This window comes from Amia ocellicauda, chromosome 6, assembly GCF_036373705.1.
Source record: "Amia ocellicauda isolate fAmiCal2 chromosome 6, fAmiCal2.hap1, whole genome shotgun sequence".
Classification (NCBI taxonomy): domain Eukaryota; kingdom Metazoa; phylum Chordata; class Actinopteri; order Amiiformes; family Amiidae; genus Amia; species Amia ocellicauda.
The window spans coordinates 1,273,374-1,335,436 of NC_089855.1; the positions used below are offsets into that span (position 1 = coordinate 1,273,374).

Here is a 62,063-nt window from a genome sequence, read left to right on the forward strand (position 1 = left end):
ATAGTGATGTTATGACCATTCGGCGTGAGACATTAGTTTCACGTAATAAGCTTGGTAAATCCAATCTACCTCACAACTACATATAACAGGTTCATTGACTAAATGTTTAGTTGTATTTTGTAATTCCTGTTTTAATTTGTTTTGTTTTTATTTGTTTTGTTCTGCATTCTTTTTATATTATTGTATTATGTACTGAAAGGTCAAACATCTGTTGAATGTTTTTCCCTCCCAAGGTGGGGACTGTAAGATATTGTTTGTTAGAATATATTTTTCTATGGGAAATTCTATACCATCTGGTTTGGTAGAGGAAACAGACCTCCTCCCTTTTATCTAAGTTCCCTGGTAGCCCTGGTAACCCTATCTTTATGACCAGAGACCAAAAGGGACCTGTCCTCTGATTGGCTCCTAACCAAATTCGAAATGACCCCCACTTCTAAATTACTTTAGCATAAGGCACCCAAGTTATGGTGGTGGCAAAATGCTATTGGTTGGAAGGAAACCTTATAAAAGGGAAAACAAAGAGAATTTGAGTTCTCTTAACTTCTTCATCCTGCAACGAGACACAAGACAGAGCTGGAGAGGAGAGACAGAGAGAGACACACCGCTTCCTGCCTGACCAGACTGGCCTATAAGCTGTACTGTGAGGAGAAAGAAGAAAATGGGTATTATCTGTTTCTTATTGTAATCCAGCAGAAGCTTAATATTACTTATTTTCAGTAATATAATTGAATGATATTAGTTTCCTATTTTTGTCAAAATAAATGATTATTGCACATCTGTGTCTTGACCGCATCTTCCCTCTAAAAAGAATCTTAAAAGAGAAACCAATTGACCTATGAGTTTTCAGTTCAACTATTTATTTAGATTGACTGAAAAACCAAGCATTCAAAATTCTCTTACAGTGAAGAAGTGTCTCCTGTTTTCTGTCTTGAATGCCTTGAAGCCCAATTTCCATTTGTGTCCCCGGGTGCGTGTATCCCTACTGATCTGGAAAAGCTCCTCTGGTTTGATGTGGTCGATGCCTTTCATGATTTGAAGACTTGAATCAAGTCCCCATGTAGTCTCCTCTGTTCCAGGGTGAAAAGGTTCAGGTCCCTCAGTCTCTCAGTAGGACATTCTCTTCAGACCTGGAATAAATCTGGTTGCTCTCCTCTGAACTGCCTCTAGAGCAGCGTTATCTTTCTTGAAGTTAGGAGCCCAGAACTGTACACAGTATTCCAGATGAGCTCTAACTAGTCTTAACATTACTTCCCTGCATTAGGTCATTGTGACAGGCCGCTGTCTGTCACGGCATGGCTGCTGCTGACGCTTGCAGATTAGGTGCTCATGTGCTGTGTTGTCCGCTCCCTCTCAAACAGGCTGCGGGCAATGAGCACTGAGGCAATTGTGTCGTCAGCAGCAGCTGTGCTTTGGTTACTTAATCTAGAGCCCTGCATTTCAGCCCGAGCCCGATGGGCCCCGACTTATTTACACCCCTCGGGCCGGGCTTCGGGCCAATTTTCACGTCATAGTTCACACGCGGGCCGGGCACCGAGCCTGTTTTATGCTCCTCCTCCTTTTTATATTTTAGACATTAATTAATAAATAAATTAATAAAGAAACTATGAGAAGTTGATGATGGTAAAACAAACACAGAAAGATGTTACATAATCTATCACACTGACACGCATGTCTGCTCACGCACACACATGCACACAGGTTTCCCACGGACAACACGAGAGCTACTGCGCCTGCGCAGACTGGCTTGCACGGTGTTAGTGTCCCCGCCAGCGGCAGCAGCAGTAGCGTGTCTTCAGCGCAGCTGGAAGAGGACAGAAGAAAGCAGGACTGGACTGAAACCTCCACTGTGGATGCTGGGCTTTTTCTCCACGATGCTCTGTAAGAGACTGTTCTTCTGGCTGTAGCCATGTTAAGACTAGGAGGCTGTCTTGTTTTTCGTTTGATTGGACTTTATTTTCATTAGTCTAACTGTTGGAAACTATTGGAAATAAGAATGGCCATGTTCTGTGGTGACGCCTTGATTTTTGAGGTCAGAGAACCTGTGTGTTTTTATTTTTATTTTATTTATTTAGATTGTATAGCCCGTTCATTCGTTTTTTTCCTCACGCCATTGCGAGCAGCAGAGCAGCCAGGTCAGCTTGTCAAAAATGCCTTTTTACTGTGGTGGTGATAATAACCATTTAAACTAACATTGTGTGATATGCTTGAAGTGTTTATGGATTTTATTGTAGGCAAGTCAAGTGTTGATTTGAGAGGCTAAATTGATCAAACGTGATCAACTCACTGTCGGCCGCTGGCATCTTGGTCATCACTTTAAAAAACAAAAACTTTAATTTAACAAACAAAAAATGCTCCAAACATTTTTCTAAATTAACTTAATAAAGAAACGAAAAGAAATATAACTAACTGAGCCCAGGCTTTGCCATTAAAAACAAAACGGGACTATTTTAATGGCTGCAACAGCAGTATAGGCTGTGTAATGGGAGAAAAAAAAAAAAAAAAAAAAACACAGGCTCCAGTCGGACTCGGGCCGAGATTGTGATCAGCTTTTGGACAAGGGCCGGGCTGGGGCCTAGATTTGAGGCCCATGCAGGGCTTTAACTCTCTCTCCTTCCCGGGGTAGTAGCTGTCCAAAGTGGAAGATGTCTGACCCATGTGTCTTCTGATTGCCCAGACCATGCTTGTTTCTTCTTTCCTTTTGGTTTTTGTGTTGTTGGACTGAAGGTGAACACAAGAACTCAACAAACTGCAGCTGTTCACATGAGTTCATACCATATAGGCATATGAAATGGTATAAAGCTACAGGTTGTCAGGAGACAGAGGTTAAGGTGAAAGATCGCTCTTAGCAGAGAAACTGAATGTCCCCAACCATATTTTACATTAACCTTAATCAGCATTCAATCAATCATTTTTAATTTATATAGTGACCTTCGCAGGGTAGCCACAGAGCATTTCACAGAGAGGTAAACATACTACAACAAACATACAGAAAAATAAAATAAAAAATAAACAAAAATAAATAAAAATAGAACTTTAACAGTTTAAATTAACTAAAATAAAGTAAAAAAAAAACATTAAATGAACCATTAGGCACAGAGGAGAGATAAACAAAAACTCCTATGGATGGCATGTAGGAGAAAATAAATATCTGGGGGTCCACAGCTTAAGGTCCAGGGCTAATGGTTGCCTCCCCTCCAGGCAGTATAATTTTTACAGCAGCAAGGAGATCCGAAAGCTCTTAATCGGTGCAGCTGGCTGTGGTCCTCTGGTGGCGGCCTCTCGCCGGCCCTCAGGGGTGGGTGAGTTGGAACATCAACAGCCCTTGGGTGGCGATGGCTCGTCAGACCTTGGGGTGGGGGTGCAGCGTTAGCCCTCTGTAATGCAGTGCCTCTAGGATGGGTTGTGCCTCAACAGCCCCTCAGGCTATTGCTGTAATACAACAAGATATTTAAGCTCAGGTACTGGTCATGCAATGCAGCACATGTCATTTGGGGGAAAGTAAAAAAACAACAATTAAAGTTAATTAATGTTCCCTGACAAAAATGTATAGGAAATAAAATCTGTGGTTCATTTTCTACTGCGGGAAATTGGCCTTCCATCACCAGACATTAGGAACCCCATGGCTAGACAAACAGAGACTAAATAGATGAATCTTCAGCCATGATTTAAAGGCTCAGACAGAGGGGGCATCTCTTACAGAGGCTGGAAGATTTTTCCACAGTTTTGGGGCCCTATAACTGAATGCTCTTCCACCTGCAGTTTTCTTGTGTATTTTAGGGAGCACTAAGTAACCGGCTTCCTGGGATCTCTAATGGCCGACCTGAAGTGTATTCGACAAGGAGATTTTTTAAGTAGGGAGGTGCCAGTCCCTTAAGTGCTTTAAATGTTAATAAGAGCACTTTAAAGTCTGTCCTGTAGTGCACGGGCAGCCAGTGAAGAGAAGACAATACTGAAGTGATGTGTTCATGTTTTCTTGTTTTTGTTAGGATTCTTGCTGCAGCATTTTGGACTGAAGTGCAGAAATAGCTCTGTTTGTGCTGCCTGACAGAATGGCATTACAGTAATCCAATCTAGATGTAACAAATGCGTGAATCAATTTCTCAGTGTCCTGTAATGAGAGGAATTGTCTTAGTCTAGCAATGTTTCTAAGCTGAAGGAAGGAAGATCTCAACACATTCTGAATGTGTGATTCAAAGGATAGATTATGATCACAGATGACACCCAGGTTTCGTGCCAATTAAAGTTATCAGTACTCAGATTTGTCAGTGCATGATGAACAGTTAGATTTTTGTCCCCTAAAATTAGGACTTCTGTTTGATCAGAATTAAGTATAAGAAAATCATCTATGTTTTAATCTCGGACAGACAGCAGATTAGTGTTTCTATGTCTATGGTATTGTTAGGATTTACTGACAAATATAATTGTGTGTCGTTAATATTATGTCATCGAATTATATTACCTAAAGGGAGCATGTACAGTGAAAAAAGTATAGGTCAGAGGACTGAGCCCTGTGGGACTTCATACTTAACCTCAGTTACATTTGAGTGGTTCTCATTAATCTGTACATATTGGAGTCTGTTTGACAGATATGATTTAAACCATGACAGCACATTGTGAGATAGGCCAATACGGTTTTCTAAGCGGTGTATCAAGATTTTGTGGTCGATTGTGTCAAAAGCTGCACTTAAGTCTAATAAAATAATGACAGTGGCGTGCCCTAAATCGGAGGACTGAAACACATTGTTTAACACTTTTAACAGGGCCGTTTCTGTACTGTGGCTGGAGAAGAAGACTGAAAATTTTAATAAATATAATTATTAGTTAAAAAAGCTTGCAATTGGTTTGCAACTACTTTCTCTAAAACCTTAGAAAGCAAGGGAAGGTTTGAAATAGGTTGGTAGTGTTTAAATGAGTTAGGGTCAGCCCTGAATTTCTTAAGAAGTGGTTTAATTACAGCTATTTTAAATGATTCAGGAACAGATCCTGAGGATAAAGAGGCATTGAGAGCACTGTTTTTATAAACATGTATTTCCAATAACGAATTGCTCCTCTTCCATGAGAAGGCAGTGGTGTTGGTGTGAGCCATGTCCCTGTGGTGGTGGGGCTGGGGGCGCTGAATGCTGCGCTCGTGGTCGTGATTGCTGTGCTGCTGTGCTGTGCTGGTGAGTCTCTCCTGAATCCTTCATTAACACAGACAGGGGAGCTCAGTCAAGCTCAGAAAACATCCTTACATTGAGTCGAGGCAAACCTGATCAGAAGCTTCCCAACCGAGCAAATTCAAATGGGAAAACAGGAATAAAAATACAGACATTACTGCTGAAGACTTTGATCGATTTTATATATACAAGTAATGTTTCAACGAAATATACTTTATGTGGTTACTTTGATTTTTCAGTTATTGGCCATAGGGTATTAAAAGGCATAACATGAAGGTTGTTTTATTAATATATATATATATATATATATATATATATATATATATATATATTCATTTTATATTGTTGTTACAAATGTATATTGTATTTTTACAAAGTGCAATGTTTGTAATAATAAATAAACACATGATTTAGTGGTCTGCTCACAGGAAAAAAACAACTTGTGGAATTCAGAAAATAACTTCAAAGGGCCAAAGATGTCAAAGAGGACCAATGACATTTCTGCAAACTTCATACACAATAGGATGCATATAATTGTATCAAACGAGTATATCACCTCCAGCCCACACACAACGTCCATTAGAAACAATGCCAGTATTACCCCTAATTCTCTGCTGTATCTTCTCTCTTTCAGATACTGACTCGAGGTTTGTTCAGCCTCCTCTGTTTCAGTCTATCCTGTCAGGACTCAACTCTGACCTGCAGTGTATGATAGACAGTAGAAATCTCAGTGCAGACCACCGTGTCCACTGGTTTATTAAACTCTCAGGACAGCCGTCCTCAGAAACACCTTTCACAGCCGGCAGCATGATTCAGAGCAGCTCTGAGGACGGCCTTCCTGCACAGGGCTGTGCCTATAACCTTTCCAAGAGGAACCTCGGCTGCTCTGATGCTGAGTCTGTCTACTGCGCTGTGGCCACATGTGGGGAGATCCTGTTTGGCAACAGGACAGAGCAGGAGTTAACAGGTACATGTCTGTGTTTCCCTATCCATATATTATCTATTAATTTACAATAACTTATGTCATCAAGTACAAAAAACAATTATCTTAAGTAATTAAGTAACACATGTAACACATTCATCTCATATGTAATATATTTGTTTCAGTTGTAATCACAGACAAAGCCATACTGCCATAACTACTGCAGTGTTAGATGGTGGTTTTATCAGAATATATTTTTGTAAATTCATGTGATTTAAAATCAGTTAAAGCCAAAGCAATCTATGTTCTCATTTTCAAATTGGGACCCATGATCAGTATTGCTTTTATTTAAAAATCATGACTGGTCTCTTAACGATTGCAGCAAATAAAAGGAAGGGATATTTTCCAATGCAGTATTAAGCATCACTCACTATTGTAATGATCGTTTCAGGCCGTGGTGTTGGTGTGAGCCATGTCCCTGTGGTGGTGGGGCTGGGGACGCTGAACGCTGCGCTCGTGGTCGTGATTGCTGTGCCAACGCCAGCGGTCAGTGCAGTGTCAGTGCTGTGCTGGTGAGTCTCTCCTGAATCCTTCATTAACACAGACAGGGGAGCTCAGTCAAGCACAGAAAACATCCTTACATTGAGTCGAGGAAATTCAATAAGGTTAACATTATATAAAAGTACAAAACTTACTAAAATGATATGACTATAAAACCTGCTTTTTAACATACAATTCATGTAATAAACCATATATGGTTACTTTTTTGTTTTTTCAGTTATTGTCCTCAGTTTTGTCATAGTGAACACCCAGTGCAATAAGCATCGCTTCAGTCTTCAGCTAACCTGCTGTCTCCCTCTGTGCTGCTCTGTGTTCACAGCCAGGGAGTCCGGTCCGGTCAGCCGGTCCCCTCCGCAGCGCAGCACCAGCCTGCAGGTGGGTTTCAGGACACATGGCACATTCACCTGAACTGAGTCATGATTTACTCAATGATAATAATCGCCCTCATAATCATAATTTAAACAAATTGCATGGTTACACTATAGATCAAGGTGATGTTTATTAATGTGATATTCATGATTTATAAAATATTATTAATGCTTTATGCAGTATCTATTACTCATAAATGAACTATGAAACATTTATAAATCAATAATAGCATATTGATATGCAGCACCTTATTATAAAGTGTTACCAATAAAATTAAAAATAATCCAAAGCACTGCTACATTAGTTTATAAATGTATATTAACCACTATATTAACAGTGGGTTGTCTATTTATACAATTCATAATTTGTGAATGCTAGCTACAACCATGTTTCTGAAAATGGTCTATTAAGACATTCCAGGCTAATAAATGTATTAATGCAATCTGTAGGCCCTAATCAGTAGCGTATCTATATATTGATTTCTTAAAACACTAAAGTGGCTGAGATTTGAAATACATTATTCAATTTTTGTTTTCTTTTTATTGTTATTTTCCAGAATGAGACAATACCCACAGTGACTTATGCTGCCCTGGATTTTCATCACATCAAAAGTAAAAAAGAGCGAAGCACTGTTTACAGTGACATAATGCACCAGTGATGGGAATAAAACTCAAATTATAATTAAATAAATACACAGGATGTTATGAGCTGAAACACAAATTGTACAATAAGGAGCTAATGGATACATATTTTACAATGCTTTGTCTATCATGTGTATTTATTAACTTGAATCATGTCTAATGATAAGTTTCATTCTACATGAAAAAATCATGATAATTGTGTCTTCAGGTATTTCACACCAAAGCAGCAATGCATATATAAACAAAAATAATCGAGAAACAGAACGTAAGAAGCAAACAATATAAAAAATAATAATAATCAAGATACTAGTCATGTTGATTTTAATTCCCTGGAGGTGATATGGGACAGTACATCATCTAGATGCCAAATATATTCTATTAGTATTACTGTTGCACATTGTTTAAATTATGTTTATTTCAGCTTTGTGTATTGCATGGGACAGGCCAGGTTCAGTCCAGTGTCTGTGTAGCTGATTTTAGAAAAACTATTTAATCTACAAAACAGAATGTTCTTTAGAAACACTTAAGACAAGTCTCCCCGATCTTTGATATTATTCTAATTAATCTGGCCCAGAGTGTTCCTTTTCCGCCACTCTGTTGAGTGAATTCTTCCCTATCAAAGTTAACATTACATTTATTTGATCTGAATGAAATAAAACAGGAATACATTTCACACCTGGCAACATAACTGAGAGGAGCTCTGAGACTGAGACCTGTCTATGAGCTCCCCAAGGGGAACCTCCGCGTGGGACACGGCTGGACATTGCAGGTACGTACCCCTGACAACAACAACTTCCCCTAATAATAATTGGATAATAATAATAATAATAATAATAATAATAATAATAATAATAATAATAATAATTGGATTGATGATGTATTGTGAATGCTTGTGAGGAAATAATAATAGGGAGGGTGAGCTCAATATATATATATATATATATATATTGATCTTGTGAGATCTGTCCCCAGTAGCTGTTTGTTGGACCCCCTGCCCAGCACAGCAGCTCAGTGGCACAATGTTCATTGCAATAAAGATCACTTCAGAGGCAGGGTTTAGAAAGCACATTAATCTCACACACTGACCCACATACACACACACAGACACACGCACACACACACACGAACACACACACACATTAACATGAACAGTTTCTAATCTAAACAGCATGTGAGCTGTGGTTTAATATAAAGAAAAACATATGTGCATAGTGGACACTTTTTTCTTGTGTTTCTTTGAGCGGTTGTGAAGAGTGGGTGGGCAGAGACTCGTTAGCTTCCTATACGCAGTGTTAATTCACGAAAACAGGTCCTCCCAATCAATGACATCGTGTCCTACGCCTGTCCTGCTGCTGAGTATAAAAGGTTGTCCCACCCCATCTCTTCACACCGAACAGAGCAGACGCGCTACTGCAATGATCCGGCTCTGTCTCCCGCTGTGTCTCCTCAGGACCAGTAAGTACAGACCGCTTTCTCTCCTTCAGCTACAAAGCCAGACTCTCTAAACATCAGACTCACTACAGGGCCCACACTGAAGTAAGGGTTTCATATTCCAGGTACAATTCCTGTTTGTTTTAATATATAATCATTTTGAAATATGCAAGCAGATTTGAGCATTTTATTGCTATTAATAATTATGTATGTTGGTCTTAGTATATATAGTGATGTTATATATTCAGGGCACAGATCTCTCTCTCTCTCTCTCTCTCTCTCTCTCTCTCTATATATATATATATATATATATATAGATAGATAGATATCTATATATATATTATAAAATATTGGATAGCAAAGAGGTACATTTTTGTACTGCAAAATATTTTAAACATTTTAAAAACAACAATTTGCAATTTTTTTATTACAAAGAAAATAGCATACCTTTACACACTAGTACATTTAAACCCATTTCAATTGTATATCAATAAAACTTGGGCTTCAAGGCATTCAAAACAGAAAACAGGAGACACTTCTTTACACAGAGTTGTCACAATCTAGAACAAACTCCCCATGATGTGGTAGATGTTGAAAATTTGGGAACATTTAAAAATAGGCTGGAAAGGGTCCTTGGATCACTTAGATATTAATGGACAACAAACGAGCACGATGGGTCGAATGGCCTCCTCTCGTTTGTAAACTTTCTTATGTTCTTATGTTCGAAAACAAGTCACATTAGCACACTTAAGTAAATAACCAGTAGTTCTGAGGGGTAGCAAGCTGTCTGTTTATAGTTCTTGTGATCATTTTCCAGGTGTGATTCTGGCAGATGCCATTACTCAGCCCGGTTTCTTGCTCAGAGCTCGACTCGGAGACTCAGTCTCTCTGCAGTGCTTCATACATCAGCAAAGCCTCAAACAACTGTTCTGGTACAAGCAGGTCGTTGGAGAGGCTCCCAAGTGCATGTTTTCATCTTATGGTCAGTCTGGACAGCTGACAAGACACGGGGAATTTAACCATTCACGATTCTCAGTGCAGAGAACAGGCAGAGCTTTCCATCTCCGTATCTCCAATACTGAGCCCACAGATATCGGCACATATTACTGTGCAACACTTGACTACAGCCAGGTTGTCTTTGGAGGGGGAAGCACGCTCCTCCTCAGAGGTAAGAAACATCTTTCCTGTTATTATTGGGACAAATTAAAATGTTAGTTGAATGTTTATTTTTTCCTGTAAACAAATATTTATTGAATACTTCAAGTTCAAATAAAACTGATGTTGTGCTACAGTGAGGGGAAAACTCAGCACCCAGGTATTTCAGGAGACCAACTTCAAAATTAAAGTATTATTTTCTTGAACTGAATAGTACATTAAAAATGACCTGTGAAGTTCAATTAAAACACATGTGGTTTAGAGTGACTTCTAAACTCACACCCCTAGCCCACACACAAAACATTAATAATAACCAATTTGACCTTGATATATAGAATAGCACTCCGCTCTGTCTCTCCTCTCTTCCAGATACTGACTCGAGGTTTGTTCAGCCTCCTCTGTTTCAGTCTATCCTGTCAGGACTCAACTCTGACCTGCAGTGTATGATAGACAGTAGAAATCTCAGTGCAGACCACCGTGTCCACTGGTTTATTAAACTCTCAGGACAGCCCTCCTCAAAAACACCTTTCACAGCCGGCAGCATGATTCAGAGCAGCTCTGAGGACGACCTTCCTGCACAGGGCTGTGTCTATAACCTTTCCAAGAGGAACCTCGGCTGCTCTGATGCTGAGTCTGTCTACTGCGCTGTGGCCACATGTGGGGAGATCCTGTTTGGCAAAGGGACAGAGCAGGAGGTAACAGGTATGTTCAAATGATACATGAATAAATAAATAAATAATGAACAAACAAAATGCAAATTTCTTAAAATGAAGTGTAACATTTGAAAAATCACGAAAATAATACAGATTTATAGACATTAAAGGGAAGTTGAGTTACATTTTCTACACTTTAGGCATTATGGGTCAATTGCAATGAACTGAAAGCTGCACTAACTGGAGATTATCCTGTGGTTGGTGCGCAGCTCTGTACTACACTCACCTAAAGGATTATTAGGAACACCATACTAATACTGTGTTTGACCCCCTTTCGCCTTCAGAACTGCCTTAATTCTACGTGGCATTGATTCAACAAGGTGCTGAAAGCATTCTTTAGAAATGTTGGCCCATATTGATAGGATAGCATCTTGCAGTTGATGGAGATTTGTGGGATGCACATCCAGGACACGAAGCTCCCGTTCCACCACATCCCAAAGATGCTCTATTGGGTTGAGATCTGGTGACTGTGGGGGCCAGTTTAGTACAGTGAACTCATTGTCATGTTCAAGAAACCAATTTGAAATGATTCGACCTTTGTGACATGGTGCATTATCCTGCTGGAAGTAGCCATCAGAGGATGGGTACATGGTGGTCATAAAGGGATGGACATGGTCAGAAACAATGCTCAGGTAGGCCGTGGCATTTAAACGATGCCCAATTGGCACTAAGGGGCCTAAAGTGTGCCAAGAAAACATCCCCCACACCATTACACCACCACCACCAGCCTGCACAGTGGTAACAAGGCATGATGGATCCATGTTCTCATTCTGTTTACGCCAAATTCTGACTCTACCATCTGAATGTCTCAACAGAAATCGAGACTCATCAGACCAGGCAACATTTTTCCAGTCTTCAACTGTCCAATTTTGGTGAGCTTGTGCAAATTGTAGCCTCTTTTTCCTATTTGTAGTGGAGATGAGTGGTACCTGGTGGGGTCTTCTGCTGTTGTAGCCCATCCGCCTCAAGGTTGTACGTGTTGTGGCTTCACAAATGCTTTGCTGCATACCTCGGTTGTAACGAGTGGTTATTTCAGTCAAAGTTGCTCTTCTATCAGCTTGAATCAGTCGGCCCATTCTCCTCTGACCTCTAGCATCAACAAGGCATTTTCGCCCACAGGACTGCCGCATACTGGATGTTTTTCACTTTTCACACCATTCTTTGTAAACCCTAGAAATGGTTGTGTGTGAAAATCCCAGTAACTGAGCAGATTGTGAAATACTCAGACCGGCCCGTCTGGCACCAACAACCATGCCACGCTCAAAATTGCTTAAATCACATTAATTATTACCCAGCTGGAATTGCAATGCAATATGAATAATATGGGGTAATAATACAATTGCACTGTATGTAGCATATAGCCAACTTCGTATATTATTGTATGCCAATATAGTATATTAGTACACCGTGCCAGGCAGGTCCACTCGGGACAGCAGCTCTGTACAGGGGGGCGGTGTGGGAGGTGCCGGCTCTGATCCTCCACCTGTGCATCAAACCTGTTATTTTCTTTAAAATAACTCAGGCCAAAGTAATAAATGTTTAGTATAGATAATGTTTGTGGGTGTTGTTTGGGAAAATACAGTGCAATGGGAAATGCAATTTAGCCTTAAATATATATGTTTTTGCCATAAATACGTCCTGAGTTTAAGTTATGAATTATATATATATAATATCACAAAAAAAAATATCTGCAGAAATTGTATTATCGATTATGCTGCTAAAATGAATGTTTCTATATACAGTGGGGGAAAAAAGTATTTGATCCCCTGCTGATTTTGTAAGTTTGCCCACTGACAAAGAAATGATCAGTCTATAATTTTAATGGTAGGTGTATTTTAACAGTGAGAGACCGAATAACAACAAAAAAAATCCAGAAAAATGCATTTCAAAAAAGTTATACATTGATTTGCATGTTAATGAGGGAAATAAGTATTTGACCCCTTTGACTTAGTACTTGGTGGCAAGACCCTTGTTGGCAATCACAGAGGTCAGACGTTTCTTGTAGTTGGCCACCAGGTTTGCACACGTCTCAGGAGGGATTTTGTCCCACTCCTCTTTGCAGATCCTCTTCAAGTCATTAAGGTTTCGAGGCTGACGTTTGGCAACTCGAACCTTCAGCTCCCTCCACAGATTTTCTATGGGATTAAGGTCTGGAGACTGGCTAGGCCACTCCAGGACCTTAATGTGCTTCTTCTGGAGCTACTCCTTTGTTGCCTTGGCTGTGTGTTTTGGGTCATTGTCATGCTGGAATACCCATCCACGACCCATTTTCAATGCCCTTGGCTGAGGGAAGGAGGTTCTCACCCAAGATTTGACGGTACATGGCCCCGTCCATCGTCCCTTTGATGCGGTGCAGTTGTCCTGTCCCCTTAGCAGAAAAACACCCCCAAAGCATAATGTTTCCACCTCCATGTTTGACGGTGGGGATGGTGTTCTTGGGGTCATTCCTCCTCCTCCAAACACGGCGAGTTGAGTTGATACCAAAGAGCTCGATTTTGGTCTCATCTGACCACAACACTTTCACCCAGTTCTCCTCTGAATCATTCAGATGTTCATTGGCAAACTTCAGACTGGCCTGTACATGTGCTTTCTTGAACAGTGGGGCCTTGCGGGCGCTGCAGGATTTCAGTCCTTCACGGCGTAGTGTGTTAACAATTATTTTCTTGGTGACTATGGTCCCAGCTGCCTTGAGATCATTAACAAGATCCTCCCATGTAGTTCTGGGCTGATTCCTCACCGTTCTCATGATCATTGAAACTCCACGAGGTGAGATCTTGCATGGAAACCCAGACCGAGGGAGACTGACAGTTATTTTGTGTTTCTTCCATTTGTGAATAATCGCACCAACTGTTGTCACCTTCTCACCAAGCTGCTTGGCGATGGTCTTGTAGCCCATTCCAGCCTTGTGTAGGTCTACAATCTTGTCCCTGACATCCTTGGACAGCTCTTTGGTCTTGGCCATGGTGGAGAGTTTGGAATCTGATTGTTTGATTGCTTCTGTGGACAGGTGTCTTTTATACAGGTAACGAGCTGAGATTAGGAGCACTCCCTTTAAGAGAGTGCTCCTAATCTCAGCTCGTTACCTGTATAAAAGACACCTGGGAGCCAGAAATCTTGCTGATTGATAGGGGATCAAATACTTTTTTCCCTCATTAACATGCAAATCAATGTATAACTTTTTAGAAATGCGTTTTTCTGGATTTTTTTGCTGTTATTCTGTCTCTCACTGTTAAAATACACCTACCATTAAAATTATAGACTGATCATTTCTTTGTCAGTGGGCAAACGTACAAAATCAGCAGGGGATCAAATACTTTTTTCCCTCACTGTATCGTGCTATATGGCATTCACATTTTAACTCGATTAGCATTGCCAAAGCGCAGCAGCAGCGCATGTCAGCACCGGCGCTCTGCTCAGGTTTGTTAGTTGAGCCGAGGCCCGGCCTCTTCATTGACTTCACTTCCTGTTTGGTAACATAACAACACACTTAATCCTTAGTCCGGTACTAAAACTGGGGATCAGCTAGTCTGCAGCTTTGCTCTGCCTCTTTTTTTATTGCAATGGGTACTAACTTTAGTCCACAGCTGGGGATGATCCCGAGATAATACCATACTAGCTGGTATGCAACTTAGTACAGAGCTCCGTACTAACTCTGCGAGTTCGTTGCAATTAACCCAATATGATATAAGGGAAGTATATGAAAAAATGTGTAAAGCCTTGTTCATGTAGGTTGGGAATGTCCTGGTTCTGGCAGAAATACAGTATAAACAACGGTTGTTCACTTGAGCTGGGTGACCCCCTTTTGACCAGGGCTTTTAGGTTAATTATCAGGGTTCCACCTGATGTTGCTCAAATGTTCCTAACAGATATAACTGAAGGTTAAGATAACCAACTTTTCTGTAGAACATGAAACTTTAATTAAAATATATTTAATGTAATGAAGAATGGTAAATCAACCTCCACGTTAGTCCATATCATCACAGCTCATTTGTGTCAAAGGTATATGTGTTTTTATTTGGGTTAGTGATACTGTTGATGTTTTGTTTTCCTCAGAAAGATGTGAAAACTTGCAAAGCCTCTTCTGTAAAATGTCTCCTGAGAAAGAGTGACGAATCCATCTCATTGGTCCGTCACTCTGTTTGCAGGCTCTCCACATCCACAGGGATGCCAGCAGCAGATCGAGCTCCTAGTAGCCCTGTCCTTGGCTAGGGTCATAGCCCTACTCTTAATGTGCCTCATAGCAGTCATACTACACCTGAGGAAGCAACCGAAGCGTAAGTGTCTGCGTCTAAATTGATCATTTTACAACTAAATTGCCATGTTCTGTATTACAACAGACAGCAGTTTTTTGGTTTATAATAGTTTGCTTAAAAAAAAAAGTTGATTTGTTTTTGCCTATTCATCTGCTACTTCAATTTGTCTTGTATTTGAAAATGTGTATATATGTCTATATATATATATATAGTGGCACCGTGGTGGGTTGGATCCAGTGCCGGGGATCTCAGGCGGGGGTTTAGGAAATACGGTTTTATGGTGCAAAGTGAGGTTTATTTTACAATGTGTGCACAAAACAAAATAGACAGAAAACAGAAACAAAGACAATGATGGCTGCTCAAAGTTTTATACAATGTCTATGTCTCAAAATGAACATGCAACCAAATTTGAATGACAATGCTAACATATTTGTAATGACAAATCAATATGAAAATCAAAAATGAAAGACTTAAAACATTTGTTGTGCTGTAATGGTTTTAATATTTCTCTGATACATGTATTGTGCAGCACATTACATTTGTACAGGCTGGTGTAACTTTTAGGTAATTTTCATTAGACTGAGACTGATAAGGCTTTACTCATATATAGTTAGCATCAACTTTGACACGTAACAGACTGATAATGAGTTAGCTAAGTTAGGCTAGGACAACATTTTTCCCTGTCTATAATTCAAAAAGTGTCTTATTCTATGCAATTGTGCACGAGGAAGACAATTCTGAGGAAAAAGACAAATTCTGCGTCAAATTCCGCGATTTCTGGACGGACTTCTGTAATCACACACAAGACTCCTCTCCAACTCTCTGGATCTCCACCTCAAGAAACTGATCTCATCCAGTAATCGAGCAGCAACACGTCAGCTGCTGCTCTCCATAGATTGGCCCCACCTGGATCCGCGGAGATATACACACAAACATTACTTAATTTTTGCTCTTGATGATGCTTTCTCCTCATAATTACAAGACTTCATCCATCATCTCCCTATATGTTTTTCTATTTCAAATGATCTATTTTTTAATCAGGAATGCAGTCTTGAGCCACCGGCACAGAAGACAGTGACGTTCCCGACAGAGAGACACAATCTTGATGCCGTTTACAGCTGAGCCCCACTGCTGCATGAGCACAGCTAGTTCACTGCTTGATTCACTGCAAATTCTGCAGTAGATTTCACTCTCACTGTTATTGTTTCTCTTTCCTTCCCATACAATGGTTTATACATATATTCGTGCTTTTTAAAATATCATAGCAAACCAATGTTTAATCTCTGATACCTAAGCAAAATAAATTATTCTGCACTGCTTCTATTTAATAAAAATATATACAAAAGAAACAAAAGACAATTTGCATTACTACAATATTTAAAGGACAATCAGCATTTTATCCTACAACCTCACTTAAAATGCCATGTCTGCAGGGGCGTCATGCAGCTAAATGTTTTTTGGGGGGGCACAGTCTGAAAACAAATTATGATTGTTACAAATGGTTGGTATTTAATGCTTTTAACTACACCTATAGGTATCCTACATTTTTTTTTTTTGTATGTGTACTTTAATATACTGCCCTACAGATCTTCAATGGTATTGCTCCGCTGTTCTGTTGTATTACAGCACGGGTGTCAAACTCAAGGCACGCGGGCCGAATACGGCCCCCCAATGGTTTTAATCCGGCCCCCGTAAAGGTGGTGTATCTCTGAGTAATTAGGCCCGTGACAGCTTATGAATGAGGAAATTGTGTGTGAAAACTACAATTCCCATCGGCCATTGCGAGTGTCAGTGGCGCGAGGCAGGATTTTAACAGCCAATCACAGGCTGAGTTACTGTCCTGTGCTTTCAGTAACCTACAATAAACTCAACTCAAGATGTCCAAGAAAAGAAAAATCAACAAGGATGGTAGAGTGTTTTAGGAAAGCTGGGAGTGGGAATATCTGTTTGTGGAGCGGAGTTTAAAACCTGCATGCCTCTTTTGTAAGGAGAGTTTAGCCGGGATGAAATAATTCAATATACGGCGGCACTACAGACTGAACACAAAGTAAGAGAAGTACTATTGATTGTATGGGTGTCTGGAGAGAAAGGCTGCATAAAGTGGCTGAATTAAAAACATGAACTACAGCAAACCATGTGCAGCAGGTGGCTACCGTTTAAGACTAATAGGGTTTCTCAGTTTGATGCATTGTTACCTAATTTCAACCGCTGTCCTAATGGACTAATTGTCAAGTTATTGTCATTTAAACTTGCTGTTATAAAATAAAATAACAGCGAGAGACGCTGTACATGGGGCCAGCAGCGCTGGTTTGTGCTGTTGCTGGTAAGCTTGGCTGCATCGACTAAGTATTGTATTATATTCTGTTAAATCACATCTATACTAGTATCTAACGTCATTTATAGGGCAAGATTGTGTGTTGCATTTCGCATCCTGGCTGTGGCTGCCTGAGGTCAATGTTTTAGTCTCTTTGTGATGTTAAGCAGCACCATTTGCGATCTGAATGTATATCATTGTTAATTGCGTGTTTCTTTCTAGCGAGCATCAGTCGCAGTTTTCACTATTGGGTTGTTTCTATTGGTTTTGCTTTTTAGTTTGCACTATTCGGTTCGTTGTTCTTTTGTATTTGTAGGGTGTTTTGTTTCACGGATGGTTATATTTTACGGTCTTTTACTGTGATTAGTTTGTTCTGTTTAAACTCCTATTTTCGATTATTCTTTTGTTTTTAATAAGATTGCTGCTCGCTGCGCAATTGCAAAAGGAGAACTTGCTTTACTCTTAACAAGACCTTTGGAGATCGCAGTGTGCAGGTCGTCCCAAGTTCGGCTGCAGTTTCAGCCCTTATTACAGCGCCGGTACACAGAGCGCCTGCGCGCCGCGGGTCCTCTCGGTGTGAACAGCTGTGTCACTGATGAGCTCAACACCAGACATGACGACGACATGCGCGCTGCATACTGAACACATACACCGGACATCGACCAGCTAGTGCCACGAAAGCGCTGTCAGGTCTCTTCAGTGTTTTGAATAATCGTAAATGTTGAAGATTAAGTATCATTCTAATTAAATTAAATTAAATGTAGTGTTGCGAATTGTGTTGTAACGACCGTGAATTATAAATAGGCACGAGCAAATATGTATGCGGCCCTCGAGTGAACCTAGACATGAACATATGGTCCGTGGTAAAATTGAGATCACACTGTGCTAACTGTAAATGTACAGTGCCCCCCGGATTTATTTATATTTGATGCATGCAACAAAAAAGTTGGTTTTATCAACAAAAAATAAGTGAACAATGATGGTAGAGTCTTTGGATAAATACATGCAAATATCAAACACAGAGACAATCAGAGTTAAATCTCGCAGAAACATTTCAGTCCAAAGTTTATTGAAATTGAATGTTTAGGGTAGAAAAATGTTGAACCTCATTTTTGAACAAAGATGAAAATATGTTGGATAAGATTTTTTACACGTACAATACCTAGTGTCTTAAAATAGTACTGTGGTCATTCATTGATGCAACAAATACTGAATGTACACTTGCATTTATGGCGATAAAACCCACTGTAGTCTATGGAGGCAACTGTACCTGTAGTATAGCCTACTATAGATATAATCTTCTCTGCCAACTTAACACCTGAACACTTAAATATTATTAAAGTTCCAAGATTACACCTGAATTACACAAAAACATTGAATAGTTTTTTAAAATATTTTGGCAAAAACACTGCCTCATAAAACAATGCCTATATTTTGAATGTCCTTAATTATTGTTTTAAGCAGATTGCATACTGATTAAAAGCAGAAGATTACCACAGAAATATGAAATTTCGGGTTAACCCCCCAATACAATATATTTGCTTCAAACTGCCACCAAATAATGAAGATAAATCAAAATGCCTAACCCAAGGGAATTGTGAAGAACAGTTTGTAACATTTAAAGTGTTGATCAGGGTGTGATGTGTCTCACACACAACATGCCACAGAAACACCGGCTGGCCCAGGTACACACTCGATGCGCTGATCGAGGGGCTGTCACTAAATTGCACACTGTAGCTGAAGTGGCGAGGGATCGTCTAAGAAATCATATTTACTGAAAAGTTTCTACATAGGTTTGACATTAAATAATATGAACTTGCCCCCCCGTGCCTCAATGGCATGACACCACTGGTTTAGAGAAAGACCTAACGTGTGTTAGTTTAGGCTCAGCATAGAGTTAGGTTTGGTTTTTGTTTTGCTATGTCTATTGTTTTGAGCACTCGCGCACTATACATGATAAATCACCATTTTCACCAAACTTCCCTGCCTCCGTGTTTCCTAAACCCGACCTGAGATACACCGCCACTCCCACAATATATAATGTCCCCATTGGCCCTTTGTCAAATCCCCTACCTAGCAAAGCATCACTCTCTCACATTGTTCATTGCTATAAGGATCATTTCACAGGCAGGGTGCAGAAAACGCTTTCATCTTACACAGACACATATATTACAATTAATGGTGTGTAATATGTGAGTCGGTGTTGTGGCTTAATATAAATACCAGTGGGTGGGTGGGCTGATACTACATATAGCTTCATATAAGCAGCATTAATTTGCGTAAACACGTCCTCCCAATCAATGACATCCTGCTGCTGAGTATAAAAGGTTGTCCCACCCTGTCTCTTCACACCGAACAGAGCAGACGCGCTGCTGCAATGACCCGGCTCTGTCTCCCGCTGTGTCTCCTCAGGACCAGTAAGTACAGACCGCTGTCTCTCCTTCAGCTACAGAGCCAGACATCAATCATTTAAACAGCATCCATTCCATTTACACCAAGGAAAACATCTCTGAAACATACCCGTGTTTTTTAAATATATAATATAGAAAATAATATATATATATATATGATGACTGAAATCATTAGATATTACATATAATGTGATCATATGCAAGAAGATTTTATGATTTAATTAACTGCACTGGTAAGTGGTTATTTTGCAGACATACATTCACATTTATTGAAATTATGATTTTAATTGTACAATAAACTGTTAATGATGATTTATTCATTTTTAGAGACATTTGACAAACTTCTGCATTATGGATTTACACAATATTTCTTGGTGGTCCTTTCCCAGGTGTGATTCTGGCAGATGCCGTGTCCCAGCCGTGTCCCTCAGTGACAGCGCGGCTCGGAGACCCCGTCACTCTGCAGTGCTTTATACACCAGGACAGCCTTAGTCAGTTGGTTTGGTACAGGTAAGTCATTGGAGAGGCTCCCAAGTGCATATTGTCATCTTACGGTCATTCTGAGAAGTTTACCTTATATGACACATTCGACGATTCACGCTTTGCAATGCAGAAAAATAAAACCAGTTTTAACCTCACAATTTCTGGTGCTGTACCCTCAGATATGGCAACATATTACTGTGGATCAATAGAATACAATTATGTGCAGTTTGGAAATGGAACCACACTCTTTCTTAAAGGTAAGGAAGAATTTCTGTATGTCATTATTTTGACAAATTTACATCTTGCCATAGGGTATTAAAAGGCATAACATGAAGGTTGTTTTATTAATATATATATATATATATACATTCATTTTATATTGTTGTTACAAATGTATATTGTATTTTTACAAAGTGCAATGTTTGTAATAATAAATAAACACATGATTTAGTGGTCTGCTCACAGGAAAAAAACTACTTGTGGAATTCAGAAAATAACTTCAGAGGTCCAAAGATGTCAAAGAGGACCAATGACATTTCTGCAAACTTCATACACAATAGGATGCATATAATTGTATCAAACGAGTATATCACCTCCAGCCCACACAATGTCCATTAGAAACAATGCCAGTATTACCCCTAATTCTCTGCTGTATCTTCTCTCTTTCAGATACTGACTCGAGGTTTGTTCAGCCTCCTCTGTTTCAGTCTATCCTGTCAGGACTCAACTCTGACCTGCAGTGTATGATAGACAGTAGAAATCTCAGTGCAGACCACCGTGTCCACTGGTTTATTAAACTCTCAGGACAGCCGTCCTCAGAAACACCTTTCACAGCCGGCAGCATGATTCAGAGCAGCTCTGAGGACGGCCTTCCTGCACAGGGCTGTGCCTATAACCTTTCCAAGAGGAACCTCGGCTGCTCTGATGCTGAGTCTGTCTACTGCGCTGTGGCCACATGTGGGGAGATCCTGTTTGGCAACAGGACAGAGCAGGAGGTAACAGGTACATGTCTGTGTTTCCCTATCCATATATTATCTATTAATTTACAATAACTTATGTCATCAAGTACAAAAAACAATTATCTTAAGTAATTAAGTAACACATGTAACACATCCATCTCATATGTAATATATTTGTTTCAGTTGTAATCACAGACAAAGCCACACTGCCATAACTATTGCAGTGTTAGATGGTGGTTTTATCAGAATATATTTTTGTAAATTCATGTGATTTAAAATCAGTTAAAGCCAAAGCAATCCATGTTCTCATTTTCAAATTGGGACCCATGATCAGTATTGCTTTTATTTAAAAATCATGACTGGTCTCTAAACGATTGCAGCAAATAAAAGGAAGGGATATTTTCCAATGCAGTATTAAGCATCACTCACTATTGTAATGATCGTTTCAGGCCGTGGTGTTGGTGTGAGCCATGTCCCTGTGGTGGTGGGGCTGGGGGCGCTGAACGCTGCGCTCGTGGTCGTGATTGCTGTGCCGACGCCAGCGGTCAGTGCAGTGTCAGTGCTGTGCTGGTGAGTCTCTCCTGAATCCTTCATTAACACAGACAGGGGAGCTCAGTCAAGCACAGAAAACCTCTGAAAAACATTGAGTCGAGGAAATTCAATAAGGTTAACATTATATAAAAGTACAAAACTTACTAAAATGATATGACTATAAAACCTGCTTTTTAACATACAATTCATGTAATAAACCATATATGGTTACTTTTTTGTTTTTTCAGTTATTGTCCTCAGTTTTGTCATAGTGAACACCCAGTGCAATAAGCATCGCTTCAGTCTTCAGCTAACCTGCTGTCTCCCTCTGTGCTGCTCTGTGTCCACAGCCAGGGAGTCCGGTCCGGTCAGCCGGTCCCCTCCGCAGCGCAGACTCACAGACAGCACCAGCCTGCAGGTATATATTTTGTGTTATTAAAACATTACTTTCACTGAAATATGAACTATATTATTCAGTTAATGATTTTTAAAACTTTTTCTTTTCTTTTCCAGAATCAGACAATGACTTACGCGGCCCTGGATTTTCATCACATCAAAAGTAAACAAGAGCGAAGCAGACAGGACCTGCAGGGCACTGTGTACCGTTATATACTGGATCAGCAATGGGAATAAAAGACACTGTTTGAGTGAATAAATAAATACGAAAATCATACTAATAAGGAAGTCATGACCTGAAAAATATATTTTGATGAAATTACTCTATCAGATGTATTTAGTCATTCATGTAATATTAACATTGTTACTGTCCGTCTAGGAAGACCGCAACATAATAGACGAAATACCATTCCTTCCATCCTTCTATCGTTGAGCCCCTCTGTGCGAGACGGTTAATGAACACAACACAGACAAGACAATGGGACGTGTTATTGGGGGTTTCTGAAAGGCTGGAATTGTGCTTCGTCTGTGGCCAAAGGAAACGATCCGGACACGTTAAACCTGAACAATGATCACTAGCTACAAGTGACTGTGTAGCATGTATAAAGCTATGATGTTTTGGAAAATTTCAAGTTTGGACTTTTAAACTGTTGCATCATTTGAGAAATCTGCAGGTTTTTTTTAAAGATTGGGACTATCTACTATGGCGAGTGCTACTTTACTTTTATTCTGTACATTACTTATTTTGTATTGTGCTGTATTATACTGCAGTTAGTAATTTTTAAATGCGATACCTGATACTAATGTCTGGTCCGTCCGTGGCAGCATATAATCAGTGTTAGCAGGTATGGAATTAGCCCTTGGCACTAAACAGCACCAAACTCTTTAATACAATTTTCTTGTGCACAAACATTTCTCCTCAAAAAATTGTGAAAAATAGCAGGGTTCGTGAAAATGTGTCACGCATAAATATTTACATATACAGTAGGTAATAGGTTTGTTTGTTAATAAATACAAATATAATTTTTTGGCATTTTGTTACATTGATTACTGTAATTACTTTGTAATATACTAGTTAATAGCAGGTGAATGCATTGTGTAGAAATTGTGATACATTTACTAATTTATTTATTACCTTGCCAATGTATTCTGTATCGGATATATTTCTTAATGTAAAATAAATGAGGATAATACATAAATACACATTTTTGAAAAGTTTGTTTTCATTTTTTGTGGCATTTATTTTACACCATTATTTTTGTTGTATATATTACATATATAAATACAACATTTCTACTTTCTACTAGCCAAGTTTAGATGACAGTGTTTATTCTACATCAGTCCCGCCTCCAAGACCCCAAAACACATCATCCTTCAAGAGTTTTGTATTTATTTGTATATCAACATTCACACAACAAAACTAACATACAGTGATATAGTATAGTATAACACTAATAATGATAATGATAATTACATAGTCCCAGCATTACTGTCATCATGATGTCGTGTAGCAGATGCTTATGTTTAAAGTGATATTCACTGACATGGGGGTTTTAACAGCACCTCGAATGTTGCCTCTCAGCTGAAGGGTGAGAGAATCGGGTGAAGAAACTCACACAGATCCCACAGTGGATATCATGAGATTGACAGAACAGGTTTGCCTGAGGAGAGCTGTGTGGCGGGGGATCTTTCAGTGCAGGAATACTGCTCCCTGTTCTCCACAGACACCGCTGTCAGAGACCTCCCACACGCTGCACCAGAATCTGAACCGCACAGTTAACTCCCCGTGTAACCGTAATGGACAACCCTGTGCTGACAGTGAAACTAAACTGCAGTGTCTGCCCACACTGCCCCTAGTGGAGGACAGTGGCGATGTGCTTCTTCACTGGGCGCTTGCTGGTGTAGCTCGGATGACATCACACACACCTGCAGACCAGCAGGGGATCTAATTAATTACACAGGTGTCTGCATTTCTGTTCACATTTCACTTTGCATGTTCTTCTGCCTGTTTGCTAACCCCCTGTAATGAAGAACCAAAGACAACAGACTCATTTATTGACCAATGTGTCAATGCATTCCTTTGTTCAAATAATATATTATTATTATTAGTAGTGGTAGTAATAGTAGTAGTAGTAGTAGTAGAAGTATCAGTAAAAGCAGTTTTTTTAATTTTATTTAAATTTAATCTGAAATATTAATACATTTTCTGAAGGTTTCAGACACAACTAATGAAACTAATACATACATTCCAGTATTACATGCAAATGTAGATATCTGCCCAAGCTCATTGTGTCACAGTGGGCTCTGCATGTTTCATGTGTGCAGGAACTGCTATAAATATGTGATGAAGCAGCCAGTGAAGAGCTAGGGCCTGAGCTGCCCGCCTATGTCCTGAGCTCGGCCTCTCCCCTCAGATCCTCCGCACTGAGTTTCTGCTCATTCAGCCGCCCAAACAGCACATGGCTGTGATCGCTGCACTGACTCTGCTCCTGTGCACCGCCAGTAAGTCTATATGTATTATTATTATTATTATTATTATTATTATTATTATTATTATTATTATTATTTAAAGAGCACATTTTCTAAGTCTTTGCTTCTTGCATCAACATTGTATGTGTTATTGTATCTGTAACATGCTACACAATACTTAATTAAAATTAACTTTATGTTTAAAATGTATTTGAATAAAAGTAAAATAAAAGTGTGATGCAAGTTCATGTCAGAATGTCAAATAAGCCATTTTTACTACATTACATTTATTCCAGTAGAATCTAGTTTGATTTCTAGGTGACATGTAACATTTAACATTTTGTATTACTTTCAATTATAGTGTTATTTATCAATCTCTCTATCTATATTTAAAAACACATAAAATACATGTGTTTCTAATAATGAATGCTTTTATATAAATTAGTGAAATGTAATCATAACATTTAAAAATGATTTCCTGTATTTTGATGGTAACATCTTTATAAGTACACGTGCTCTATTCAAACATTTTACTTTATTTATGTCAAGTTCTCAAAATGCTTTATGAACAACACATAGTTTGTAAATCTTGCTATTGCATTGTATTATTTTATATATAATGCTGTGCTTATAGGTTATAAGCAATGTGTAGATTAAACAAAATCCACAAATGTAAAGAAACAAATCAATTGTTAGGATTACAAGTTATTTGGTGGCATAGGTTTGTAATCATGCAACTCGGTGTGCATACCTTTTTATTACACTATAAATCATACATACAATACATTGAGAGCTTTTGATACATTCTGTAGTGATTTAAATTTTCTGTTGAGATGTTTATGATTTATCAATCTGAAGACAAAACACAGACCAGCAGCAGAGTAGGTTCCTATCTGCCTCAGTAACCGCTTCTCTCCTGTGTGGATTCCAGCTGTGGCCCCTGCAGGCGCCGTCTCCCGGGCTCCTCTCTCGGACACAGTGCCGCTCGGTGGCGCGGTCACCCTGCACTGCCCCACAGCGCTGAGAGACCCAGGTCACCTGGCCTGGTTTAAACAAGACCCTGTCGGCTCCTGTGTGCATACTGTCCACCTACATCAGCTTAGACACGTTCACTCTTCACAATGGGTTCGACAGCAGCCGCTTCTCAGCGCAGAGGAGCACAGAGAGCTTTAACCTCAGCATCTCCAGCCTGGCATCCTCGGACTCTGGGCTGTATTTCTGTGGGATGATACCCGGAGCTCACATGGTCTTTGGGACGGCGATTCCTCTACAGGTTGAAGGTAAGCGAGGCAATCCATACACTCTTTATCTGACATCTCAATAATATAGATAATTTAATAGATATTTGGAATGATCCACAGCCATTATACTAGAGAACTGCTGTCTTACTGGCATCTTAAATCATTCACTAAAAATCATGTTAATATTGTCTAAGCAATTCGCTAATTGGTTTAGTTATGTATTTGACAGCTCAGGGGGAATAAAAAGGAGAACCATCTGTTGCTGGTTTTAAAACAAGTTCCCTGTAATATGAATTAGATTCACTCAGTAAACATGCAGAGCCTTTTGAAAATGATTTCAAGTGACTACGGTACTTGTGATTGGTACACCTTCTCCAGTATATAACATTTTCCAATGAGAGAAAACACTTTTCATGCAGAGTGCTGAACAGGTACCTTCTACTTTTGACAATAATGATGACTAATTGTTATGGTTGATTTCAAGGGCACAAAGCTGTAACAGATGCAGAGGACATAAGTGTGAAGAGAGAAGGTAATGTTTTAACTCTTTAAAGTGTGAGAATGTAATTGTGTAAGTATAGGAGGGTCCTGGTCTTCATACAGTAGGAAGAATCAGACTCTATTGCTGTTGCAGATGCTTATAGTCCATGTTGAGTTAAATCAGAGGAAAGTCACAATAATTCAGATGGCTGTGTTGCTTATGTATGCTTTGTCATTGGAAAAAGATCATGTTGAATTCTGAGTAAAAACAACACTTAACTGTGCCACATTGCTGACACTACACAACAAGTAACCATGTTTTCTGACACATACACAAAGTGATGCAACTTCGCAGTGTGTGATGGATATATTCTAATATCTATTCTGATCTGTGGGCTGTTTCAGTGCGTCCTGCATGTCAGGAGTGATCGCTGTGTCCTTTTCACAGCACTCTGTCCCTACATTTACATTAGCCTATATCAGTCAAATTGTAAAATGAATTTGACATATGGTTGTATATATAAAGGACTATACAATTAACAATTAAAACAAAAGACTGATCCAATCACATTTTAGTCACTCTAATCACACATGATACAGTTATAAATGACAGTAAACATTAAACAATGATGGTGTGCAGATATAATATAACAGAGAAGCAAGTGACACAATATGGACCAGCTTTGGAGGTGTGAGGTGGGCTGTAATATATCTCCATCATCGATGAAACAGCTACGCATCTCTAATTGCTTGAGCATGTGTGACTCGTATTTCCAGGATAGGTATAACACGTACCTTTCTGCAACTGTCAGAATAATGGAGGAAATCCATTTTATAAACCAGAAACAATCTAATTGACAATTCATCACCAATTTCCATATTCATCACCAATTTGCACTTACATTGACCTGGTTTTATTATGGAGGGTAATTTGTGCCCAAATGAATAAATAAATAAAATATTAAATAAATAAATAAACATAGAAATAAATACATAGATTAAATAAAAGGAAATACATCTAAATGTATTTTTTTATTTTGGCACAAATTACCCTCCATATTTATTTACTGAATTGAGAATTTAATACGTACTTTGAAAAATCGATAACAGCTCGTGGGTAACTGTAATATTTAATAAAAGTCTGTTTTCGTAGGATATTTAAATGAAAAGAGACAGTCCGTGTGTAATTTGTAATTTAATATGCAAATTGGTGATGAACTGTCACTGGTGATGAAAAGTGCATGATGAAAAGACGGGATCCCATTGTACATGTATCCCCTGTTCTATTGATATGATGTGAAGAAAACAGACTGATATTGGCAGATTTAAATAAATAAACACATATGTATTGTGCAGTGGGGTGCACTGCCTTGTCTGTGGTGGCCCTACAGTGAGGGAAAAAATTATTTGATCCCCTGCTGATTTTGTACGTTTGCCCAATGACAAAGAAATGATCAGTCTATAATTTTAATGGTAGGTGTATTTTAACAGTGAGAGACAGAATAACAACAAAAAAATCCAGAAAAATGCATTTCAAAAAAGTTATACATTGATTTGTTAATGAGGGAAATAAGTATTTGACCCCTTCGACTTAGTACTTGGTGGCAAAACCCTTGTTGGCAATCACAGAGGTCAGACATTTCTTGTAGTTGGCCACCAGGTTTGCACACATCTCAGGAGGGATTTTGTCCCACTCCTCTTTGCAGATCCTCTTCAAGTCATTAAGGTTTCGAGGCTGACGTTTGGCAACTCGAACCTTCAGCTCCCTCCACTCCAGGACCTTAATGTGCTTCTTCTTGAGCCACTCCTTTGTTGCCTTGGCTGTGTGTTTTGGGTCATTGTCATGCTGGAATATCCATCCACGACCCATTTTCAATGCCCTGGCTGAGGGAAGGAGGTTCTCACCCAAGATTTGACGGTACATGGCCCCGTCCATCGTCCCTTTGATGCGGTGCAGTTGTCCTGTCCCCTTAGCAGAAAAACACCCCCAAAGCATAATGTTTCCACCTCCATGTTTGACGGTGGGGATGGTGTTCTTGGGGTCATTCCTCCTCCTCCAAACACGGCGAGTTGAGTTGATGCCAAAGAGCTCGATTTTGGTCTCATCTGACCACAACACTTTCACCCAGTTCTCCTCTGAATCATTCAGATGTTCATTGGCAAACTTCAGACTGGCCTGTACATGTGCTTTCTTGAGCAGGGGGACATTGGGGGCGCTGCAGGATTTCATTCCTTCACGGCGTAGTGTGTTACCAATTGTTTTCTTGGTGACTATGGTCCCAGCTGCCTTGAGATCATTAACAAGATCCTCCCATGTAGTTCTGGGCTGATTCCTCACCGTTCTCATGATCATTGAAACTCCACGAGGTGAGATCTTGCATGGAGCCCCAGCCTGAGGGAGACTGACAGTTATTTTGTGTTTCTTCCATTTGTGAATAATCGCACCAACTGTTGTCACCTTCTCACCAAGCTGCTTGGCGATGGTCTTGTAGCCCATTCCAGCCTTGTGTAGGTCTACAATCTTGTCCCTGACATCCTTGGACAGCTCTTTGGTCTTGGCCATGGTGGAGAGTTTGGAATCTGATTGATTGATTGCTTCTGTGGACAGGTGTCTTTTATACAGGTAACGAGCTGAGATTAGGAGCACTCCCTTTAAGAGAGTGCCCCTAATCTCAGCTTGTTACCTGTGTGAAAGACACCTGGGAGCCAGAAATCTTGCTGATTGATAGGGGATCAAATACTTATTTCCCTCATTAACATGCAAATCAATTTATAACTTTTATGAAATGTGTTTTTCTGGATTTTTGTTGTTGTTATTCTGTCTCTCACTGTTAAAATACACCTACCATTAAAATTATAGACTGATCATTTCTTTATCAGTGGGCAAACGTACAAAATCAGCAGGGGATCAAATACTTTTTTCCCTCACTGTAATACCATATCACTTTCAGTATCAAATAGGAAACATCAGTAGAAATCGTGCTGGTTATGAAGCTGTTGTTTTGTGTGTAAATGCTGAATCCGTAATGAGAAATGTTGCCTCCATCGGGACATCAGTTCCTCATTTAGTTTAAGAATAAGACACAAGAATGACTGTCAGCTGATGCCATCCCACCACACCTGGGAATTTCTCAAAATGGGGAATGCATTTTTAAAAAGGTATATTAGTTTCTGAAAACAGTGGTTTTATTATAGCTTTTTTCTGTTATGTAAATTGTATATTCTTTACCACAGATGTTTTTGTTAAAAATAATTATAAAACCTTCATTAATAAATAATAATAATAAAACAACACAAAGCCTGACCCCAAACTGTGCATCAACTGGAGCTAAAATAAGGAATAACTTGCAGCTAGTGGTACCACCCTGTTCATACAATCTCACCAGCAGTGCCTCAGTGCATATCGTACAGAGTCACAACTTCCTGTTGTCACTCAAGTAAATGTATGATCTTCAGAGGTGTGAACACAATTAAACAAGAGGAACAAAAGCTTTTTAACTTATGTTATCAAATGACCGGAGATAACATGGAAAAGAAAAATCATTCAGTCAGCACCTTTGTCATGATCTGTCTGTGAGCTGAGAAAACAAAAACAATATATATATATATATATATATATATATATATATATATATTTCCAATGTTTCAAACCTGTCGTGATGAACTCTGTCTATGCTGCACTGTTTTCTTTGAAAACCACGGCTCCATTTCTTTGAAGGCTCTTTGAGACAGTAGGAGCTGTGGGTGTATAACCTTTCTCGTCAGAGCACCCAAACAGAAGGTGTCATGGGTGCAGGACGGTGTCTGTCTCTACACACATGCCTGGCAGGCAGATGCATTCCCAGCGTCAGTCTGTCCTGGGCCACCGAGCAGCAGACAGCAGCGCAGCCGCTGCGATAATCTCACTGCGCACAGCAGCAGTACTCCTGCTTATAGCAGTTAAGACTATCTAAATAATGATTGCTCGAACATCCAGTGCATTCCTATATTAAAATATCTACGAAACAAAGCATGATATTTATGATTCACTTAAATACATTTGGTTTTAGACGTGATTGTACATTTCCATTTTATTGTATGTATCATAGCTACTAGTCAAACAGACGAGACTCGATTTCTCCAGCAAAACAACACAAAGAACAAGCTTTTCAATAATATCACTAATTGACAAAGAGATGTCTCAACATTTGTATCTTGCATTATAATATTGAAATTAAATATACAGCGGGATGTTGAATCTGTGTGTCTGGACGCTGACGGTGTGTGTGTTCCTCCACAGGGGCGAGTCCAGCTGTGATTGTCCAGCAGAGTCTCCTGGTGACCTCCAGCCCTGGACACTCCGTGACCCTGAGCTGCTCAGTATCTGAGAGCAGTTCTAGCTACTTCTCCTGGTTCAGACAGGTCCTTGGACAGCCTCCAAAGTGCATACTAACCCTGTATGTGCACTCACCTGTGCCGACACTGTACGTAGAATTCACAAATGAAACCCGCTTTAAAGTGCAGAAAGAAGGGGAGAGTTTCAACCTCACTATTTCAGACTTAAAAACCTCAGACATGGGGAGATATTACTGTGGAGTCCGCAAGTTTGACTTCCTGATATTTGGAAATGGGACATCTTTATTGATTACAGGTAAAGCAAAGATTACTTTATATCAACAATGCAGGGTCTTCTGATTCCTCCAGCTGCATAAATGTATCTAGCAAAGCAAGACTCTTATATTGTTAAAACAGCACAGTATTCATTTTGAAATGGAAAAAACATTGTCTCTGGTGATAGATTATTCTGTCACTGTGATTTATGTATGTATTTAAAAATAAGGGTAATATTGAAGTTTGCAGAAAAAAATATAATCCACAATTAACTATGACAAAGACCAAATGTGTTTACTTTTGTTACACTTAAAAAACTAAAATTGAACATTTGGGTTCTCTGTTTGCCAAAACAACAAGTTTGTTAAAAGGAATATCGTTGTTATAAAAGGAATTGTATCACAGAGCAATACTAATGCAAATGCAATATGGTCTAAAATATATTTCCAGTACACATTGATAACATTAATAATAAACATGCTATTGTAATTAACTGATTAATTGAATATGTTTTAGATTAAGTCACGTATATGATTACTATAACCAATTCAGCTCCTTTGAATATTGTATAGTGCAAAATTCATATTCATGATACATTGCATTTTAACTGTATGAAAGGAGTTAATTAAATGCCCCTATATGAGGCTTTACTAATTACTTTGAAATCAAGTTCCTATGCGAGTGATTAAACACACAACCACACATTAAACATGTTTCACATGTTAATGTAAACATGGCAAAAATAATGGACAGAATGGATGAGTGGGACGTAACATTTAAATAATGTAAAGTATCTGTAAGCTTTATATATATATATGTATATATATATATATATGTATACACTCACCCGGAGGGAGGGGGGCCGACGCTGATTTCTCCGGTATACGTAAATGTTGTTAAGGTTAAGGGGTGAGCCCCAGTACTTTAAATTCCGGGGGAGCTGAAGCCCCTGTGTTTGTGTGTGTGTACGTACATATATATAACATATATACATATATATATATATATATATATATATATATATATATATATATATATATATATATATATACACTCACCTAAAGGATTATTAGGAACACCATACTAATACTGTGTTTGACCCCCTTTCGCCTTCAGAACTGCCTTAATTCTACGTGGCATTGATTCAACAAGGTTCTGAAAGCATTCTTTAGAAATCTTGGCCCATATTGATAAGATAGCATCTTGCAGTTGATGGAAATTTGTGGGATGCACATCCAGGGCACGAAGCTCCCGTTCCACCACATTCCAAAGATGCTCTATTGGGTTGAGATCTGGTGACTGTGGGGGCCAGTTTAGTACAGTGAACTCATTGTCATGTTCAAGAAACCAATTTGAAATGATTCGACCTTTGTGACATGGTGCATTATCCTACTGGAAGTAGCCATCAGAGGATGGGTACATGGTGGTCATAAAGGGATGGACATGGTCAGAAACAATGCTCAGGTAGGCCGTGGCATTTAAACGATGCCCAATTGGCACTAAGGGGCCTAAAGTGTGCCAAGAAAACATCCCCCACACCATTACACCACCACCACCAGCCTGCACAGTGGTAACAAGGCATGATGGATCCATGTTCTCATTCTGTTTATGCCAAATTCTGACTCTACCATCTGAATGTCTCAACAGAAATCGAGACTCATCAGACCAGGCAACATTTTTCCAGTCTTCAACTGTCCAATTTTGGTGAGCTTGTGCAAATTGTAGCCTCTTTTTCCTATTTGTAGTGGAGATGAGTGGTACCCGGTGTGGTCTTCTGCTGTTGTAGCCCATCTGCCTCAAGGTTGTACGTGTTGTGGCTTCACAAATGCTTTGCTGCATACCTCGGTTGTAACGAGTGGTTATTTCAGTCAAAGTTGCTCTTCTATCAGCTTGAATCAGTCGGCCCATTCTCCTCTGACCTCTAGCATCAACAAGGCATTTTCACCCACAGGACTGCCGCATACTGGATGTTTTTCCCTTTTCACACCATTCTTTGTAAACCCTAGAAATGGTTGTGCGTGAAAATCCCAGTAACTGAGCAGATTGTGAAATACTCAGACCGGCCTGTCTGGCACCAACAACCATGCCACACTCAAAATTGCTTAAATCACCTTTCTTTCCCATTCAGACATTCAGTTTGGAGTTCAGGAGATTGTCTTGACCAGGACCACACCCCTAAATGCATTGAAGCAACTGCCATGTGATTGGTTGGTTAGATAATTGCATTAATGTGAAATTGAACAGGTGTTCCTAATAATCCTTTAGGTGAGTGTATATTTATATATACATTTAAGAACTGATTACTATCCTCTAGAACTTGGATGATATACATTGAATAGTATTCAAAGCATTGTTTTAATTCCAATTTCATAATGTAATCAATGTGTCTAGTTTACTTGTTTCTACTTTATATAGGCATGCTTTTTAAACTGTATTTTGATGTATTACAGCAGTAGTAAGACATCTTGAGTTAATCTTTAATCCAGAGCTGAGTTTATTGCACAGGTAAAAAATGTTGTACAGCCATGTTTTTATCTATTGAAGAACATCTCTGAAATAAGATTATATTTTGCTGTCAGAGACCTGGAACAATCATTCATGATTTTATTTATTTCAAACCCTCTCCCATCTGCAGACTGCGGCTGTGGGGCTTCTATTCAAAACAAATAAACAAGAACATATCACCCCAATCTTATATTTCTTGCATTGGTTACCAGTTAGTTTTAGAATTTACAAATTAATTTTAAGGCACTGCGGGGTCTTGCCCCTGATTATATCACAGAGCTGGTAATACCTTATGAGCTATTGGCTGTATCAATATCTAACATGAAAAAAGAAAGGGTGATCGGCTTTTGCCATCAGGGCTCCCAGACTCTGGACCAGCTGGCCCGGGGAGCTAAGGTGTTTTCCTTTAACTTACTCTAAAAACCTATTTTTGTATTTTATTTGAATCTGTGATGACTGTTTTTATTGTTTAGTTGATTTATGTAATTTATTTTCAATAGTTTAAATCTGTCAGTTTGTTTTTTAATATCATTCAGTTTTTATTTAATTTATTGCATTTTTTATTTCACCATTTGTAACACATTTATTAGAATTATTATAGACTCTTAATAACAGCATGCAATACAATATACAACATACATCCAATAACAAGTGTATAATGAATGTTGGGTCACAGTTATACAACATATGTTAACATTTTCATTATACTGTCAGGCTCTCAATCCAACAGAACCATTGTGCAGCAGCCAGCGTCTGTCCCCGTCCAGCCAGGAGACAGTGTGACTCTGCAGTGTACAATACACACTGAGACCTGTGCAGGAGAGCACAGTGTTCATTGGTTCAGGCATGGCTCAGGAGAAGCCCTTCCAGGACTCATTTACACCCATGGGAACAGGAGTGATCTGTGTGAGAGCAGCTCTGAGCCTGGGCTTCCTGCACAGGGCTGTGTCTATGAGCTCCCCAAGAGGAACCTCCGCTCCTCTGACGCTGGGACTTACTACTGTGCTGTGGCCACATGTGGGCAGATCCTGTTTGGCAACGGGACACGGCTGGACATTGCAGGTAAGATATCATTATATATAACATATACTCAGCCTGTTAATTTTCATTTTTAATTGAACAGGTATTAAATTGTGATGTGAAAAGATACTCTTTTTGAGGAACCATTTATTTCCGGCAGTCATATGTTCACAGGGAATAAAAAATCTATTACATTATTGTTAATTTAAATTTTACTGAGAATTATTATTCCTAAATATCTGTCATCACAGAGTCTAGTTTGCAGCTGAGCCCTGCTGTCCTGGCACTGCTGGTGTCCAACTGTGTGTGTGTACTGGTGATCGCTGTGCTCGTGTGCACCAGGAGGGGGCAGTGTGGGTACGGTACAGGTCAGTCACCCACACACTTATAAACAACCATCCCAGTCATACAGAGGAACAATTACATAAATACTGATCATTATATTATGAAGTTTGTAGTATGGCAACGCTTTATTATAAGATGCTGCATATCCATGTGTTATTAATGATTTATACATGTTGAATAGCTGATTAATAGATACTTTATGAAGCATTATTAAAGCATTACTTTGTGGTTATTCCATGTATTGCTAGACTGACTTATAACGAATGCACAATGCATTATTAATGCTTTATAAAACATCTATTAAATAGTAATAAAGCATTAATAACATACATACGTACGTTTATAATATGTTATTATAAAGTGTTACCAAATGAAAAATGTGATGCCAGAGCACTGAGTCCATATGTAAATATTAACAGTTGAGGCCACCAAGGAAACATTTAATTCAAGAATTATTTAACCTCTTCATTTCCTCCCACTTGGTTTATTGAGTTTCCTTTTGGAGAGCAATTCTTACAGCATGCTTCTATATACATTTCAGGAAAAATACTTGGTAAGAAATGCTACCAGTACAATTAGCTGGTATAATTGTATACAATTACAAAATCATAGTTGCACTATATACATTTTCAATAAGGTAGATTGTGTTTTGTGAAAATTTTGCAATTTCAAGGTGTAAGTGTTCTATATCATACTTATGTATTTATTTCAAAAGTTTAATAATTAGCTGAAGTCAAAGTATGACAATCCCAGACGTAGGATACTTTTTTTTCTTTCTGCCTTCGGTCTGAGGAGAAAACCAGTTGCCCAATCCTTACTGTGGTGCACTCCTCACTGTGTGCTATTGTCTGAATGATATGAGATCTGTTAATACTGAGGGTCAGGCTAAACATACTGTTTATTGTGTTTGCCACAGATGCATGTTTCAATGTATTTTTATTTTTTATATTATATTTTAAATAAAAATATCCCGGTAATTTGAAACCCAGGGCTGTGGCCCTTTGGGATATGTATAGAGTGAATATAATGTGTGTTTCCAAAAGGCAGGTGAACTCAAATCTATGATCAGAAGTGTGCGAGTCTTCATTTTATCTTTCTCTATCAGAACATGTGTCTCAGCAAACACCCCATCGCCACACTGTCGCTGACTGGGCAGATAAACAGGTACACTGAATTACTCTGCTATGCAGGACTGGTTGAATTTCCATTATGAAGGTAATATGAAATAACAGTCATTACATTCAGTGGTGGTAGAATATTATTGTCATTGATAGAGATAATTTGAGATTGGAGGGTCAAAAGTTTGATATGGTTTGGATCTAAGGAAAGCACTCTAAAGTTACACACACATGTTAAACACAAATCCACAACATCATTCATCTTCAATCAACATCAATCCATCTGAGCCGTCTGTGATCATTTCTGAGTAGTAATATGTAGTTTTAAAACTGCATTGTAGATATAATAAATATACATAAATTCACATAAATGTATAACAAAATATGCTTTCAATGTACCTTAATAGGGGCTTGAGCACATATGAAATATAATGAGCACCCCAGCAATGGTTAAGCTATGTTATGATTTGAAATGACACACTTTATATTGTCTCTGTTTAAGAATCAGGGAACAGGCATGATGAATTACGCAGCCTTGAGCTTCATTGACAGCAGGACGAAGCCCGAGAGGAAGAGGAGGGAGATTAACAGACAGGCTGTGTATTCACAGGTCCAGTACCACCAGACATACTGAACACTGTGGACACAGTGTCTCCATGCCAGATGTCTACAGTGGGACTGATTGACACAATGTCTCAGACACAATAACTATAAGACTGAATCCTCTGGATACAGTGTATCCCTGTCTGCACAGCAGAGACACAAGACTCTCCAGGAAATGGCTGACCTTTTAAAATGTCTCAGTGAGAGAACCCTGCAGACAATAATTTATTTTTTATAGAGCAGAAGACCATTACCATAAATTAAGTACAATATTACCACCCAGCAGTAAGTCAGTGCACAGCATGTGAACATCCTTCACCCAATACAATGAACAATCTGTATTGTTTCCTTTGCTGCATCTTTCTCATAACAAGGATATATCACCAACATCCAGTTACATAATGAGCAGTTATTGATCACTGAAACTCTGTCATTACATGAAAACATTCAAAAACAAAATGTATATGATCTTTTCAACACACTCTGTTATAAACATGAAAGTACTTGTTCTAACAATAATAAAACATGATATGCAGTAGTTGTGTAGGTTTGTTGTCTGGCAGTTGAAAGAGGGTGTGGTATCAATGTGGTGCAGGCGTACAGGTACAGTCTCAGGTGCTCTCACTCTGTGAGGGGCTGTTGACCAGGACTGTGGGGAAACGGGGGGTGTGAGATGTCTGATGATATGAACATAGCTGGTGTGTTTGCTTATTAGAGCATGTTGCCCAATAGTCACAAAAGGTAATAAGGTCCTTGTGGTCCAAGTCCAGAAACCAGTGTAATGATTAATATTAACTGAAATGATTTGTCTTAACATATTAAGGGTCAAGCAAACGAATGCTAGAAAAGCAGTATTTACGAGTGCTGATCCTGCATAAGTTCCTCCCAGCATTGGCTACTGGTCTTCCTGTTTTTCTCTGTTTTTCTTGGAGATATCACATTGTAAATTATTGATGATTAAATTGTCCATTGTTTAAAAAATGTGAGATTGGATATTTTTATTGCAATAAACAGTAAGACACCTGTTTCCATGATGTGGATGCACTCCATGGATGTACATCCCAATATCTTCTGCCAGCTTGGACCCTACTCACAGCCCCTAACGTCACTTGATCTATAAATGCTGTAACATTCTAATGTTCGGAGAAACTAACTGATGGGACTTTCCCGAAGTTACTCCCATGCTGGCACATTACTAAATATATTATTTTCTGTACTTCAAAACCCTTCTTCACTTCTTCAAAAGGTTCTTCAGTCTTCATGCCAATAAGAACATAAGAACATAAGAACATAAGAAAGTTTACAAACGAGAGGAGCCCATTCGACCCATCGTGCTCGTTTGGTGTCCATTAATATCTAAGTGATCCAAGGATCCTATCCAGTCTATTTTTAATATATGCATAGTAGGTGAAACCCAAAATTGAGTGTTACCAAAAAAGGCAATCCAAGTTCAGAGCATAAAACAATTACTAAGATTAAAATTCAATGTGTCCGAAGAAAGTTTTGAAGAAGGGAAGGAGGCTTCGAAGTACAGACAATAATATATTTATTTACGAACCAGCTCAGGAGCCCAAACTCATTTATAGATAAAATGATGTATGGTACTGCGGCCACTTCTGATCTGACGATCTGACCTTTGGGTTCTTCGGCCGTTGAAACAGATGATGCCTGCAAATACATTCAGAATTTGTGCAATAACTGTTTTGCACTGGTTTGTTACTGTAACGTACAATGGGGCACGGGAACTGGGGGGACCCAGTTGCGGTGTGTGGTAGAGGGATGGTCAGACAGACGTGGATTGGATACCGGCAGGACAGGGCAATCAGGGGCAAGGCGAAGACATGGTCGTGGTCACAGGCAAGGGTCGGGCGATCAGGCAAACAGAGTAAAGAGGAAAGTCCAATGTCGTGATCGGGAGGTCAGCCAAGGAATTCAGGGAACAAGGCAATAATCAAGGCACTGGGAATAACGCTCAGAGATGTAGTTGTAAACTGACAAAAAGTGGAACAGAAAACCAGATTGGAAGGTGCAGGGCGAATGGGAGCAGAGGGTGATTGTGGAAGTGCACATGGGTTTCAGGAATGTTGATTGAATGAAGGGAGCTGGGAGAGGTGACTGTGAAGGAAGGGTGATGGCGACATCTAGTGCAGAACTGGGGATGTGTTTTGAACTGTGACAGTTACCAGTGATATGACCAGGCTGAAGTTTCAGAAACAGGAAAACCACAAAAAAATATCATGAGAGGCAGTTTGCTAAGTCAGCTCTGGTAAAACAGCCAGCTTATCAAACTACCAGTTTTGCTTGACCCTTAATTTGCTAGTATTAATTTAAATACTAATATTAATATAAATAATGATACTGGATTCTTCAAAGTCCAAAAGAGAAGGTAAAGCGCTGTCCCCAGAGGCAGCAACAAAGATCCCCTTTCTCTCTGCCTCCAGACAGCTCTATGGATCCGCCATATTGGATACGATTACTGACAGCACTGTATGAACTGAACTAATGATGCATCCTTGAACAATCTCATCAGGAGATTCACAATTTATTTGGCCATAATTTCAAACAAATATTCTATTGATTATAGCAGATTTTGATTTAATTGATAGAAGTCCAATATTTATTTAGTCACATGTTCTGCTGTTTTCTATGGTGATCAAACATAGTTGGCCTTATCCTAAAACCAGTGAATACAAACTCTGCATTGAATAAGTCATGGGAAACAGAGACATTAACCCTCCATAATCAAGGAATAGATTTGTAGATAACGTAGATTTGTTTGAATTAAGAAATATCAAAACACTGACACCTCCATAGTTTCTTCAGTCTTGTGTAGGTCTTGAGAATCAGCATTTTTAAGTCAGAGTAGAGACTGTGAGTGATTGTTGGTGTTAGAACATCCACCTACACACATCACTGTGGATTTCTGCTCATCCAATCAAGTCTCACCATGAGATCGGCCCGCCTATCTCTGTGCTTCACAAAGTGATTGTGAAGACAGGACCCTCAGTCCTGTCCATAGCTCTCACCAGTCACAAGACCAGCTGCCGTCAGAGATGGACAGCAGAGCCGCAGAGATGATCAGACTCTGTCTGACGCTCCTGCTTTTCTGCCAAGTGTGTAAGTATGATCTAAATTGTAAGGAAATGTTCAGTTAATTATGTAAATAGTGTGTGGATTTATAGAGTAGTGCAATGGAACCATGTTTGATTTTATTCAATGTGTTTGACTGTAAATCTCTTTAAAAATACTTCATTCAGTTGAAAAAATTAAATTAAAGAATTGTGTTTCTGACAAGGAACAGAAAAGAGCCCTGCGGAGCTACACTGTTATTAAGTATATATTAATGTATTAAGTTTAGTTTAATTGTGATTTTTTAAATGATCTTCTTTTTTAATCTAATGAAAAATTAAGAACAAATAAATAACAGCTAAATATGATTTTGCTTTATATTGGCTGGTTGCAGACTTGGTTCAGACTGAAGACGTTGTCCAGCCCAGACTCTTCACAGCAGCGCAGCTTGGAGACTCTGTGACTCTGGAGTGCTTCATATCGACTGAGAGAATTAACTACCTGTCTTGGTTCAAGCAAACCGTTGGACAGAGACCTCGAGGAATTGTAACTTCTTATAGTTATCTAGAAGGCTTCACATTTTACAACGAGTTCCGCAATAACCCCCGCTTCACGGTAAAAAAGGATTAAGGACTCTTTCACCTCAATATTTCCAGAGCCAAGCAGTCAGACGCAGCCGCGTATTACTGTGTAACGATTTACCAAAACAGTGTGCAGTTTGGAAATGGAACCGTTCTGATGCTGAAGGGTAAATCTGAGTCTACCTTTATCTGTGACAGTCTGATTGACTGTTTATGATAGAAATGTAAAGACCGGGTTAGTGATACTATAGCAATGAGATGCCGATGGTGTTTTGATTTGCACAGAAATACACATTTTTATAAATGTGTATTAGCCATTTAAATTGCAATTGTTGAAAAGTGAAATCTTAAAATGATATTGATATTATGATTGCATATGTAATACACGATTCTATGACACTAATCCTGTCAAAAGTACCAAAACTGAATAATAATATTTTACAATTATAGTGTCTCAACATGCCATTTCAAAGTATTCATATGATTATGTTTAGAAATGTTATTATTTTTTGTTTTTAATTAAAAGAAAAACCTCTCATATACAAAATTGGTGTCAGCTAAAGAAAGAAAAAATAAAGTAGAACTCGTACACTTAAGCTCTCAATCTGAAGAAGATCTTTAGTTGATCTGTCTTTACTTTAAACAAAACACTTTTTGCAGTATATCTGTGAGTGTGTGTTGTACTGTATTTGTAATTGTTTCTATATGTGTTTATGAGTCGCTCACATGTATGATGGTGCAACATTAATGGCATGTTAATAGCAATATTTTATATGAATTGCATTACATATCATTAATACTTAATAAAATGTATTATTCTATTTTTATACATTCAAATATTTAAAGTAATTATTACACCAGCAAAAAAAGAAGAATGTCAATTGATTCCTTTGTAATCTATGTCAATTTTAATTAAACTGTTAGTAACACACTTATTAGAATGATTGTAGATTGTTAATAACAACATACAATACAATATACAACAATAACAATTTTGAATCCTTAACTGAAGTCTTATTCTCTTAAACAAATGAATTTTGGTGACAGTCATACATTACATTTTCATTATACTGTCAGGCTCTCAATCCAACAGAACCATTGTGCAGCAACCAGCGTCTTTCTCCGTCCAGCCAGGAGACAGTGTGACTCTGCAGTGCACAATACACACTGAGACCTGTGCAGGAGAGCACAGTGTTCATTGGTTCAGGCATGGCTCAGGAGAAGCCCTTCCAGGACTCATTTACACCCATGGGAACAGGAGTGATCCGTGTGAGAGCAGCTCTGAGCCTGGGCTTCCTGCACAGGGCTGTTTCTATGAGCTCCCCAAGAGGAACCTCCGCTCCTCTGACGCTGGGACTTACTACTGTGCTGTGGCCACATGTGGGCAGATCCTGTTTGGCAACGGGACACGGCTGGACATTGCAGGTAAGATATAATTATATATAACATATTCTCAGCCTGTTAAGACAAACACGGTATAGAATAATACATTCAAACTAACTATATGTTTTAAATATATAGCAACAGGGTTTTATGCAGAATTTTACTTAGAGTTTTGTGATTTTCTACATTTCAATCAATAAATGTATGTTTCATACATCCATACATTTTACACAATATTTCAATATATCTCTGGTAACATAAATAGTTATAATTTAATTTACATTTTTAATTGAACAGGTATTAAAGCATGATGTGAAAAGGTACTATTTTTGAGGAACCATTTCTTTCCGGCAGTCATATGTTCACAGGGAATAAAAAATCTATTACATTATTGTTAATTTAAATCTTACTGTGAATTATTATTCCTAAATATCTGTCATCACAGAGTCTAGTTTGCAGCTGAGCCCTGCTGTCCTGGTGCTGCTGGTGTCCAACTGTGTGTGTGTGCTGGTGATCGCTGTGCTCGTGTGCACCGGGAGGGGGCAGTGTGGGCGCGGTACAGGTCAGTCACCACACACTTATAAACAACCATCCCAGTCATACAGAGGAACAAATGCATAAATACTGATCATTATATTATGAAGTTTGTAGTATGGTAACGCTTTATTATAAAATGCTGCATATCCATGTGTTATTAATGATTTATACATGTTGAATAGCTGATTAATAGATACTTTATAAAGCATTATTAAAGCATTACTTTGTGGTCATTCCATGTATTGCTAGACTGACTTATAACTAATGCACAATGCATTATTAATGCTTTATAAAACATCTATTAAATGAATAAAGCATTAATAACATACATATGTTAATAATATGTTATTATAAAGTGTTACCAAATGAAAAATGTGATGCCAGAGTCCATATGTAAATATTAACGGTTGAGGCCACCAAGGAAACATTTAATTAAAGAATTATTTAACCTCTTCATTTCCTCCCACTTGGTTTATGAGTTTCCTTTTGGGGAGCATTCTTACAGCAGGCTTCTATACCATTTCAGGATAAATACATGGTATGAAATGCTACTAGTACAATTAGCTGGTATAATTGTATACAATTACAAAATCATAGTTGCACTATATACATTTGGAATAAGGTAGATTGTGTTAAAGTATTTCATTTTTGCAATTTCAAGGTGAAAGGTTTCTATATCATACTTATGTATTTATTTCAAAAGTATAATAATTAGCTGAAGTCAAACTATGACAATCCCAGACGTAGGATACTTATTTTTCTTTCTGCCTTTGGTCTGAGGAGAAAACCAGCTGCCCAATCCTTACTGTGGTGCACTCCTCACTGTGTGCTATTTTCGGACTGATATGAGATCTGTTAATAGTGAGGGTCAGGCTAAACATACTGTTTATTGTGTTTGCCACAGATGCATGTTTCAATGTATTTTTATTTTTTATATTATATTTTAAATAAAAATATCCCGGTAATTTGAAACCCAGGGCTGTGGCCCTTTGGGATATGTATAGAGTGAATATATTGTGTGTTTCCAATATGCAGGTGAACTCAGATCTGTGATCAGAAATGTGTGGGTCTTCATTTTATCTTTCTCTATCAGAACATGTGTCTCAGCAAACACCCCATCACCACACTGTCGCTATCTGGGCAGATAAACAGATACACTAAATTACTCTGCTATACAGGACTGGTTCAATGTCCATTATGAAGGTAATATGAAATAACAGTCATTACATCTGTTGATTTGTAAAAACTGGAAAAAAATAGTCTAACTCATAATCAATACTCTTCTTTAGAGTATATTTATTCAACAAGACTTAATTTGTAAAAATGTATAATGATGTAGTTTGTCTCTCTCTGTGAAAACCAAGGAACAGACGTGTTGAATTATGCTGCCTTGAGCTTCACTGACAGCAGGACGAAGCCCGAGAGGAAGAGGAGGGAGATGAACAGACAGGCTGTGTATTCACAGGTCCAGTACCATCAGACATACTAAACCCTTTAGACACAGTGTCTCCATGTCTCCACACTGGTGACAGATGTCAACAGTGGGACTGATTGGCACAATGTCTCAGACACAATAACTATAAGACTGATCACACCAGACAACATTTTTAAATACATTACATAAATTAAAAAGGTAAAATGTTGGGAAACAGTGAGGGATAGTTAAGCCACTAGTGATGAGGCTGTAGCTGCGTGTGGACAAGACACATCACTGACATCACAGTACCTGACAATCTATTAGAGCTCATGACAAACACACTGATGCTCTGGCATTGCATGAAAAGTATTGACTCCTACTATCGCTAGACATTGTATTAAAAACTGTAATACATGAAAATCATGAAAAAGTAAGACAATGACACTTCTGAGGTATACTGCATGGAAAAAATAGATGATCCCTCGTAGTGTAGCTGAGAAAATACCAGCGTAAAACACCATCGGACACAGCATCCTCTACCTACACCATTTGAGAGTTAGAGAGCAGCAGCAGAAACCATCAGGAACGTGCGAAGAGAATATACATATATTTGTTTAGGTGCATGTGTTTTTGTGTGGACTTTTACAATAAAACAATATCAGTTAATGCTTCACTACAAAGTTGTGTTTTGTTCATTAACAATATCAATTTCCAAATTTAATTTTGGGATTATCCGTGGCCGTCCATACTGTCATTAGTGCGGATAATTGAGAATCTACAGTACATATAGAGATAGATGTATAGATAGAGACAGAGAGAGAGTGTGTATATGTGTGAGTGAGTGAGTGAGTGTGTGTGTGAGAGAGAGAGATATTGACTATACAGAGGAGGTTTTCCACTCAATTGAATGATGTCTTCATGCTTTTTAGGATCTGACTCTATGAATGCTTCACAAGTTACAGAAGGTACTTTTTCTTTATCTTACAGAATACTATATGCTATTAGTTTATCGTTAATTATTATTAATTAACATGTCTGCTTGTGATAGAGACTGGTGTGATTTTAGTTTAGATTTTAGTTTGAATAAGTGCAGCAGGTGTACATTTCAGTCACTGTATCACTTTGTTAATTAATGTGTTTCATGCCTTAATCCACCTGCAGACAAATCAGGCATTTTGACACCAAACATATATATTGTTATTAGAAATTTTAATACCATAAAGATTCTGTGTTACCATATAATGAAAAACAATATTCGTCAAGAAACTATGTTCTTACTATGAGTTGAATCTATATATAACCTTTTTTGGAAAAAGGAAAATGGAAAAGTCTGTTGAGCTAAAACACATAGAAACTTTATTTACAAGCTATCTTGGAGGCTTCACTTAAAGGCATTCCCTCGGTGAGAACTTAGTTTTTAACAAACACGAGTGAAGCTTTATAGGAGAATGACGTAGACTGTTGTGACATATCCAATTTATCCAATCAAAAGGTGCAATCCCTGGTCTGCTTGCAATCGATCTTACCTGGTTTCCCTTGATGTACTCTGAGAAGTCCAGTCCCACAGTCATCATTAACAACTGTCAATCAATCATTATCATGTGACATCTCCGGCCTCCTTTGAAAAGACACTTAAGTCTGCGGGCTGCTATCCACTGTGTGGTCCTTTTATCATAGAGAGGAATTTCTAGCTTGTTGGCTTTTGCTAGGTCTGTATACATGCTATTATTTCTAATGCTTAGTATTAATATTAATATATAATATAAAAAATTATACAGTAAGTGCAAAACACTTATACCGGCTCTTCAGTCCCACCTGTTGGCAATAGAGCGAAGCAGAAAGAAGCCAAAAATAAATGTGTTTGTCAGTTACACCTGAGGGGCAGGAGGTCTGGTCCTGTGTAAAATCCTTGTGAATCTTTTAAAACATTAATAACTGTATTTTTAAATATAATTAAATATATTTGTGATATTATTGGTTACTTCCTTTCTTAGTCTTATTCTGGACTATGCACATTATTAAAAATACAATGTACAGTGAGGGAAAAAAGTATTTGATCCCCTGCTGATTTTGTACAGTTGCCCACTGACAATGAAATGATCAGTCTGTAATTTTAATGGTAGGTGTATTTTAACAGTGAGAGACAGAATAACAACAAAAAAATTTAGAAAAATGCATTTCAAAAAAGTTATAAATTGATTTGCATGTTAATGAGGAGAAGCCCTTCCAGGACTCATTTACACCCATGGGAACAGGAGTGATCCGTGTGAGAGTAGCTCTGAGCCTGGGCTTCCTGCACAGGACTGTGTCTATGAGCTCCCCAAGAGGAACCTCCGCTCCTCTGACGCTGGGACTTACTACTGTGCTGTGGCCACATGTGGGCAGATCCTGTTTGGCAACGGGACACGGCTGGACATTGCAGGTAAATGCATTTGCATTTGTTCTTAAATATACTGAAAGCTAATCTAGTTTACAAAATATGAAGGCAGTGTTAAGATTTATATAATGAAACAGTGCTGCTAAAGGTTATTATTTTACACTGCAGGTCAAGCCAGCCTCAACCCCCTTGTCCTGGCCTTGGGGGCGTCAAACGCTGTGTGTGTGCTGGTGATCGCTGTCCTCGTCTGCACCAGGAACGCGCGCTGCGCAGGTGAGCTGGCAGCACACGGCAGCACACACTAATGACATCATCACAGTGATATTAATGTGAATACAAACACTGTACACACACTCTGTTCTCCTGACTGCAATCTCCCACATATCCTTACATACAGAGAGCGTTCATTTCTAATTGCCTGGTGTTCATCCTGTTATAATTCCCACTGATGACACTTTGTTAGACATGATAGGCAGACATGAAGAGGAGACTAAAGACGACTGGAGAGGAATTACAGAGTGGGATGAATGTGTAAAAACCCTGAAACCTGTTCTCTGTCCTTCCTCTTCCTCTCAGGAGATCCACAGTCCTCTCCTGATGCAGTAAAGACCCACACCAGTCACCAGGTAAACCCCGCAGCTGTGCTACTACAGTGTCAATGCTGAGCTGTTTCTGTCCTGTTTCACTGCAAGTTAAAAACTGAAAACTGAAACATGACATTAGACCTTGTGTTGTGTAGCTGTAAGTGAGCAATGCTAGCACTCTATTTGAATAAGATTTCATTCTGTGTTAAATATGTATTGTGCTGGTGGTAAATCAACAAACATTTAACACTAGAAGTGCCGAGACGGTCATTACTCTGTGTTCCTGAATACACTGCGCATACCTGTTCGTGACTTTTGCTAACTATCCAAAATCGGTTATTTTGACCAGTCATTTAAACACATAATAAGTCAAATATAACGCATAATCCTGCCTGCCCTTTACAATACAGTCAGTCTGGCGCCCCAGTGGTGATCTCTACCTGTCTACAGTCTTTCATGTGCTTGAAAAACACACGCATTGTACAGCATTACAGCAGTCTTACAGCTGTAGTCAGTGGACACTGAGAGAGATTACACCGTAAATAAACCTGGATCGGAGATGGAGATTTAAGAGAGTGTGTTTTGGAAAAGCTGTGTGTATGAACATGACTCAGGGGCATCAATGATACTGTGAATGACAGATCATCTGTGGAGTTTTCCAATGTTCTGAAAACACTGATTGAAACGCAGGTCCAAAGTGCTTTACTCTGCTGATCCGTATGCAATCGCTACTGCACATCGCAATGTACAATAGCTTAGGCACCCCGAACACAAAATAATGATTCCTGGACATTATCAGTGGAGGAGCATTTATTACAATGCTACATATTCGTGGAGTAAAAGTGTTCACCTGCAGTAGGCTGTTAAACTGTATGCTACGAGCTCATGCGGGGAAAGTGGAGAAACTGTCCCGTTTATACAGTTTTGAAAAAGTTTTCTTTAGGGTACGTTTTCTTTTCTTTTTTGATAAACCCATCAAAATCTTGTATTTGAGCATTAATCCAATATTCATGTTTACACTGGTTTCATGTGCTTATTGTATGTAGTTATTTAGCTTTTTGCTTATTGTATGTAGTTATTTAGCTATTTTCTTATTGTATAGTTATTGATGTTTTGAGTGTGCAGTGTATGTGTTTGGAAAAAAAGTGCTTTGATGTTCTTTATACCAATCATTATATGTTTTATGTTCATATTTCCCTTTAAAAACTCAATTTGTGCTATGTAAATGCTGGATTTGATGTTCATGAATACAACCTCTGAGTTTTATAGGATCGTTTGCTTTTCATTATCATAACACAGCTGTTATGAGCTATCGGTTAAAATGACCTATTTTGGCAATTGAAGGTAGTTCAAAATGTTGGCGCTTCTAGTGTTAAATGATAGGATACGTTTAATTCAGAAACAGCCTTTGAAGTATGTAGTGTTTGGATTGCCATCTACAGAGCTGCCACCTGTGTGAAGTGGAAACAGACTGCGATTTGTTCCAGATCGGGACATCCGGCTGCATTCTGTACGAGCTCTGCAGTGGCAGCCCTGCTTATGGGCTTTAACACAGCCCTGTGCAGGAAGCCCAGGCTCAGAGCTGCTCTCACACGGATCTCTCCTGTTCCCATGGGTGTAAATGAGTCCTGGAAGGGCTTCTCCTGAGCCATGCCTGAACCAATGAACACTGTGCTCTCCTGCACAGGTCTCAGTGTGTATTGTACACTGCAGAGTCACACTGTCTCCTGGCTGGACGGGGACAGATGCCGGCTGCTGCTCCACTCTCCTGCTGATGGACCCTGAGCCTGAGAGAGTTACAATATGGTTTATAGTAACACATTGCAGCCTGGATCAGTAATGTAAGGGTTAATATACAGTTGAGATTGTGTTACATAAAGTAATCTGAATCTTTACATCTTGACGTAGCTGTGCATTTTTCAAGTGAAATTATTTTTCGTAGATTTTCTCAATTATTTGCCCAATTTCTGTTTATAAACACAATTCCTATATAAACTTATCTAAACATGTCTCATCTGTTCTGGCTTTGTCAGCTCTTTTCGCAACTTAAACTATATTTGTATCTTGTATTTGTTTAGTTATTTTTATTATAAATTATTTTAAGACATGGAGCTAATTTTAGTATTGTTATTGTAGCATTTATGAAGAATATTTATAAGGCATTTACGTTATATATTTATTAATGAGAGTATATTATTATTATTATTATTATTATTATTATTATTATTATTATTATTATTATTATTATATTACTCAATACATTTGTTTCTGCATCATGAGAAGCACTGCAGCTTTGAGTATTCTTCTTTTCATGTATTTATGAATTGTGAAATTACATCCTTGTCTTTTTGACAGAAACACACGGGTGAGAGATCTGTACTGCAGCAGGCAACTCAATCTGCCTCCAGCGCTGCATCTAGTGACACACAGCCAAACACAAACAATACTTTTATAGGGAGAATATTTGGACAATCCTGTAATACCTTTCTTTATGATATTGTGAGCGGACAGCCTTTTAGAGATGATGCCGCCTGAATAGTAACTCCAGTAGTAGTGAATTGCTGGACTTACCTTTCAGTCGTATTGAAGTTCCAGTACCGAATCTCACTGTTGTGTCCCTGATTGCTCCACAGTAGTATCTGGCAACGTCTGATGCTTCAATGTTGGAAATCTTGAGATTAAAACAATCACTTCTTCTATCTATTGCACAGTGCTTGTTGTCAAAGCCTCCAAGAAATGAAGCTGCATTATTTTTAAATGAAACTATGGACTTTGGAGGTTCTCCAGATGGTTGCTTGATCCAGACCAAGACATTGCTTGCATAACGCTCAGGAACGCTGCAGCTCAGGGTAACTGAACCTCCGAGCTCCACTGTCACAGAGGAAGGGGACTGAGCAAACATCTGACAGAGAAGCAGACCTGGAAAACACAGGGAGTCGGGCAGGGAGGACGACATACAGCTCCATCTGAACACGACCTCCTGCTCTCAAATACTGCATCTTAACGAGTATCAATAAACAAAGCAACTGAAAGAGCATATTGAAACACAAGCTAAAGATATACGAGCAGTACGTTTACATTGACCAAATCATCTGCAATTTATTATATTTTACAGTATGATAATCTGATTTTTTGTTAATTCTACACATATTAAATGTATACTAATGGAAAGTAGTTTCTTGCTATTAAATGCTTTATTGTTTTGGAAATGTGTTGTTTCTCTAATGACTATCATAGAGATTTGTGAACAACACTAAGTCTTACCTGCTTTAGAGCAAAATGAAAGGAGAAATAAGATTATGTTCATTGTACTCTGTTAGAGTTTGTCTTCTCTATTTGTTCTTCTCAATGAAGTGTTCTGTCTGAACTGAAGATTACAAATCTATAGATGAAAGGACTGAGCACATTAGACTCTCATTTGATTGGCTAGTAAACAGTTCAGTTACAATGCTTTATATATAGACATCTCAAAGACTATTCCCCTCTTGCAGATAACACGTCTAGACTGAGGGGGGGCTTGTGTTCTTATATGATCATAATATCTATCTTTACGATTAATTCAAAATCACCACAAGTCTGACATATCTCACTCACTAACTCAATTAGACAGCAATGGTACTAAATGTCTACAGCTTCATCCATTCAATTTTGAACTTGCCTGTCTCTCCAGCTTCTGTGTATCTCACTTGTTTGCATGAACCCCAATACAGAGATGTTTCCTGCTAGGTCTTAGTTTTGGTGCATGTAGAGGCTGTGAGTCTGTCTTCATGGACTGAGATATTGTATGAGCGCTCTTTGTGTTGTATCTTGTCCACCGATGGCCTTTATCACAAACTGCTTGCTACAGTTCTTACAAGGGTACTGACTCCATGGGGTTCTAACATGGGTGTTGGACTCTATGGTCCAAGGATTGTTTTGGACCAAACCAGTTGTTTAATGGTGTTAATTACGGCATAAACATTTTAAAGTTGACATTAAAATAACACTTATAGAAAATAGCATAAGCATCAGATCCCCACTTCTCAGCCTACATGTGTCATCTGCAAGAGGTGCATAGAGATGGCATTATGGCTCGCCTTGTTCCAACTTCAATCACAGATCATTGAAAATATAATCAAGGGGATATTATGGACACTTAGTCACAAAGATAGATGAGATTCTTGGCTCAATATGTCACTGAGCAGCCTGCTTGATTTGGCGGTGTTGTGCTGTTTATCATTCAGATATTCATGCACTTTGACTGCCTGCCATTAATGCAGTGTTAAACCATGTGATCCAGTCCTGGTCGTCACCAGTGAGTTCACCACTGTTCACAGGGAGTGCTCAGCCGGCCAATCAAGAGTGAGATGGGGGTGGAGCCCTGCAGCCCTCCTGCTCCAGCACACCAATCAGCAGCCTCTGCTCACAGGGAGGGGCAGGACACAGCGCAGTGCAGCGTTTAATGGGCCTGTGCCATGAATAATGACATCACAGAGCCACACTGCAGCTCACAGCCTCACATGGGGGCAGCGTTATCAGAGGGAAGTGAGAGATCTATTGGGCAGCGTGTGAAATGTGTGCTTCCTGCCTTGATCTGAACACACTTGGGAAACACATCTCTCAGGGACACTTACAGAGCCAGTCCTCACAATCTCAACACTGCTATGAATGTGCACAGATTACTACTTTACCCCTGTGTCTTCCATTTGCAGTGAAGGGGGACAGGTCACATGCTGATCGATATTAGTTTGTGTTTGTTTATAACTTATACAGACAATCTGTTGAAACTGAAAAGCAACCAAGTCCAGGAGCTTCTGTGTATCCCAATATCTGGACCCCAGCCCTCCAGGAAACACATGTTCCAGTGCCATTTTAAATTAAGACTCCTGTCTTCTGCACGTCCTCTGAGCCCTGCTGGTGGAGCGTATAATCAGCAACACCCAGCTTAGCCCTAATTGTAACTGTAACCCAGAGCAAAGCCCCACTCTTCCGCTAACACTTACGTATAAAGAGAATTTAAATACTATGATATGAGATCAATGGATGCAAGTAAAATATTAAAGTGGAACTGAATGGTTTGGTTTAGGATTTCTTGGACATGTGAAAGATATTTAGATAAAAACAAGGCATTCCTGAGTGCCACCCTAGTTGTAGTGAGAACAGGAGGTGGTTAGTCTTTAACAAGTGTATTTATAGCATCAATGGTAGACCAATCAAACAGCAGAATGAAGTGTGTTTGCCTTTTATCGCTAAAGACTTTCTGCTGCGATGTTTATTTCAGACACAGCACTTCATTTAAATTGTGGACCAGAGAGAGACCCTAACAGACGACAATGACAAGAGTCCTCTTACGACTTGTGTTTTTCTCTAGAGCAGGCAAGTAGAAATACTTTAAATATTTGTATACCTGAAAAATATTAAAAACACACAAAAGAGTAACTCTTAGTTTGTTGTATGATTTTATTTTATTTTAACAAGTATTTTGCATTTAAGATTGTTACATCTGATCGGCATAAGATCCTTATCTTTTATCATTGAAATTACACCTCTGTGTCCTGAATATTTTCCCTGCCACACCCTGTGCTCTGCTGAAGAAGGTGAGGCAGGCAGGGCAAGGTATTTCACAGGAGAATTGGAATACGTAAGGAAAGCCTAAAAAGGAATATAATGGAATTCTATTTCCTTCCATTCCGATTCAAATTCCACTTCTGTATCATGATGTTTTTTATTCTGATTCTTTAATTGAAGTTCACAACACATTCGGACTTGACCCCAACCCTGCGTGTAACTGCTTTATTTATTAAAACTCATTAAACCTGTGAACACAAGTGTTACTTCTTAATTTCTCTCTCCTGACTCATGTCACAGGTCTGGTTCTCACTCAGTTTCACATACAGTACCCAACTTCAGTGACTGTTGACCTCGGAGGACCTGTCAACATTAACTGCTACATACACTGTGTCTGTAGTCTCCCCAAGACAAGCCCCATGTCCTCCGATGCTGGGACTTACTACTGTGCTGTGGCCACATGTGAGAAGATCCAGTTTGGCAACGGGACACGGCTGGAGTACACAGGTAGGCTGCAATTTAAAATGAATTACACCCTGTGATTTCACTATTTAAATAAAGGTAAATAAAAAAGACAATACAAAAGTTCCTTTTTTGTATAGAATGAAGATCTGTCAATACAGGGTTAAAAAATGACTTTACGCTGTTTTAAAGTGTCTTCTAGTTGCCAAAAAGTGACCTCCTGTTTACAAATATTTGACAAATATTTGACGGATGTTAAAATCCTCCACACTGACCATCAAAACCTTTTAATTATTATTATTATTATTATTATTATTATTATTATTATTATTATTATTATTATTATTATTATTATTAATTATTATTATTATTATTATTATTATTATTATTATTTCTTGGCAGACGCCCTTATCCAGGGCGACTTACAACATAAGTGCAAAACAAAGTGCAAGAATACAGTTCAGTAAAAGGCCACTCACATCAGCGCTACCTCTCAATTGCACGACAGTACAGGATAAAACATCCACAATTAACAATAAATAGCTACATGAAAACATACTCTTTTCCACAAAGTACAGACACATTATAGGTGAAATAAAGAACGCCTGTGGGGCACAGAAATGTCAATCCCTGGACCTTGGCGGATGCGTTAGTTAGATCTCCTGTCTTGCTAATTGACTGATGCCTTGGATGTCAATAAGCTAAGCAGGAGGTCTAACCAACCCTCCTCAGGCCAGGAGCTTCAGATATTAAATCCATCTTAGTCTGATGAATGACTTAAATAAGCAAATAATAAAAAAAAAAAAGATTATTGCTGAAGGCTGCAAAGAAATCATGAAAGGTTATAATTCACTAGAAGTACTGCAGTGCGATGAATTTATAAATAAATAGGAAAATCCACAAACTACAATGTATTACTTCATTCCAGGAGGACAGAAATAAAAATATGGTCGAAAGGGTTTATTTGTAAATGAAGATAATCAGAATCTTCTTTGTAATCAATAAAGCTATTGATCGAAGCAGCAAAACCCCTTCTGTGGAAAAACAAATAATTGCAAAATAGTAGGTATCATTCCAGAGCCAGTGAAATGTTAATACGATTTACTGTTTTCAGACTGCTCACATTTGAAATTGCCCATTAACATGACAGGCAACAATCGCTTAAACTAAAATGTCTGTCTGACACGGATGTCGTTCACAAATTTAATACCATATATCCTGTTCCTATGTAATATAAGATGACCACCATCATGTCTGTCTGATGCATTGTGGTGACTAATGTAGGAATAAATAAGCACAATGGGGTAAAACAGTTACATCCTGTCACAATTGATTGTGTGATTTTGTGATGCTTTTGAGCGCTTGGCGTGGATGTGGCGAACCCGGGAGTGTGGCTCGGTGGATTGTGTGTCTCATATAGACAATGGAGAGCATTTGAAAACAGCGACAGTGTGTAAAGGGACTTCAAAACAGCACAAGACGAGCTGTTAGACTGTGTGCTCGAGGTGACCAGGGGGCTCATTGAAATTTTTTTTCGCAGAGTAAAGTGTATCAGTGGTTGAGTACAGTGTGATTTCAGATGTGATGCTGTATTTCTCAGCATAGACATGCAGAGACACTGTGGGGTCAACGGCAAACCACTCAGTTGACAAAGTACTGACGGGGGGTTTCTATCTATAGATTCGCTGTGGTTTAGGTGCAGATGTTCACAAAGTATTAATGTAACACATTTTAACAGACTGCATTTTCTTTTTTTAACCATTTCATGAAATTGATTGTATTTAATTTACAATACTAATATTTATTTATTGGTAAGGGTCACTTTTCAAAAACAACACATACACATTTTTATAAATGATGAGTTATATCTGTTGTACACAAAACATAATTAAAACAAATGTTGTATTAATAAGATAAGGTACTGCTAATATTGATACACAGGTCTAATACTGACATGCAGCTCCTCCGGCTCCACGTGTCTCTGAGGTCTCTGGTCACAACTGCCAATAACATTAGTTAGTAATAATAACATGCAAAGAGTATAGCAGCTGATTTCTCATTTCAGGTGCTCCCAGCATGACAGGAGGCTGTCCCAGTGCACTCTCTCTCAGTGTCCTGGCTCTGGCTGCAGTGCTCTGTGTGTTTGGGACGCTCGTCACAGCGCTGCTGTGCAGGAGACACAGAGCAGGGACGGGCCCCCAGGGTGCTGGTAGGCTGCTTTACACTGCACTGCATTTCATTGAGATCTTCTGCCCACACTTCCCCGGTCAGCCACCGGAGGTCATCACCCCCAACTTCTAACTCTGCCTCAAACATTCCTCCGCGATTGTTCATTCCACCTCTTCAATCAATCAATCACATTTATGTGTATAGCACATTTTAAAACAACACATGTTGACCAAAGTGCTTTACACTAACACAATTTAAAATACAGTCACAATTTAAAACATTGACAATATAAAACATACATAAAATCTAAGAACAATTGGTCCTGCAGTCCAGCCACTGTTCCCTGCTTCCCTCTTCTCCCATTCATCCAGCACTCCTAGGCACTGTTCATTGCTCCCTCTGCTCAGCATATATCCTGTGAGTTGCTAGTATCCTGTGATGTCTTGATTACTCTCAGTGTCATTTCTGAGCCCTGTCCCCTTGTGTTGCCCTTTCTCATGAACCTTAAATAGTGCCTGTTAGCCTGTACCCTTGCTGCCCTCTCTGGATTGTTTACCTGATCGACCTGAGCTTTCGCCTGCCTCATCGGCTACTCTTCTTGCCTCTTCTCCATTGTTCCTGTCTCTGGCCCTTGACCCATTGCTTGCTTGATCGCTCTATACACCTCCACACCTGGGTTCTTCTCTCCTGTACCACGCCTCGCTTCACATTGATTGTGCATTGCAAAAGACAAATATACTGTATATTAACAATAACCTCTCATTGAAGATGTTATCTATCACTGGAATAATATCTGAAATGTAACTAATCAATGTGTTTAATGTGAATACAGTTTAATGGTTACTGGCACTGATTATTTACGTGTAGCCTCTCTATCCCACAATCCCCTGGGTCTCTGCATCACCTTTCTCTGCTGTGTTTCCAGAAGCAGCTTCTGGACGTCCTCCTCACAGTGACCAACACTGCAGCCCTGCCCACGACACAGACACAGAGTCACAGGTACACAGTCCTCTGCACACAGACACAGAGTCACAGGTACACAGTCCTCTGCACACAGACACAGAGTCACAGGTACACAGTCCTCTGCACACAGACACATAGTCACAGGTACACAGTCCTCTGCACACAGACACAGAGTCACAGGTACATAGTCCTCTGCCCACAGCCTCTCACACACGGGTCACACTGAACAGTAAATCACATGATTTCTGAGTGAAGGATCAGTGTTTCACACGTGTTACTGGTACATGACTGTTCTTCAGCAGAGAGGAGAAGGAGACATGCTGGCGTACGCAGCCCTGGATTTTGATCAGAATAAAAGGAAAGCTGGAAAAAAGAGGAGAGAAGGGAGGAGTGGCTCAGAGCTGGCCTCGGAGTATGGTGCTGTGAGGACACTTTATGAAGTGTGAATGCAGAGTGTAATTCCTAGTTGAATAAATAAATGAGGTTAACTGAATTCCTGTCTCTGTGTGCTTAATTAATAACATTAAAGTTGTAGTACAAACACAACACCTCACAGCAGTGTCCTGCACAGTGAGCACATCCCAGTCACCCTGTTCTGTTCATGAACACAGTAAAACACTGGTCCTCCAGATCACTGGTAAACACAACACAAACCATCACACACTCAAACCTGTGAACGTGTGCTTGTTCCCAGTTAAATATGATGCTTACACGTTACACACAGCGAGTCCCTACATGTGATCATGCATATTGTGGTGCAGTGTTGGGTGGGGCAGAAAATGGACACCCCGGAAGGGCACTGCATCCCCCAGAAGCTCTTGGGAGCACCTGGCCTGCAGGACTGCCCTGATTGGCCTGGCTGTGTTGGAGAGGGAACCATCCAGAAGAACAAGAACAAGTAGAACACCAGTAAAGGGCAGTGTCTCTGGGTTTTCATCCTCCGTCGCACTGTGAATAAACCTGCACTTCCTTTAACTGTACCCTTGTCTGTGTGTTTGCCTAGAGCCCAGCACTGTGTACATCCCCACACACTGCCACACTGTACGTTAGATTACAATAATAAACGGGCGGACAAATGACCGCTGTGCAGTGCAGCTCCACAGAGCGATGCAGAGTCTCAGACCTAGGTCAAAATATAGTAATAATTCCACAACAACATAATTCCACAACAAATACAGCTATAGCTTGTAGCTAGTAAGCTTTACATGTTTAAAATTGGAAAAGTTAAATTTAACTTAATCAAAGTACTCTGGATGTAAAATGTCAAATAAAGACGCAATTAAAACATTCCCCATCCAAACAATGTGGAGAAGCATTAAAAAAGGCAAACAAGATGTTAGGGTAAAAAGTAAGTATTATCTGTATAAAAAAGTTACTTTTAAAACTTTATATTAAATATTATCTGTAAAAAAAAAAGAATTTCTGAGATAAATATATGTTGTTTCAATTATTTTATGACTTTCAAAACTTGTTACATTTGACCCTGGCTGCAGTTACAACTGACTCTGGGTACGGGCTCAACTGTAATGTCTGACTCCTTGGATCTGAACAATATTGGATCTGCATGTTACCTCTAAAGACATGGACACAGTGTGGAGTCACAGCACACAGATGCAAGTGCTCTGTATTAAAAATGACCAAAGGAGTTCATATATATCACATACTTTAAATCAACCAAATACTAGTTCAGATGTCTCTACCTGCAGTTTTCACCACATACCCCACCCCCACCTTATCAGGCTAATTAAGTCAGAGAAGCAGAAACAATGCATTCCTGGGAGGTGAATAGAGACCCAGCACAGTCACTTCAGAAGCAGCTGAATCACTGTGGTAGCATTACAGAATCAAGTAAGAAGTAAGAGCCAATGTGCTGTGTGCTAAATCACCCCAATCTTATAACAGAATCACACTATTAGTACACGTTTGTGTGGAGTAACGTACTTTATGAAATTAAAACAGAGGTTAAACAAATCACCACAATTCTCTTTGTTTCTGACATATATTCCTTAACTGAAACAATTGTCTCCATATGAAACATGTCGGCTGCTGGCATTTGATGCACATAGTAATCAACATGAATTGGAAGGAACTGACGATGATTATTGTAAAGGCATTGACTGTTTAGACGGGCTAATAACTAATAGCTTCACAACTTTTAAAGTCCAAGCCACCGCAAATCTAGGCAGACAGGCCTCACAGACAGCTCTCCCTTACTAACAGAACAATATAAAATCTCACTGACGACTTTTAGTTCTCCTCATAAAATGAATCGAGAGGTCAGTTAAATCAGCTGTTACAGGTCAGGTTAAATGTACTATATTACATACTGGATCATTTAAAGATACAACCTATACATTACACACAGTTTACTTATTAAATTATGTCATTGCCTACTTCAGATTAATCTTTCTTTAAATGATGTGAGCAGAACATATTTTTTTAAAAGTGGAACGGTAAACCTGATAGAATGAAACGGGCCTATAACGAAGTTGAGTTTGGGGGATTAAATGACTGAATCTTAAATCGCTAAATCTTACACTAAAAGCTTCAGTAACACAAACATTGTTTCATAACCCGGATTGGTTCTCAGCACATTAAAAAGAAAGGCTCAGCCCTTATTTAAAAACTGTCATTTTGCCTTAATACAGATTTCAAGTGACCATTTTCAGTGAATTGAAAGAGTTTTTTGTTAAATTATCTCCTTTTTGTGAACAAGCCAAACAGAGTTGGTTGCAATTTCAGTTTCACCTGCACGAGAAGCCAGAACAGATATTACAACACATTATATGGCTCAAATAAAATATACTAATACATAGACAAAACTTTCTTGATGAGGATTTTTATTTTAATATTTAAATATTTTAGATTTTTTTCTGAAAGATATGAACAATAATGATGTAATGATGTCACATTTGCAGCTGGACAAAGTATGGAGGAAGGTGCTGCCTGATACTGCAGAAATGGAGGAGGCGAGTGGCTGAGGGGGAAGGAAGCAAACTCGTTTGTCCACCTTATATTAAAGAGCAGAATTGGCTAAAACATATTCCAATAAACAGAAAAATATATCCAATTCTGGCGATGTCCCCAGGCAGCTGTTTTGGTTACAGGTTCAGGAGTGGTTGAAAATGCAAATTTATTAAAAACCAACTCTGCTGATAGCTATGTTGGGTGAGTAATAGTCAAACAATTAATAATATAATAATTCTTCTGTCAAGAATCTTAATTTTGCAATCACAGTCTGTGAATACTGTGTTTAGAAAGGTTCAGAAGCTGAGCGATGGGACTGATCTGTAGGCAAATGGTGTGACAAAAAAATCATATTTAACTTTGAGAATTGTGTATTGCTGTGTGACTGATATGAGAAGTACCATGTTAAAGCTATGTATGTAACATAGAAATTTTGAGATGGTAAATGACTGCTTTCTAACTCAATGTGTCAGGGAACCAACCAGGGAGAGCGCATGCATTGACTTGATCTTTTCAAATGACCAAGATAGAGTCAGAGGGACACTAGTTAGAGAACCAATGGCAAATTGTGATCACAACTTGGTTGGCTTTGAGGCATTCTTTCAAAAAACAAGGACCAAGTCTGAAACAATGGGCTACAATTTTAGAAAAGCAAACCTTGAAGGTATGAGACGGCACTTAGAAGAGGTAGACTGGAGCACATTGAATACAGTGTCAGTTGAAAATGGATTTGTATATTTTAAGAATATAGTACTTGAGACTCAGGAGCAATTTGTACCAAAACTTAGCAAATTGAGGAGCCAAAAAACACTGGCCAAAATGGTTTAATAGAGGTATGCAAAAAAATATCAAGAGAAAGAAAATGTTGTATAGTGCATACAAAAGGGATGCAGACGAAACAAAATACATAGAATATGTTGAGCTGCAAAGAGACCTTAAGAAAGGGATCAGGAAAACAAAGTGGGAAATAAAAAGAAACATAGCTCTTGGAGCTAAAACCAATGCAAAGAGGTTTTTTTTCAATATTACCACAGCAAGCAGACAATAAAGGAGGAAGTGAAAAAGATAAAGGGCAAAAATTGAGGTATCTTGGAAAACGAACAAGACGTGGCAAATGTTCTAAATGAGTATTTCACAGAGGTTTTTACAAAAGAAAAAACAGACGACATGCCACAGGTTGACAATCAGTCCAGTCAAACCCTAAGAGAGATCAGGATAAATGAGGAGGAGGTACTAAAGGAACTAGCAGAATTAAAAACAAACAAATCACCTGGGCCAGATGGGATATTTCCAACAGTACTTAAAGAAATGAGGGAAATTATTTATAGGCCACTAAGTCAAATATTCCAAATGACACTTAGAACAGGGGATGTGTCAACTGACTGGAAGACAGCAAATGTCATACCAATCCACAAGAAAGAGGACAAAACTGAGCCAGGAAATTACAGACCAATCAGTCTCACCTGCATCACCTGTAAAATGTTGGAAAAAATGATTAGACAGAAAATAGATGAGCATCTTAATGAAAACCATATGCATAGTCAATATGGGTTTAGATGAGGCAGATCATGTCTTACTAATTTATTAGAGTTCTTTGAACATGGAACTGCAGTTGTAGATCATGTGAAAGCATATGATATGATATACTTAGATTTGCAAAAAGCTTTTGATAAGGTTCCACACCAAAGACTGATCCTCAGATTGGAAGCTGTAGGCATTCAAGTTGTAAGTAGATGGATTATGAACTGGTTGATGTATAGGAAACAGAAGGTGTCGATTAGAGGAGTTGCTTCTAACTGGAGTGAGGTTGTTAGTGGAGTTCCACAGGGATCAGTACTAGGGCCTTTTCTGCTTCTAATCTATATTAATGATCTGGACTCTGGGATAGTTAGTGTAACCGGGTTGAAATTATATTTTTACTTTTACTGTTGAAATGTCACCAAATCCTGATGAACATTGTTTTCTATGTTAAAGATGTGTTTTATTGCCAATATTTATGCCTGTATGTTGTATTCAGACCATGGTGTTAATACCTGTACTGTCACTTTAAGAGGTCGCAAGCTTTGTGTCGTCATTCATGCGACTCTCTCAGTTCGCGCCAGGCTAGCTGAGAGGAGGTAATGTATTATTTTGTTCGTCAGTTTTAAACACTGATTTCGGTTTTTGGATGATGCAAACTTTGTTTTACGCATGGATAAATGTTAGTTTTGAGGTTGTGAACAGGCTGTTAATGTGTCAATTGAGTATAAACCTTGTGAACAGACTTTTTGCAAGCTTGAAAGTAGACCTGTTTCCACGTGCTAGTCTACAGAGTTTTCTGTATTATTATCTGCTAACAGGAACTTGAGATCTGTATGCTGTGTGGGGAGGACTGCATGTGACAGAGCCTTATATATTTTTTTGTTGATTTGTACAGGTATGTGAATAATGTTCATTATAATTCATTTGGCATGGTGTTTACACTGGTTGTATTTAGCATGTAAAAGAAATTCATGTTGTCAACTACATTGAGCATTTTATAAATTTAGTTCATTTTCACATTTTTATTTAAGAGTATTTTTGCTGATAATACTAAAAGTTTATCAGTTAAGTAGATTTGTGCAGTTCGTGCCAGGCTAGCTGAGAGGAGGAACTTGAGATCTGTATGCTGTGTGGGGAGGACTGCATGTGACAGAGCCTTATGTATTTTTTTGTTGATTTGTACAGACAAATCCACTGTCCTTCCTTCATTAAAAGAGCAACCAGCAGATGGTTGTGGTCCGGGTCTTTTCTTCATTCAGCACAACAAGAACACAACGCAGAATATACAAGGGTTAACGGACGTGCATCCAACTTAACATAGAACTGTTAATAACAAGGCACATCCGTTACAATGGTACCGTGACCTTTCGAGGATTGGTCTGAAGATCGACGTCAGCTCGTTCGCCGTGGGAAGCTGCATTCACTCGCCTTTTATCATGGTCAGGTATTCCCTTGGACTGCAACCTGATGTTTATTTTTTTTGTCTTCTTAAATATAACAGCATTTAAGAGAGTACTTTACTGATGTGCAATTGATAGCTGATTGATGCGATTATCTAGATTTTTTTTTTTTTTTTTTTTTTGATGCTCTTCCGGTTTAACAATTAAGATTTTATTTTATTGGGTTTCTTTTTTACTCTCATCTTTTTTGTGTGTATCGAGTGGACTGAAATATGGCAGAGGGTTACACATATTTTGTTGAGGGTGAAGTTGGCAATAATGAGCGTGACTCTATCGTAGTCCAGTTTGGTGTGGGGAGGGGTTTGTTCTTTAGACCCTCAGAGTCCAGGACACCTGGGCCTAGTGTAATAGTGTTAGACA

At 38.9% G+C, this 62,063-nt stretch overlaps 1 pseudogene; it reads left to right on the top strand.

Moving 5' to 3' along the window:
- The first annotated feature begins 39,719 nt into the window (after nt 1–39,719).
- LOC136751678 (uncharacterized) lies at nt 39,720–48,399 on the top strand (annotated as a pseudogene).
- Nucleotides 48,400–62,063: the final 13,664 nt, after the last annotated feature.